This window comes from Lampetra planeri, chromosome 37 (genome assembly GCF_965212315.1).
Source record: "Lampetra planeri chromosome 37, kcLamPlan1.2.h2, whole genome shotgun sequence".
In the NCBI taxonomy this organism is placed as follows: Eukaryota; Metazoa; Chordata; class Hyperoartia; order Petromyzontiformes; family Petromyzontidae; genus Lampetra; species Lampetra planeri.
The window spans coordinates 1,933,294-2,005,382 of record NC_136143.1 but is presented as its reverse complement, the minus strand read 5'-3'; the positions used below and the strand labels follow the sequence as shown (position 1 = coordinate 2,005,382).

The following is a 72,089-nucleotide window of genomic DNA, read 5'->3' as shown; positions in this document are numbered from 1 at the left end:
AGATATACTACGCTATTATTCATTGCTGCCTGACATCTATGCCATTTTTTATCATGAAATTACATTTCTGCTATCTAAAGGATGTTTTTTGTTATCAACGTTAAATAAATTGTATTTATCTCCCATTAAAAAAATAATCAGGGGAAAGATAAATTAAATAGCTGTTGGGAGATGTTTAATCAGCGGATGCAGGATTTGCAATAAAGAGATTATTACATGGGGTCAAGCTGCAATCACGATATTTGACATTGGGCTCTCCGGTTTCTTTACGACGTTAATCAACCGCCCGGTCACACGGTGCTGCCACTGTACAAGCAGCAGTGTTAACCCCTTAACCTTTATTTAACCATTTCTCAAAGTTGTTGACACTGCGTTGTTTATGAATAGTATTGTTAACATAAGCGCTTAAAACTATTACTTTCGTAAATATCACATTCTCAAGTAAAACCACACCTGTTTCAAATATTCCATCTATGAAAGGCAAGCTGGCATCACAGTACTTTCTATTTATTTTTGTCAATGGTATATCTTTTTAGGCCTATGCCCAAATTACCCAGGATGTCGTCAGATCTTGGAAGCTAAGCAGAGTTAATCCTGGATAGCGTTTTGAAAGGGTGACGACCATGTACGCCAAGTTGTCATAGGCAGCTGCGGGGCTGTACTACACGGTGCACAGTAGAGGGCAGTGCAGAAATCGCTATTGTTGTACTGTGCTTCTCGATTCCCAAGCCTACCCTCCCTGTTTTCGCCAACCCGCACTAACGGGGTGAAGTATGGTCAAATAATCCATGTGACCTACACGGTGTGGGAAAGCCCTCATCCAGAAATGGATTAGCAAAAGGACTGCATGTGTACATGTACTGTACATATCCTTTTAGAGTGAAGTAATGGCAATACCAAAGGCATGCACTGACATTCACTCATTGTGTACTTATGGCCACTGTCAAAACATGTCAGACAAGCAGCAACGATCACTCCTCCTTAAAGATAACAGCAACCTCTTCACCATAACTGAGACAAGACAACGACGAAACTGAACGTGGCTGTTTGTTTCACAAAGCCAGACGGCATCAGTCATCAAATGGCTCGTCATAAAGAACGCTTGGTTGCATTTTGCTTTGTCGCTGCAATGCCTTCACTCCCACTCCTTATTGAAATTAAGCAGCACTCTCTGCTTTGTGATCCGGATAAGACACACGGCAAGTATTGAGTTTGGGTGGGAGTGCAGCAGCAGCAGGTGAAAGAGTAAAAGACAGTCAGCAAAAAATGCCGAGTAATTAAATTGATCCATCATCAGGACTAAGTACAAACAAGAAAAGTGTATTCCATAGCCACACAGAAAGGTCATCTGCAGCTTTTCCGATAAAGGCTTTTGTATTGACAAGCTGAAATGTTCTGCAATTTAGACTTTACAGGGCAATTTCAATGTATTCAATGTGGTACTACAAACGTATATTTTCACACTGTCAAGTCAAACAGCTTTTATATAACAGCTAAACATTTAACCTCTGAATAAGGGGGGGGGGGGGTAGTGGCTTATAAATTGCCCCTGCTGTCTGAAACATCTTCCCCTTGGCCTACTATTCTGCTGATGCTCTACCTCAATCGTTTGGAAAAGAGGAAAATCAAGTAAAACGACTCTTCCTTTTTACTAATGAAATTCTCTATATTCCAAAATCTGATTCAAACTTTACTGCATTAGACGATGGAGATACCGAGATCATTCATTCTCGCTCCCTTATTCTCAGCATGCCGACAATAGACATGAACCTGACAAGAGCATCATTAGGCCAAATTATTGTCACTTCTACACATAATCCTGAGCACTACTGACTTACTCTTGTCATCCTGACACCAACTGGACAATAAACATTATGTTAGAACCCTGTTCTACTACACTGACATTTGTAGACAAGTCAGCAGAGCCGGCCCAGCCACTAAGCGACCCTTGCAATTGCAAAGGGCCCCGTGGCCAGCAGAGGGCCCCCTAGAGTCACTGCTAGCTAGTGGGTGAAAAAATCATACATCAAAGGGGCCTCCAAACAAATTTTTCATAGGGCCCCCAAAGGTCTAGGGCCGGTTCTGCAAGTCAGCTTGTACACACCTTAGGTACCCGTTGTTGCACATACTTGGAATATTCCAACTGACAGAACATTTCCTGCACAAATTATGGCCAATCTGCAATGCACCCACAATGTTTCCTACTCGCCAGTTCGCCTGAATAATTTCTTCCAATCTCTGTGCATTTGTTAGGGTCACTGATATTCCTGCTCTGCTGCACCCAGCTTTACCAGCAATGTCTGTTTCACCATCCTTGAATTGTTTGACCCATTTGCTGACATTGCTTTCACAAATGCAGGTGTTTCTATAGATAGCATGCAATCTGCCATACATTTCTACAACTGTAATACCTTCTTTCAGGAAAATCTGATCACAAATTTCTGCTCTAATGACACATCCACTTCAGACATTTTATTTACGACTACTGCAGTGTCTTGGCAGAGCTACAACACTACTTGGCACTATGTGTTGACAAGCAACTGAATAAATTGTTGCACAAAGTTCATTGTTCTCTATGCACAAATATGCTGCCATAATTGGCTTTGTTAAACAGAAGCTATTAGTATTTTTTTCTGACAAGTTTCTCATCATTTACAGTAAGTGTGAGAATTAGTTTAACCTCCATACTTACATTTCAGTTATAATTACATTTTATCATTCCCTTTCCTCCGTTAAACAAAAACACTCATCGTTGGTGGCAGACACGTGCATTTAGATGCTTTATGAATTCAAATAGTTTTTATTAGTCCGTCCTCAAAGTACACAGTACCGAACAGCTCAAACAGCAGGGACACATGTTGGCAGTACTGGCTCCAGTGCTTCATGCTCTCCACCGTGGCGATAAGCACGCGCACCGTCCTCTCCTCCTTGATCACCAGCTTGCAGTCAGCCCTCGCGCCGACTGCTGAGGGCATCGTCTTTCCTGCTGGCTGCTGCTTTTCAGAAAAGGACCACCGTGCAGTGGATCAGGCGAGGAGTTGAAATTGCAAAAACACCACAGAAACGTCTTATAACAGGAGGTTGACATGCGTATGTGCATACCATGATAGCAACACCACATAGTGGGAATTAGCGCTATTTTTATCGGAATTCTTATTTTATTAATGACACTCCACTGGGAATGCTCAATGTTTCATTAGTTTACCCAAAGCATTGGCCAAGAATTAAATTTGCATGAGACAGTAAACTGGTGCATGATAAAACAAATTTTGTACCAAACAAGATGTTGGATGAGCCAACCCACGGGCAGCCTTACTCTTGCATTAGAGATAACAGATCCTTATCATCGGCAACAAAATGTCTCTAAAGCAGAAGATAATAACAGGGGTTTTAAAGCTTATTTATTTAGAAAACCTGAATGTGATATAATAAACAAAAGTACCTCTGAATTGCTGTTTGTGAAGTCTGAATCATCAAAAAATGAATTATCTGATATGTCGCTTTCGTTCCATCCCGAGTTCTTAGTAATTTCTTGTCCAAGTTTGTTGCTGTGGTCGCCAGCTGACCAGGCCCTCTGACGTGCAGGTAAACCAGGTGTGGTATTTTTAATCTGCACGTTGCCCTGTGATGTGGATGGGTAAGACTGGTGTATACTGGAGCCCATGCCGCCCCTTCCTCTAACACTGGAGTTCATGGTTCCTCCCTGCCCTGTAGCTTGATAGTCCATACTGCCCCTTCCTGACATTGGGCTGTTGATGTCACTCCTTCCTCCAACACTGCTACCCACGTTACTCCTTCCTCTAGCATTGAAGCCCATGCCGTTGCCTCTTCCTGTACCACTGGAGTCTGACCCCTTGTTTCTAGCAGAGGACAGAGATGGTGTGCAAGACTGTGCAGAATTGGACTGAAATGTATTTGTGGCTCCCGGGATATAACTGGTCAATGAACTACTTGGTCCTTTTCGCCCTAGAGCTGCAACAGGGCTGCCAAATGCTTGATAGTGTGGCTCCCTAGTGCCACCTTCATTGGCCATATTTCTGTTCCATTCGGTATGTGCATTACTCTCCTCCTTCCCTTGCGATGTTGGCCTTGCCTTGCAAAATCCACCACTGTAGTCAAATAAAAAAAAATAAGGCCTTTACACAATGGAATAAACACAATTTGCTCAACAAAAACACGTGCTGTAATCTTGCGAAAAGAGTACATAATAGATATTTAACTGTACTGCTTCAGGGTGGGCACATTTAAAAGAAACATTTTTACAGCAGGAATAAAATATGCAGTTAGCTGAGCAGTCTCCATTTATGGCATGACATTTTCACCGCTATTTTTATCGGCCTCCCTCGAACCTGAATTTATGGCGGACATTGAGGGAATGCCTGTGAAGGACAGTGGCTACTTTAAGAATTTGTCTTATTTTCTATGAGGTAAAAATAGCAGTTCTGTTTCAGATTATATGTTACTATGTACTGTATGGTTTTTTTTACCATTCAGGGAGAAAAATATTAAATTACAATTAAATGTGGTTGAGAAAAATTACCTGTGAAAATAATATTAAACAAATTTGAGAACGAAATGAAAATTGTGCACAATTTATCATAAAATATATTTTAGCATACATTTTATTCACAAGGCATTTATTCGGAATGTGATTTCAAATAATTTTATCACCACCGTGTCCTAGGAATATGACCAATGTCATTCACGATGAGAAATCTTTACCCTTATTGCCACAGTATCCAACAAATCTGTCACATGAAACACCGAAGCTGTAATGAGCATCCATATCGATGTCCTGAAGAAGCACGTGGGTAACCGCTACTGGCAAGAGCTTGTTTCATGGCCACACGATGCGGAGGATGGAATAAGGCACCATGCCATGCCATCATTATTTACTCCCCACTGCTGGCAGCACCCAAACCTCATTTTTGGCTGAACCAACCTTGGGGAGGCCCTCACGAATGCATAAAGCCATGAATCACTCCACAGGATGGCAGCTCTTTGCTCTAAGACTCTATGGTAATAATACAGGGCTGTATTTCAAAACAGAGTTGGGGTGCGTTGTGTGGTTACAGAGACCGGCGCAACGATGACCCCATTAAAACAGGACAAAGAAAAACATTTTAAAAGCTTGAACACAACATTACGCTTTACAAGTCTGCTGTGTCCTGCTGCTAAATTATTCCCTAAAAAAATGAAAAAACACTTTAAAAATAAATCTAAAGAGCAGTATTTACTTCCAGGTTTTACAGGGCAATATCATTTACAAAATTGACACCTAAATACATGCGTACATTTCGACTTAACATGACATGTTTTTTTTATTCAAAGGAAAGCATTTTAAAGCAATTAGATTTGTACTTAACCATAACCTATTAAAATGCTTCGTAAGCTTAAAATATGACCTTATCCATACATCTCATGAGGCACTTTAAGGGGGTAATAACTAGTCGGTGTTGTATCTTTTAAACTCCAACTTCTTATATTACTTGAATATAAGAAAATCAATAAAAATGAATTAATGGCTCTGCTAAATATGAAAACCTTTATTAATATACAACTAAGTGCATGCAGTTTATACACACGATGGTAATGAATTGTTTGAGAAAAGAATATTAAATGTACACATACACGATCATTTATTACTGAAAGTTAAATTCCTGTAACCCCAAACATCAATGTGCGTATTCCTCACCAGTGGTCCCCGTCACCCAGAAATAGTTGAGGAAATAGTGAGATTCAGAGTTCCTGACGTGGGTTATTTTGTGAAAGTTGTACATTACAATGTCAGAAAGAACAAAGCGGATGTAATTCTGATGGTCCCTTACTTGTGCTGAAGATACCTCTTTATTAAAGTGGTGGAACTGGCATTCGATAACCCTTTGGGTCTTTCCCTGAGGGAGGATCTCCACTCCCAAGGCAGATTCTTTTGTGCAGACATAAGACTAGAAGGTGGTGGCCAGGATATGGCAGAACAGCAATTTGGCTCATGAATCTGTAATAAACCTTCTTGAGACGGCTTCGGAATCAGTCCTTTTTATTTCCACTTCCACAATTACACTTTACTCACACACTCTCCGTTGCTGGCAGACAACGGAGAGAGGGCAGACTTCACACCAAGTCCCCACCGCGCACGTGGCACCCAGAGCCCCCGTACGCGCGTGACTCCTGCTCTTGTCGTTCCCAAGTCTGCTCTCGATCGTTCTCTCTCTTTTAATCCCTTCGTCACGTGGTACCCCCCAGCCAATCCTCCATAGACAGCCTTGACCGTTCTCGATGGTTCCCTGTCAATCCCGGGACCACGCCTCTGATCCGGCTCCCCATTAGCTGGGGCCCCGAATGGCCAGGCCAATCACCCCTGCTAACATGCCGAGATCACGCCGAGGCCATGCTCCCTGGCTCATCCCTTATTGGCTACAAAGCAGGACCGGCAAGCCAATCCCCACGTGAACCCTCTATGGCTGTTATTACAATTCCAACTGTTCAGTGGAATTTTAGAGAATGCTACCCCCAGATATACATGCGTGGTGAGTTTTCTCCGGGTACCTCCAGCTTCACCCAAGACTAAGAAAAAAAACAAGAGAACTAAGCCCAAATTTCGATTTAAAGCTTTCGTGACTGCAGGGATTCATCTTCTTGGTTCTTTCCGTAAAGTCACGTAGAAGGGAAGTAATAAAATAATAAAAATAAAACAATAAAATTATTCTCACGACGTTTCGGCCACAACGCAAGCAGCCGTCCTCAGGTGAAAACCAGGTCCGTCGAGGCGACAGAGTCTGAATGAAACAGCACACGAGCTTGGAGCATATATATAAGCTGGGCACCTTGACAAATGAATTTGCATATCAAGAGGAATTTAGCATATTTATGGGAAATGCAGGAATGTGATTAGTACTACATATGCATGTGCATTATGCAGGATTAACAGCATCAAAGGGAGCTGCAGTTGCTGCTGCTACTGCAGCTACTACCAATAGGGCCACCAAGTCATGAGTTTAAGATCTGCCGAGGCCACGGGTTCAAAAAGAGAATTGAAAAGGGCACCCAGCACCAGTGGGCGGCAAGGTTTCTTTAAGGAGAAACCTCCTTCAGCAACCTACAAATAACTGGTTTACATACCCCTGTAGCATTACTGCGTCTTAAGTTGTCTTATTATAGAATGCTCAAAGAGAATACAGTCCAGCGTTATTGTGCCCTAACCCCTCTATCCAGAAAAACACAGATGTTGGATGATAGCGGGCATTTCTAGGACCTTAAAGTATTACTTGGAGAGGATGATTGCATGTTGATGCTCTGTAGCCAAAGATGCCTAGGGCAGGCTGCTTCAAAGACTCATATTACCTCATAAATTCACATGTGCATACATTTCTGTGACGATATTTAGAATGGACCAGTTTTTGCCTTCTTTCGGGTACATTCTACCAGGACTGTTTCAACTTCTTGGGCCAAAATGGCCTCAGTATCGATTCCAGAAATGTTTAAGTGGCTACATGGTCTTCCTCAGACCTTCATCAGGCACTATAGTTTGGACATCAATGTCTCTTTTGAGGCTTGTTTTTGCAGAGATTCTGTTGCCCTCTGGGTGGTTAGCTGTAGTACTTTAACTTAGCATGGTGGCCATGATCGTGTAGTATAACATTGGCAGGGGTGCTTTGAAAACTAAACTAAAAACTAAACAATTTTTTTTTATTTTACCAGGTAAGGCACACTGAGCTATATACCGTAGCTCTTTTTCAGAATCAACCTGCCCACATGTGGAAATGTATAACAGCCAAATACTCTAATCTGGAGAACCCAGAGAAAAATGTACCCAACCACAGGGAGAACATGCAAACTCCGAAACCATGACCTACTGTATACCAGGCGAGGTAGTTAACATCTCGTCATCATGGTACCCCTTTGTGCCCTTGAATTCTTGTTACACTAAAATACATATTCCACAATGTTGGGTTTTGTTGCTGTAGAGTAGGCTTCTAAACATTTGTAGTCGTCAAAATTTGCAAGACTGATCCTTCACTTGCGTAGGTCATGTGGGGTGATCACGTAAAAAATGGTAAAAAATGATTTTTGGAGATAAAAAAAAAGTATTTGTCATTTTGAATGGTATTTGAAAAAAATTGTATCTAGTGCTACTGTATGAGGTGATCTGGGGTGAATCATGGTGCCAAGATGTCACTGGCAAGTCACTCATAGCAGTTCTCAATGTTTGTAACTCAATTAAATCAAATGTATTGACTTGCAATAAATATATTGACTTGTTGTGTGCGAACCGTGTCTCGCTTGGTGTTTATGGTAAATTGCCTGGATAGTTCGTTTTTATCCATGGCCCATGCAGGCGCTATTCCTTGCTGAGATCCCCTGCTGGGCATCCCAACCTACACTATATTATTGGGTGGTGATTGACTTTAATGGCTGCGTAAGATGAAACTGGGTTGCAAATCAGAGTGTTTAACAAGGAATGTTGTGCAACATAAAAAAACTCAACAAATTTGCACGCAAGAATTTTGCATCATTAAACGTCAGTTTCAGGAATAAAAGTAAGACCGACTTGTTGTAGTGGACAGTATTTGGTGTCTCATTTTTAAACTTGTCTGCCCGTCATATATACATGAGACTAAACTGGTAACAGGCTGGTCCTACTTTAGCCTCAGTCTTCCAAAAAAATACAATTAAACTGAGTTATGAAAATATGATGTCACATTTGTATTTAACACCCTTCCAAACTTTCATTGGCCTGGGCTCAAAAATAAAGAAAATGTAAAAAAAAAAGCTACTCAATGTTTAGAGGTCCAAAAACCTGATTTTTAAATAAGTTTTAAATAAGTTAAAAATGTGATGCCATATTTAAATTCAGCAGAATTAAACATCCAGATATTGTTTGTAGGGATCGGTTCTCAAATAAGAAAATCTTCTATAAACAATTGAGGGCACCAACATTTAAAATGTTGACTCTTGTAATTTTCTAGTTATAGGCACATATTCAACCATGTGCCAAATTAAAGCTTCATAGCACATCTAGAACATTAGAATTTACATCAGTCACTCACTCCTTGACAAAGTCACTCACCCACCACGAGCTGTATACATTAGATACACTGAGCTATTTAATTAGTTTTAAGTAAACAATTATTGATGTGTTTAATTAAATATTTGAAAGACTGTACCATTACATTTTAAGCTAATTATGCACAATTTGCTCTCATGTAAATATGCCAAGAGAATTAGCCTGTAATTTGAAAACAATATCTATTAAACATTACACTTAATTATTGTATTTATACAACCCGACATGTCAATTTAATAAAACATTTAAACCGATTCTAGAGAAATGTTAGATGGCAGTGTTCAGGCAAGACCTATTCACGGACGAGAAGCCCAGGTTAAGGAAAACAAACATTTGGAAAACAAGTATATTATGATCCTGCTATTGATTAAATCATTTTGATGCTAAACCTTGGGCTGCAAGAAAGGCGACCACAATCAGTCATGACACCTTTGGGTGCACAGCAATTTGCAAGCTTTAAATTTAAAAGAGGAATCCAATTTAATCGCAGGTGAAGAAAGGGCATCTTATTATCCTAGCGTCCCTCAATCCCGTGTGCTTCGTAGTATTATTCAGTACAAAAACAGCTGTCAATGGGGAGAATGTAGAGCCATGCGGGCATTACAAGCTACTGCCACTCGCTGATTAATGGCCCCTCTGCCGATCAATTCTTCCCCTGATGTCCCATCAAACCTACGCTTTAGATTAATAACGGGGAAAGCGACACAGTGGTTGTGTGATCTTTAATTCATGAGCGGCCCAGGCCATACCATTTGAAACACATGTCTCACGAGAAGGTAAGATGCTCGAGGCAGAGTTAAAAGGATTTACGTAAACCTCGTAGCAGAAAGTTACATTCAAATATAGCTTTTGTAATGCGAGGGGCAATGTGGAATAAAAAATGTTATTGCCCCTGCTCATGTATGTCTATTTCCTACATATTTCAAATGCAATTTTCACGAGAAATCAATGATAGGTCAAAAATTATTACCCATTATAATTAGACGCTAATGGGAATACCACAATCCAATTTTACATTCATCCGACGTGCAATGGCTTCATTTGTACCAGCATGGCACTGACTAATGCCCAATAGTTCATATCCATTTTAAATAATTTAGTTTTCACATTATTTAAACAACCTAGCAGTCTGTGATGAAATATTTTTAAAAGTCTGAAAAATATTAGTGTGAAAGATAATAATTTGCCATTGTCACATAACTTCCATAGACATAATTTTAAACTAATCTAACTAAATTTCGATTTAAAGCTTTCGTGACTGCAGGAATTCATCTTGATGCAAACTAGGTCTGTCGGAAAGACAGTGTCTTCAGACGCTGTCTTTCCGACAGACCTGTTCTTCACCTGAGGACGGCTGCTTGCGTTGTGGCCGAAACGTCGTGAGAATTATTTTATTTTATTATGTAATTTTTTTATTATTTTATTATTTCCCTTCTACGTGACTTTACCGAAAGAACCAAGAAGACTAATCTAACTAGTTTGCATCAAACTATGTGTTTTATTACAGTGTTATTTCAATGTCAGTGGGATTATGAAATGTGGTCAAAGATTAACATTTTAAATACATATTTTACAGAGTAAAAGTATCATGGCATATTGACACGTAATCCATACATCTGTTCTTTTTTAGTACAAAAATCTTAAGGTTAAAACTTGAACGTAGATTGCTATAGAATTGTGTACAAAATTACACCAATTATGGAAAAAGCTGGCAAGTATTTTTTGGGATAAAATTAGATTAATAGAATCCTACATAAACTACAACTGTCACAAACAAATATACTTTTAATAAAAGCCACAATAGCTAAGTATTTTCGAAAAGGTCTGTGAAAGTCTGCTGATGCCAGCTGATTCCTGAAGTGCAGTCTTTTCATCCATCAATGTCATGGACCTTTGCACACATTACTTTAACCTTAACCACAGCAACTTGGGAAATGCATTAAAATGTTACACGAACAAAATAAAATCACTAAACTGATAACAGTTTTGGTCAATATGGATGTCAGGGAAACTGCTCACCATCCCACACCATTTACAGCAGAACCACAAGAGACATGTTTGAGCGATCATGAAAATCCTTATCAAGTGCTGACCACACTTGCAACTCTGCTTTGGTTGACATGGGGCTGGAATATAATTGATCAAATAGTAATGATGCTGTGCTAGGAATTATATTATAAAAACTTGCATCCCAAAGCCGAGATTTTCTAAGACTCAAATGTTAATATCTCCAATGTGTGAATCACAACTAGATAACTTTCACAAAATAATACATTCTCTGGGCAAAATGTTCTACTTGAAAGTAGTGAAAGCACATTTCTTGGAGTGATGGACACCATGTCAAAAATTTCTTTCCAGACTAAATGATACATTTGTAGAAAATGGCAGCAGAAACATTCACTGATAAACATCCAAATGTATTCCTCCACTTGTGGAATTAATATTGCTGTGCTTGTATTCTGCATGGCTGAATGGTCACTAGTGGGCAGGGTTACGATAGAGCCGGGGCAGGGCTGGATTTGTGTTTTCACAAACAAAAACATGGCATTTAACAAACGATTAGTGTACAAACAAAATGAATGTGGGGAAGACATGCTATTTACTGTGCCAAATGTAATGCTGGCCTTTGCCTGTTGGCGTCTGGCCTGTCCCACAGGACTTGCTCCATTTTGTGGACAGGTTCCAGCTTTGAGACTTAAAAAATGTTGGCTTGGCATGCAATGAACAATCTTTGCACGACACTAACTGGTGTGCCACTATTATGGATTCAAATATGGTCTATAGAAGCAACTTCAGATGCAGTTCTGTGACATATTCCAAGGCTGATATCTGACACAGGATAATGTAGTGTGAGCTGGATAGTTAAGAATGAAAGTTTAATCTCATGACATGAAACCGATGGCATAATCGGAACATAAAAACATTCATATTAAACAAATTACAATACCTGTATTCTTTTCTTTTATAATGTCATTATTAACTGGCATATGGTAGATGGCAGAGTATTCTATTTGAGCAAAAGATTGCTTTTAAGTCATATGGAAGATAGTATCTAGTGCTTTTCTTCTAGAAGAAGGTGAGGTCTGCAACCCACTGTAGTGCCTACTCTCAGATGATGAATTCGAGAGCCCATTGAAATTCATATGCGGTCTGCTGTGAAACTTCATCGATTCATTTTCTCACAAAACAGGCAAAGGTGAGGCCAACATACATCTTGGCTTAAATGTAATACACATACTAACTAATTGATATACACATATATCCTTTGTTTCTCAAATTTAAAAGTTCCACCCACATGCAGCTGTTCACAGACTGGTGAATTGTTTCCCGAAAGAATTCAAGTACTTCTGCAACATGTAATATCTGAACTACGCCAACTTTTTACAGTTTATATAAGACGCTTCTTTACACCTCAATACTTCTTGAAGGCCAATCTGACATAAGAGAACCTCCTTGCCTCTCAGTGACAGTAAAAAAACATGTTTTTTTTATTTATAAGTTCAATGAAGTGGCAAATATGATTTACTATATATTTTGTATTTTGGATCCACAAAATAGAGGGCCAAAATATTAGAACCTTTCAATTTTTTAACCTAGGGCTATGAACGTTTCCAATATACATTGGAAGCATGATTTATGTGCACTTTGCCAGCTGAACATACTGCTAGCTGATACACATAAACACAAATTTTCCCAAATTTTCCCATGGGTCATTCTAATCCGCATCTCGAGGCTATATTCTGTGTAAAGCAATTGATTTGCTCAAACTAATTGACACGTAATAAAATCTTATTGAATGCAAAAAAACACGTGTTCTCAGAAAATAACACACGCAATTAAAAATTTAATGTGATAATATGCTAGTCTTTAAGAAAAATGCAGCATTAATAAATTGTCCCTGTCAGAAAATAAAAGAAAATTCGCATGATGTTCTAAAATATTCCAAATAGAATAGAAACCAATTTATTACATTGTTGATCAACTATACATCAATACAATCAATACATTTACATAAATTAATATATTTAATACTGTCCCTAAATTAACTATCAACCCGTAACTGTACAAAAATTATGATCCCACAAATCACAGGACCCTGAGCAGGCAATATTTGCAGCATGGGAGAAGATATTTGGATACCACCTGCAATTACGTGTCTGAATAACAGTTCATATAGTTTCTGCGCAAACTTACCTTGGGATACATAAAGTACTTTACAAGTATCAACCATGTGATATGACGTAAATAAGAAAGCCAGAAATTTTTCCAAAAACAGTTTCATAAACCCCAAAAGCCCTTTACGAGAACACAACATGTGCTCTCATTCTGTTTACTACATGGGAAATAAATACCAAACGCTGCTATACATCACAACTCTGTTAAAGGTCAACACAGTATTATGTTTAGAGTAACAGAGTTGTTTGGAAGTAACAGCGTTGACTTTTGCACAAAATGTTAAAAGGCATTTTAATGGAAAAAAACACCTTTACATGCACACACATATATATTGTATATACATACAGTATATCCCCCTATAGCTTTAACAGACTGCTGGAGCCAGTGCTGCTCGCAAGCATCGATGAAGACCAACACAAGTGGTGTGGCGAGCACCATACCTGGCCACCTATGTTTCCCCAGTGGCCATAGTATCTTCCCAGTGATTCGACCTCAGTAGCAGAAGCCCAGGTCCGATTCAAATATTCGTCACTGATGTTGGCCATAAGCGGAAATCAAATTTGGGTCACCCGGTTCGAAGCGTGGCACATTAAACACTACACAAGTGCATGGTACACATTAACAAAAATGTGCACATGTGCATATAATAATGCAATTTATAACACGCACAATATTCACAGACATAAATAACCGTGACTCTGAGGCATGGAGCCAAGCTCAATGTCGCTTAAAATACAGGCTAAAGAGGTGGACCTTTTCATGTCTCTTCAAAGCAGACGTAAATTGAATGCTGTGAATTTGCAGCGGGATGGCATTCCAGATGGCGGGGGCTGCCATGTAGAAACGATGCCTGGCAGTGAAAGTCCTGGGGTCCAAATACTGAATAGCTTATGAAATTCTGAAATTAATTTTGGTTGTTTAAGTGGTTTATGGTTGTGGTTATTTGAGCGCTTCCTGTGATGTATGGTTGTGGTTATTTGGGGGGGTTGTTGTTAACTTTAATAGTATTTCTCATGATATAATAAACTATTATAACATTAATATTGCATTCTACTTAATCATCAACTCTGATAACCTAACATGGTTAATACTATTTATAATATAATAAACGATTCAAATTATAAACATCACGGTGCTCCCCTCTGCCACACATGCTCTTTTATTGCGTGCCTCCCGCTGCTGCTTCTACTAAATTGCAGGTTAATTTCATGGAGGTGGACACCACCCACATCATAAACGAGGCTGTCCATCTCATCAGACGCTCGCTCTTCTCCCTGAGAGATGGAGCTGCTACTGCAGCAGAAGTAGGGTCTGTAAAAATTGGTGCCAAATCCCTTTTGCAGCCGATGGGCTGGTGGAGCAGGGAATGATGACACCGCCGTCTATGTCTACAAAATGGCTGTTCTGCACCCAGGGACTGGGGCGCCACTATAAAAAAATGTTAACGACGTCGCCTGGTGTACAGGAGGCCATGGGTTCAATCCCAAACCTGGCACCTGTATATTCGGAATTTGCATATTCTCCCTATGGTCGTGTGGATTTTTCTCTGGGTCCTCCGGTTTTTCCCTCCACATTTAGAAACATTCCTTACAGTATTTGGCTGCTATACATTTCCACATGATAAGCCACTTCGTTGAGCTATTATTTGTGGCCAGGTCGCTTCTCAAACAGAGCTATATCGCTCAGTGGGCCATACCTGGTAAAATATTTATTGTTTACATCGTAACTTCTCTTTTCTCACTTCGCATTTTAGTAGCATACGCAATCACTTCCTGCTTACATTTACGCCATTCTTCTGTACTCAGGCCCCTAGTATTTGATGTCGAGAGGAGGTTGTGAGTTTTGCTGCATCCACCGTATCTCTCCACACTGCGGAGTGTTCTTCCATATGCTGTAGTGCAGGGTGACAGGAGCAAACAGAGATACTGTGGACGACCGAAAATAGAGGAGCGATGGCACTGGCAGTTGGCGACCTTGTAGCTGACCCTGCTGGCGATGTGCAGTCAGTGGAGGGTAGCAGGGGGAAGTGAGGGAATCTAGCCAAGGATGACAGGCGCCGAGGATGACACGGGCGAGATTGCACTGCAGCCGGTGTAGTTTCTTGAGGATACGCAATGAAGTTCGAACTAGGACAGAGTTGCAATGTTCAAGGCGAGATCCGACTATGCTGCAGGCAAGGGTATCGGCGATTTCGGTGGTGGTGAGTGGACGGCAATTACGTGAGTGCCCTGAGGTGGTAGTTACAATATATGATATGGTTGGTGTAGCCGTCGAAGGATGAGATGTGATGGGAGAATTGGAGAGTGAAGCCAGCGATTAATATGCGCGAAGGATGCGCGGAGGTGGCGAGGGGCTGTCTGGTGCCAATCAGGATGGCTTCCGATTTGGAACCATTCAATGAGAGATTGTTGACCCAGAACCACTGCTTGCAAGGCGGCGGTGCACTTTGAGAGCCTCTATAACCCAGAGGCATCAGTGTAATCAACAGATGTAAACAGTAGAGTGTCATATGCACAGGAATGGCATTTAACACCTGAGCTCTCAATGAGGCAGCCAACAGAATATACCAATAAAGACAACAAATCCACGCATAGCCTTAACAGACTGTTGGGGCGAGTACTATTAGCAAGCACCTATGAAGACTGGCATAGCACACGAGCAGGTGGGTGGGCTGCACCATGCCCAGCCGCCTTTGTCTCTGTAGTGGCGAAGTTTACACACCGCATCAGGTACTTATTTAAGGTTGAGTCGACCTAGGGGAGGCCCAAGACCAGTTCAAATAATCGTTACTGATGTTACCCCATAGCTGTCAACCGCTTATCAGTGGCTACCTTATTATAGACCAATTCAGACCTTATTGGTCACCCTGTGTCCTTATAAATCTCAACGTTCATCCTACAAAGTTCCATCACAAGAGAGAAACACCAAAAAATTTACACATTTTTTTAAAACTCAATTTCCCTGTACAAGAATACAGGTAAACCGTATGGGTTGACAAGTATGTTACCCGTGAGTGGGAATCGAATTCAGGACATATATAAACATTAAAAATCCCCCATATAGCCTTAACAGATCATTGGGGAAAGTGATGTTAGCGAGCACCTATGAAGGTCGGTACGGCACACGAGGGGAGGGGGGTGGCCAGCATCACGCCCGGTCGCCTTTGTCTCCCTGGTGTTCATGTTTACACACTGCACCAGGTACACACACATATATATTTAGACAGTAGAATCCCGATTATCCATCATAATTGATGCAGGACATCCACAGATGAGTGAGAACCCAGTTAAAGAGAATCCAGTTATTTATGGTGCTATAAACCACTATAATGGGATGGAGTGGTGGTTTAGTGGTTAGCGCACTGCACTCTGAACCCTGTGACCAGCGCTTGATTCTCAGCCACAGCTTATATCAGTGGCAAGCGATATCTGAACTGGTCCTGGGCCCCTGTTCACAACTCCCACTGACCAACATAGTGAAGTATGGTCAAAACCCCCATGACTAACACAGCACAGAGGCCTTCATCCAGTAGTGAATGGACAAATGACTGTAAATTGTTATAATTAATCACTATATAGCAACCACAAATGTTTAAAAATATAGATTTTCAATTATAAGTATATTTTTTTTTTCTTCCCAGCTCCAATAACTAGTATCAGGCTTTGCTTGCTTTTTTAAGGGCTTTAACATCACATTGTGAGAGGCGAAATGCCTGATTAACTAATAATGTGCATCATATATTTTTAAGTGTTCGTCATGACCAGGGGTCAGCAACCTGCGGCTCCAGAGCCACATGCAGCTCTTTAATGACTGCTTCGTGACGTTATTTATTGAGGACCACCATCTCGTATTCACATGCATTGAGGCTCTTGAAATACAGTATTGAGGGGTTTTTTCCCCGAATAAAAAAGTATCTTCTTGTTATTTTGGTTGCCGACCCCTGAGCATGATAATTGAAACAATTTCTAAATATACTCAAGCTCCAGGACATAGTTTTAGGAGGAACGAATATAAAAAATTTAGTTCTATGATTCTTTTAGTTATAAACCTGAGCTCAACTATATTTGTGCCAATATTTTTCCATTCTATTCCACCTAGAACATATTAAATGACAGGAAAACAGCTTTACTCCCTTGTTGAGGCTCTCGAAACTCCCATCTCAAGTACCCGGTCACACTTGATTGAATAATTCCACATGTAAACATGTGTTTTTACGTGTCAAATGGATTGGGGCAAGAGTGGTTGGCTCTTTCCGTTAGAAGGGATTACGCTATGGCATATGATATTTCCCGATGACCAAATTATCCATAATGCACCTGATCTCGTCAGATCTTGGAAGCTAAGCAGGTTTGAGGCAGGATTGTGCGTGGATGGGTTAATTTAATCTCCCGGTTAAATAAGGATACAAACACTTTGGACATAGGCATACAGCTGTATTGTGCCGTAACAGGATTTAGAGGAAGTCTGGTGTCCCAGATGTTGACTCAGATGCTCCCCCTGCTACAAATTTAGCATGAGTAATCACGTATTATACTTCTGAAAGACACAGGAGACAGTCAACCCCCAGTGACATCGCTGGAATGTGTTATGGCAATGCGCTTTGTCACATTTTGACATGTGGGGAAAAAATTCATCAATGAAGCTTCAAACTCATGCGGGACTGTCTGAAATAAACAGACTAGGTAAATAACTACAAAACTATAACTATTCGTTGTTTAGGACTGCATCTGCCTTTTAACGTTTACAGTGAATGCATGATTTGACTATGACTACACCCACTGTAATAATTGTTTTATAGTCTGAGCCTTTTTTTAAGTTGTGCAACATCATAAATGCAAATACATGCTGCATTTACAATAGGTACTAGAGCAACGATGTGTAAAACATTAATTAACTGACATTTCATAATAATAATAAACATATACTTCATAAAATTAAAAAATAAAGTTTAATTGTCCCACTGCTCAAACAATCACGGCGTTGGTGCGTATGTTTAATGGTGGCCATGAGTTTGTGGTAATTCTACATCACCATAGCGAGGGCTGGCCTCTCATTGTACGACTGTTGACATCCCACACATTGGTAAATAGTGGCAACCATAATAAATAATCTAACAGTAGAATTCATTACTATTAAGTAGATGTCGATAACAATTTTATAAACAGCCAAAATGTATATACTATAGGTATGATCATATATTGTATTATTACAATGGAGCAGCTTCAAATAATGAGATCTATGGGTTGCTGCAGCTTTATGTAATCTGGCTGCTATTTTATACACAATATTCACTCAAAACTAGATTTGTTTTTTTTTAAATAAATTCCAGTAAATTCAATAAAAAAAGAACTCATGACTAATAAATGTATATCTAAAGCTCTAATATGCATTGTACATGTGTATGGGAGGTAACTCTGTGGCCATACTGCCCAGAAAATAATCAGTATGAAGACTAAGCGTGTGATTCATGTTGGCAGGGGACTTATTAAGTCTGGCAGGGTACTCAGTTTGGCACAACCAAGCCAAAAACAATTCATATATTGGACACGTCCGCCAGCAGAGGCTGATTGAACATTTTTGTGTGATCTGACGGCCATAGGACCATGACAAAGGGCATATTCTTCATAAGTCAAATGCACATCTACCCATTGAGGCTGGAGGATCTATTACATATTTTAAAGGGATTCTCCACAGAAAAAGGGGCATTTCCTGTGCAGAACGATGAAACCTAATCCACAATTCACATCCTGAAAAAAGCACCAGCCGTGCTGAAAGATCACTCATGTAGCCGATCCAGGGGACCATGTGTAAATTCAGGTTTAAATAGGGAGGCAGAACTTGCTATTCAGAAATAGTGATTGTGTTAGTCTATTGTAATAGAGAAAAGCAAGCGGAGAGAATAGAATATAGAGGCACATTGCACACACAGCGAATCTAGCGAGAACAGAGAGAGATCGAGGGTAGAGAGAGAATAGTTATAAAACAGAAGACATATAAACAATGACAATTAAAGCAACATCAATACAAACATCACTGATCATTATTGTCCCTCATTCTCATGTTTCCCAGAACCATACTATGGCAGCATTCGGAAACTTGGGTTATTATATAAACGTCTTAGTCTCATTTGAAAATGTGGTGGTGGGATGTTAAAATTATGTATTGGGCACATACACTGCCCCACGGGCATGCCATGCACAACCTATGATGAGCTCTTTGCGCTGGGATATGCTGATGTCGTGACACCAACACTATCCAGCCCACAGCCTGATTAGTTGGTGCCACTGGAGGATGTCTGGCAGATCTGCTAACTCATCTCAAAATATGAGATTGATTTGAATGGAGAAGCCTTGGTGGAAATCAGATGATTTATGCCAAACATTTTATAGATCCTCTACGACAGTGCGAAATGCCTTATATAATTTAAAAATAAAAATGTATTGTATACAAGCACAGCATAAAAGTTGTCAATTCTCTCAGAAAACTGTACACATGGGGGGATGCTACCATGGTGCAATGGTTAGCAGACTGGACATGCAACCCAGAGGTTACCGGTTCAATCCACCCACCTCTGTCCACCCAGAAGTATAAATGGTTACACCACGGTTAGTTGAGTGGCAGGTTGCATGTGGTAAAGTATAGTATGGGTATTCCCACCTCTTCAAAGATATCTGGCCAGCATGGAAGAGTAGGCCAAATGCCTTCTAGAGGAGCTCTCCAGAGCTCCCCCTAAGGGAGGCATGTTATGTTTCCAGTGGTATGAGCAAGTAAATGCTGGGCTGCACCCTTACCGTTATCTTTTTTACTGATTATTTTTATGAATAGTTACTTGTACATGGGGACATCGTGTTTATTGAAGTGTAATGACTGTATTTGTGTTTATTGGCAAAGTGAATTCACCATACCCTTCAGATCTGTGGGTCGCATAACGGCTGGCAGGCACAGGAACCTGCATAAGTCCTGGCCTCCGCCCTCCCGCTTTGGCCTGCTGTCTCTCGAAACCACCACCGTCCTGAGGGGAACCACCACTTGAGAAACTCTGCGCAACTTCAGCTGGCCACGTGCCAGGGCTTAGGGCTGAGCCTGTAAATTTCAAGAGACATAATTTTAAAACATTATAGATAAAAATTGGTGCGGATGCCCTGGGGTTTAGATATGCAAAGGCAGGCTTCTTAATCTACATTCAAAGCATGTGTCAAATTCTAAACACATTTGGGGCCAAATACAGTTTTTCTATTTTAAACAATTTAACTATGTGCACTTATTCATTTACCTAAATAAAATTTTGATGCTTCAGGACAGTTTATGCACTGTTAAAATTATTATTTCAATGAAGAAACATTCATCTAATCGTGCAGGTAAAATTTATATTGTTTATGATTTATGGAAATTTGAGGTAAACAAAATACTGTTACATTTAGGATAATAGGGCAAACAAAACTGTACAAAACAGAACAAGATGGTAAAAACTAGACAAATTTAATTAATTATTGAATCAAATTACAGCCCTGAATCTTGACAATTCATTGAATCGCCAGAGACAAATAATTCCATGCATATTATACAGGACAATAAGTAAGAAGCATGGTAAAACTTGAACGATGAAAAGTATTTTAAAGTCAAAACATGTTGAAGGAATATTTTTTTTACATGCTGGCTGTTAATATGCCACCTGCTCTATGAAAGAAAAATATTTCACCAAATCATGTAGTACTTTAACAATTAAGCAACACTACATAACAGCAACCATTTCAAACTGAGGCACATTTGGTTACATTCCACCCGATCTGGTTTATGGACATTTCTAACAAAAAAAATCCACACAATACTGTGCACTGCATAATTTAAATCTTTCCAAGGCAACAGGAGCATGTGACCTTCTTTTGACTATATGCCCTGTTATTTAAAATTGGCAACCCTACATCAAGGTCTTTGGTGACAATAAATATAATTGCACATTTTCCTTCACTTCGGTGGCAACAAATGTAAGAATTACATTTCAGCAGAAGCACAGGCATGCAATTAACCGACGGCTGACATGCAATCTTTTTTCCTGTGTAACATCACCAGGGATTCAATCAAGGAAATCTAATGTAATTGGTGAAGGCACTATTTTGCCCAGTTTTACCTCACAAATATTCATCTATTCATTAGTAAAATTTGTAACGCACATAAATTATGCAGAGGGAGAGGTGGGAGTGAATTCCAGACGAGAGCTATGGCAGAGAAAGAACCTCGTCTGGTTCGCGCTACAGGGCTTCACAAGCAGACTCACTTGAGGCAGATTAATCATTAGAAATGAATAGGGGTTAATAATGGCTTTACTCGGTTAAACTATACACGAGTCTCAAGAGCATTTCAATGGTCAGTTAATAGGTCTGCAACCAACAGTAGTAAAATGTTTGCTGTTTTTTTACAAGCTTTTTCATAGAGATACCGGAGGGTGTCTACAGCACCATCTGCTGTCAAAGTGAAATAGTTCAGTTTGCTAAATCTCGGCTGCATACTTTCCCATGAATTTAAGGTCTGAAATGGCAGTGAACATTACACTGAAAAAAATGTGAAAATGTGGAGTCACTCCCAAATTATAGTCCAGTCTCTGTTCACACCTGGAAATTCCCAAAAATGTATAATCCCTAACAAAATGTTGAAACTTACAAAAATTACTTAGATATACAAATTTGCATTTGGATGTCTTAAAAAGTACTGAAACCAAATATGGAATACTTTTTGAAAAGTTAATTTGGACACCCAACATTGAAGATGTATTTTAATCTTTTGTGATTTTTAATATAGGTCTACAAGTTTGTATCTGTGAGAGTTAAATCCAAATATAAGATCACATGTTGATAATTTAACTTTTTGGGTACTTTTTGGAATGGTGAAATGCAAAGTAAATATAAAGTAGGCAATGGCTAATATTATTTACACATGTACATGTATCCACACATACAAACATTAATATTTATGTGCTCATTCATGTTTCATTGTTTCCCAGAGCTCTGGAGCCAGAAGTGTTAGGCTCAGTGGACAAGGATAATAGTTACAAAACTGAGCAGTGCCAAACCTCAATAGGAACAACCACACCTCATAACGAGGCATACCTGTTGAACCAGTCTGAGACAGTAGTAGAATGAGCTCCAAAATAACAGCAGGTATCATTATCTTTGCACAGTTATTCAAGCACTAAAATCGCGAATTTTTTGTAACTTGCTCAATATAATGAAAATGTCTTAAGTAGAGTATAGTTAAATCATGAAAAAAACATTCAAACAACGATCTAAACTGACGATTCCAAAATGATACCTTACTTATGTAGTGACATAGAATTGGTTACTATGGCGCGTAGCGCTTGTTACTGGTAGAGAGGGGAATTGTGGACGGAACAGCCGACCTGCCAGCAGAGCAGGGTGTACCAACCGTTCTGCCAGCAGAGCATGCAATGTCACGGAATTGGTCACTAGGGTGCGTAGCGCTGGTTGCTGGCGGAAAGGGGCATATGAGGATGGAGCAGCCCGGCCGGCTAACAGGGCACGTGATAGGCCGGGGTAAAGGATGTGGGCCAAAGGTGACCTAGAGGACACGTGGGGTATAGCTCAGAACCTTCTGGTAGGTTCCAGAAGGGGGCGTGGCCGAGGGCGGAGCTAGGCCACGTTGGGGGGCATAAAAGGGAAGTCCCGAGGCTGGATCAGGGCTGTCTGTCGCTGGAATGGAACCCGTTGTACGACGTCTTCGTCTCCGGCATCATGGGTCAGGCAGCGTGCCAGCTGCCCTGACCCGGTTGTAGTTATCCCGTATGTGAACACGTGTCTAAAGTGTAGAATAAACGTGTGTTGCCTCCTACGACTAGTGTGTCTCTAAGTAACCCACTACACTTATTACATCTAACTTTAGAGTTAATGCTACAAATGCCTCAGACCCATTCTATATATGTGAGTCTCACCAGGTTATAAACATTAGAGCTGAGAAGATTAGTCGATAACTAGTGGACTTTTGTGGCCGATTACTTAGTTCCCTTTAAAAAAGTGTCAATCTCTCCTTCAGGCCATGGCTTAATGTGAAGTAAGCCATGATATGGATAACGTCACCAAGCCCTGCCCATCACCTCCCGTCCAGCGTCACACCTGCCATTTTTTCTCCGGGTCCTCTTGGTTTTTCCCTTCACATTTAGAATCATGCATTTCTTATTATTTAGCTGCTATAATTTTCCACGTGATAAGCCACCTCGTTGACCTATCATTTGTGGCCAGGTTGCTTCTAAAAAATAAGTTAATTGCTCAGTGGGCTTTACCTGGTAAGGTATAAATAGTTTAGTTTTATTTGTATATTTTGAAGTAATTTGTTTACCTTTCCTATACTTTACACTCCTATCATGTTTTTGTAGTGTTTTTTTATTCTAACGTACTGACCTGCCCCTACTGGACATGTGAAAGAGCTTAATGTCTCATCGGATTGCTCTATTATAAATATTTTGATACTTTTTTCCAAACTATTTTCATGTTATCCCATTATCTGAGTAATTGTACCGATAATCAAGAGTAAGCGGCTTAATTAACCATCTACTAACCCAACTATGAATTGACTTCTCTACGCACAATACTGCAGCTGCCAAAAGTAAATTTCAGCAGTACATGAACTCACCAGCAGGCCCCCACTGGGAAGAATGACTGGCGGGGTTAGCCAAGGTCTCCATTAGTTCACCATCAGAGGGCTCAGAGGTCATGGGTTGTCGGACACGCTTCCTCTTGTTAAACAACGGTATCAATGGGAGCCCTGCATATCGTAAAAATATATAAAAAGTACCGTTACAATTAAAAAAAAGTAAATGTGCAGCCCTGCAATTTCTGGCTCACGCCACTCCTTGTAGAAGGGCCCTCCATTAGAGGGAGCTCGTGTCCCTCGAGAGAAATGATTCACGGAACTGTTGCAGATACCTACACTTTTACTTCCCACAAAACACTATATTACGACTGTCTGTTGCGCAACTTTTTAGATGTTATGTGAGCCAATAAAAAGCAAGTTAATCGTTTTCTTGGCTTTTTAATTAACATTTTATGACACTTTTAGAGCAGTTTTATTATTTTCATTGGTGCATGATGGCCCGCAAAAATGTTGGTGGTTAAAAGTCCCCTGCGGGACCAAAAAGGCTAGGAACTACTGATCTAGAGGGTATATTTGGTCTACTCTTCCATGCTGGCCAAACATCTCGTAAGAGGTGGGAGTACCTCCATTTTACCCCACCACGTGACCTTCCGATTGGGGTGCATCCATTATACTGTTGTGTGGATACAGTGGGATTTAATAAACGTGAGACCACTTCATTGCAAGTCCAATGTGCTTATCATTACACGTTTCAACATATGGTGAATTAAATGTCCAAATGGGTTTGTGCATGTCACGTGTTGTACCATTTTACAGTGCTTTCGTACCTGAACCTGCTCCACGGCTCTCTGAAAAATCTGGGTTCATTTTATATCTGGTTCTCCCTTACTCTGTTTACAAAACAAGGGGAGAAATTACTTTTTGTATTACATGGTACATCATTATTTTACAGTCGTCTTTTACAGTACAATGTGGATTTATACAGCGTAGAAATACATCTCAAGATGCTGTGTAAATGCAGATCATTTTTGTTTTGGAGGACAAAGAACAAACAGTAGACTACTTCAAAGCAAAGAATTAAAGGAAATTACTTTATTGTGAAAGAGCTCAAGGAGACATTATATAGGCAGTCAACAAAGGCAGAAAATAAATTGAAGGTCTGCAGACTGTACTTGTAAAGGGAGTTAATTTAGGAGTGTGGACAGCCAGGAAGAGGGAATTCCAGATAACACGGGCAGCAGCAGAGAAAAATAATCCTCCCATTGAACAGATGTTGACAGATGGGAAGTGAGATTTACTCCCTTTCTGTAGGAAACCGAGAACGAGGTGCAATTTGGAAATTAGTTAATATTAAGGGCGAACTGGGCGAGTGCTTGTGGAAAATTCATTATCATGTTATTGAGGCAGCCTGAACAGGTATGGCACAGGTGTGTGTGTGAGGATGCATTTTAATTATTCTTGAGACGGGAAAGTAGTTGAGGGTGGTATAGGTGAGTGAATATCGTGGTGTATGTTGAGTTGATTTTGCTGGGAAATATAAGATTAATTTACAGGGTTAGTATATGGATAAATATTTATCTCCATAATACGGGGTTTTTTGGGTTATATCGCGTAAATATGTCGTTAAACCCACCACCACCCGACACAGCCAATTAGTAAGGTGTGTCACGTAAACAGAACATGCCAATTTGTTACTAGTACAGCACACCGGTGTGTTGGAGAGCAAATCCATTATGTTTACAATCTGAGTACTTAACGGCACATTTATATATTTATGCAATCTAACCCAAAAAAACCTGTGTTATGGATATTGGTCGTGAAAGCCTACGTGTTAAACCAAATATTTTTGATTACAAATAAGTAACAAGATGACATTTCACTGGCATTAAAGAATTAAGTCAAGTGAAATACAGCATTTGACTAAATACAATAATAGAACTGTATACATGAGACGTTACTGTAAAAATATAAAGATGTGACTATCATTCTGGATTAATTCCACATGTTTTTCAATGGTTACATGCACACTAACTGCTCTTGCACAAATAACTTTAGATCTTTCTAAAGATAAAGATTTTCTGCACACAACAAAATCTAGACTATTGCCACTTTTCATTAAATTGCCATTAGATAAAAAAAAAAGTGTCTTGACGGTGTATTTTGAGTCTAACCAATAACAGATTACACTCGTAATTGCCTCTGTAGATGCACCCATAATACAACCATGCTATGGAAAATCCAAAATGCCTTTCCTTTCACCGTCAGAGAAAAAGGCACGGCCAATTGTATGGATTCTATGCAACAAAATTGCCCTCGTCAGGCCTCAATCAATACACACACACACACGTATTTTATAACACACAAGAGAGAGCTGGCTCTCTGTGCTGTCAGTGCCGGCCACATGCCACGAGGAGATTGCGTGAGTGTAGGGCCATTGTTATGGAAAACCCTCCTTGTCTGCCCATTGACATCCCGCGTCTGAGTGCCACCTCAACCCACCCAAGGGTGGCCCCATTTGAACCAAAGCCACGTGCTCGCCCTTCTTCACCATGGCTCACTTAAAATTTACTCGCAAAGGGCCAACCACTCTGGGTACATTAACATTGAAAGGCTAAATAAAAACGGAAGCATACAATTGGTTTTCTAATTTTCATATTTGCTCCAATAAGTGGTGTCTATTCACACGTGGGCATTTGGTAAATACGCCATAAAAAAACTACATTATATTCAATAAAAGCCCTAACCAGAATATATTTACAGTTAATATATTTTGAAAATGTTTTAGTGAATAATATGCACGATTTAGTTAAATAGTTTTCACGTCATTAACATGAGCAATACTTTTGAGTGAAACCCCGCTTAATAGCCATGAACACAAATACATTGAAAACTCAATTGGAAACAGTTGGGATAAAATGCTCAATATTTCACATGTATTTTACAAATAAAACCCGCACGATAATACTAATTAGCAAATGATTAATTACATTATAAAGTGTTGGTATTATTCTTGAAAAATAAACATTCAGCACAAATGTAAAACATCACCTCAGATGAAACAAGGGGTTAGCAGTGGTGCAGCGACATGCATTGTTGTTGGACTGTACTATGATCAACCTGCTATGCTCCTCGCCGTGACCAGAGTGGTTAAGTATTCATACTCTTAGGTTTTTTCGGTAAAGTCACGTAAGTAAAAATAAAAAATAAATAGAAATAAAATAATAAATCACGACGTTTCGGAGGCAATACAAGCTTCCTTCATAAGGCACAGCAAAATAACCGTAGTTACTTTCGTTATTGTAGTTATTTTGCTGTGACTTCTTACAACTGATGAAGGAAGCTTTTGTTGCCTCCGAAACGTCGTGATTTATTATTTTATTTCTATTATTTCTATTTTTTTTTTACCTATGTGACTTTACCGAAAAAACCTAAAAGTATGAATCCTTGCAGTCACGAAAGCTTCACATCTAGAATGGTTAAGTATTGTCTAATAGTTATCACGACCAGCAATAGCGTGGAGGAGACCCTCAATTAGCAGTGGATTATGCCCGTGTCAAGTTATACAAATCTGGTTTCACACAAATACCGGTTATAACACGCACCCCCAAAATTATTATCTTAAACACAAAGGGAAAATGCGTCTTATTATACGGGGAATGCGGTACAATAATTGGATTTGAATAAGTATCGAAAATTCAGCAGCGATTAAATCGCCTCAGGATTCGATATATTTTTTTTAATCTGCCATTTGGTCCACAGTACTTTTACTATCTCGTTATTTCTATTTACCTTACGGTAAAACCTATATATCGCAGACGACACAACACCTTTAATAAACTCGTACAATATTTAAACAGTCTTAGACGGATCAAATTCAATGGAACCTCAAGCTCACGAGACTCCAACGGAATTGAATCGGAGAAAAAGCGCGGGAAACGGCGGGATTGTATTTCATAGACCGCATTAGCCCGTTTGGTTCGGTGCGGGCGCACGCGACACGGCCGCCGGGCCGCGCCTATGCGGTCTATGAAATGGCAGGGTGACGTCACGCGCCTCGAGGTGACCTTGATTTTTGTAAACACCGGCACGGTGACCTTGACCCTTGTAGACACCTGTACTTTGACCTCGACCCTTTAAACACCTGGACAGTGCCCTTGACCCTTGTAGACACCTGTACTGTGACCTTGACCCTTGTAAACACCTGTACGTTGACCCTGACCCTTGTAGACACCTGTACGGTGGCCTTGACCCTTTAAACACCTGGACAGTGACCTTAACCCTTGTGGACACCTGTACGGTGACCTTGACCCTTGTAGACACCTGTACGCCGACCTTGACTCTTTAAACAACCGCACGGTGACCTTGACCCTTTAAACACCTGCACAATGACCTGCTGCCTGCCTTCAGTCGCACTCAACTGGCACTGGCGTGGGCACCACAAGAAGGACATGCAACAACATCCAATGCACTGAAAGAATGAGGCTGTAAGTCTATGCCCATCCGCCCTAACACCCCACAATGGCCAGCGTGATGAAGTGACCGTACGACAAATTTCCCCGCCCCACCCACCCATATATGGAAGGGGGCGTGGTGTTAGCGGAAGGGGCGTGTCTCTGCCTATATATGGTCATTGTTGATCGTTAATCGCAAATAATTGTATAGATTGCCGCTCAGTCGATCCGGCACTACCCAGCTCAAAGTCGATCGGGCTTGAAAATGTACGATTTAATCTTACGTTAAATTACACGGCTCACAGATATAAAACAACGGTTTTCGTGTCCGATTTGTACGTGACTTTTTATAGTAGTTTGTTCATGCTGTGCTAAATCCCTGTTCAACAATGTCTTTTTTTACGCTTAGAATCAATGTTATGCTAATGTACGATTTTATTATAGCCCGTATTCAGTGTATTCTGATTTTAATATGCGGTCCACAGATCATAGAAAACAACAATATTGATGTCCGATTTTGTACGTAAATGTTGACAATAGTTTGTTCATATGGTCGATCAAAGTGCTGTGTTAAATTTCTCCGTAAAAATATAAATTTGTCAACTTAAAAATCAATGTTATGCTAATGTGCGATTTTTATAATAGCTGCGATTAAGTGTATTCTGGCCTCCAACTTGACTGTCAGATTTTGTATTCAACTTCAACTCGGTGAGTGCATGCAGAAAGGCGTCCGCATGATGAACCATGTGGACATTCGAGGTTACCTAATTTCTGGAAGCAAATGAGGAAACGATAAAGGTCTTAAAACTTGTTTTCATTTGGTTAACAGATCACGACATGCCGCTGTAAATGCAAACACTGACAAACACAAAAAGGGAGATGTGAGCAGCACCTCACAAGGTTGCCACACACCCCAGAGAAATAGAACTGTAGTGGGCCCAACTGGGTCGCAGACGTACTTCTTAGAGGCAACACATTTATTACACCAACACGAATACACAAAGAGGTTTAACACGTAGGCTTTCGCGACCAATATTATTCATAATCAACGTTTTTGGGTTTAGATCGCGTTATTTATAAATGTGTCGTAACCCTCCAGCACCCGACACGGCCAATCAGTAAAAAAGTGTCACGTTGACAAAAGACAAATAGTTCACTGCTTTAGCCCACCGGTGTGTTGAAGCGTGAAACCACAACATTTACAATTTGAGTACGACGTTTCGCTGGTAATTGCATCCAGCATCATCGGGCAATTCGCCAGAATGGTGAGACTCTGCTCTGTCTCCCGTTCTTATATAGAGCATCAGCAGGGTGACGTCATCATTAACTAATTAACTCATCAGGTGCAACGATTTGAGGGGGGGGGGGGTTATTGTAATTATATACTAGATTAGTAATCAGGCAGTTGTTACGATGCGAGTTGTAGATTAGTAATCAGTTGGAATGTGTTTTATTGTGATTATGCTACATTAGTAATCAGTTAGTGTTTGTCACCCAGCTCAGAAATCCTTTCTTATCAAGACGCTCATACATTGGGCTAAAACAGTGTCAGATGGTCAAAGTCTAGTGAGAGAGATTAAACATGTTAAAGAAGCACTAAGACAGAATGGCTACAATAATGCTCAAATTAACAGAGCACTAAATGCCAAATCACGATCGCAAAGTAACACTGCTGAAAGCGATCAGATTATTAAAACAATAAAAATACAATTTATCTCAGGAGTAACTGACAAATTAGCCCGTGTTTTGTAAAAGCAAAACATTACAGTAAGATTTGGTACAGTACACAAAATTCAACAACTAGTAACTTGCACTAAAGACGAATTACCTAAATTATCAACAAAAGGTGTATATCGGATTAATTGTTTATGTGGCAGGTGCTATATTGGACATAAAGGGCGTAACATTAGTGTAAGACTAAAAGAACACCAGAAAAATAATAAACTATCGCAAACACAACTGTCGGCAGTGGCAGAACATGCTTGCCAACAGGGACACTCAATTGATTTTGACAACGTTGAAGTGTTGTATATGTAGTATAGTAAACTACGGCGGGAGACCACTTGACGGGTAGCACACTTTATGCACACTTGGTTACCACAATAACACGTGTGGTCACTACAGCTCACGCTACACGTTCCACCCGACACGTGTGGTTACTACAGCTCACGCTACACGTTCCACCCGACACGTGTGGTTACTACAGCTCACGCTACACGTTCCACCCGGCTACACACACACGGGCATTCCAGCCCCGTAGCATCCGGGGGAACCTCTAGACCCACCCCAGCTCGGGTATGGATCACGACAACTGGGTCCCGCGGCCCGGTCCTCACACGGACGTCCGGCCCCGGGTCCCAAGGTCCCGCCTCTGAACCACACAGGGCCCCGGTTCTCACAAGGACAGCGGGACTAGGTGTCTCAGGGCCCTATCTCTTCCTCCTCCGTCTTCTGTCTTCACTGGTCACCAACTCCCCGCGCGCCTGCGCGCACCGCCTTATATAGCCTCCGCTCCCAGGAGACGGAGCCTATGCGGACCGCGACGTGAGCACCCACCTTAGTTGACCAATCACCACGCGCTGCCACACGATCCCTTCGCTGTCAGCGCGCGTCACCCACACACAGCCAATCACCACCTCATAACCCATGACCCCGCGCTGACCTATGATCCCTCACTGTCAGCGCGCGTCACCAACACACACAGCCAATCACCACGCGCTGCCACACGATCCTTACCGCCAGCGCGTATCACCACTACATCACCCCCTCCCACATAGCTCGCAGCCGGCCCGGCTGCTAAACAACAACAACTACAAAAAAATAAATTCCTGCTCTTGCCCACCAGCAGTCCTCCCTTGAGGACCAGCACAGACATCGCACGTACACAGCACGTACCCACGGTCACTCTCAACAAAACCCCCAGTCGCACACCCTCGCGTGGAGAGAGCCACGCTCCCCAGCGGTAACGTTTAACTCGCCCTAACGCAGAGCGGAACAAGTCCGCGGCCCTTGCCGCTGGAGGACCCGCATAGAGAATCCCTGCTCCATGCTAGCCAGGTCACCCCGTTCGCTGGCACGTAACAAACCCTCTACTGCAAATCCCGTGAGCCCCCGGCACACCAGGTTCGGTCTGCCACCGCACAACTGAACCATGACTCCCCGAGCCATATGAGCACACGGCCCATTAGTTTGAGACATACCACGGAGGTTTCGCCTCCGGGCTGTCAGGTCAGACATCAGCCATAGGCCGATGTGACCACAACTCGTGCATCACCCAATCAACAATGGCAGGCATAAACAGATGGAATATTTGCCCCACCGAGGTTTTTCCCGCGCGCTCAAAATGGCGGCCCCCTTCGCCAAGCGCGTTCTCACAATATCACGCTCGCACTCAAAATGGCGTCCCCTTGCGCAAAGCGCCTCGTCGCCATACCCCGCGTGCGCGCAAAATGGCGGCCCACGTGCGAACACGTCGCCAGTTTTCCCCGTGCATGCACCCCAGCTGCCCTTTGCTGGGGGTCACAAGACGCATCCGCCGTCACGTTGTAACAACCCCACCAACGATAGACGCGCAGCCCCAGCTTGCCGCGCACAGCAGTCATATGGGGGAAATTTTAACCGATATTTTAGAAAAACACATTGCTTACACACACCAACCCGCAAAGCAACCCCTGGCTGCCTGCAATGAACCGAATGAGCGACGCCACTTGGCGCCAATTTACAGCCCCATCACCCTTAACATCTGAGCCACCCACTACGGCGTCATCGCGCACCCTCATCGCGCGCTCTCTCTCTCAAAAAGCGCAATTATCTATAATTATACACGCAATCTCGTGTGCATAACCACCCATACAACCAAATTTTTGGGTCCCCCTCGAATTTTTACCAATTTCCAAACAGGTACGCACAATTAATAACATTCCCAAACCCAATAGTCAACCAATGCATTGCACCCCGTAACCGTACAGCACATGCAGTCAGCATATCGCGATCGCACGCGTACATTTAAGCACAATAACAAGCAGATCTGCAGGCAACCAAGCCCCAGTATTTACATATTAACAACAATATTATTTACGCGTGACAACAACAAAAAACCCCACTCCCCAAGTGTGCCCCGTAACACAACAACAACGCAACACAACGACACAACACAACACAACAACAACCTATGTACAAACCAACGCGCAACACAATAAAAGTTATTCCGAAAAAAAAACAGACGTGTCCAGTGTCTCCTTGACTACCGATCCCCCTTCCGCTCGCTCCTTGACCGGGGTGATAGAGCGGTCGAACGGACGGGGAACGTAGTGACGAGACGATCCGGCCGCATCGTCCCGCACCCCCACCTCATTTATTTGGTCAAGAAAAGTTGCGCGACCTAGCGCGAGTCCGCCTGGCCGGTCCATCGTACGGGACGGGACGCTGACGACCGTATGGTGGCTCCGGCAGCCCCGGAAGGCACGGTTCGGGCCTGGAATGACCGGCCGTGTCGCGGGGATCCGGTCGCCGGCGGTCGGCAGCCGTCAGTTCCGAGACACCTGGGAGCGGATCAGGCGAAACCATGTGAGGATCAGGCGAAGACATTTCCCTCCCCGGGTCGTCGGTCACATCACATGCTCGGTCCGCACGACACAAAGGAAGGCCATATGGAGGCGAGAACGGTTTCAGCCGGGAGGGGTGAACGTACCAACGGCGCTTTCCCCATTTTATCTGAACACACTGGGGGCGTGCAACCCGCACGACCTCCACGGGTCCCCGCCATGGCCTCAACAATTTAGGCGACGTAGCCAAAGGTGCATGAGGGCAGTGCAGCCAGGCCCTATCGCCCGGTTTCCAATCGTGCACGGACACCTTCCGTGCACGCAAGCGCTCGTTGGCGATTTGCCGGGACCTCGAATCAAACCGTGCGGCCTCCCGTGCCTCGGCGAGTTTTGCAACGTTCAATTTAATATGGTCGGCCAATTTGGAATTATGCCGTGGCACGGAAAGTCCCAGCTGAGTCTCCATGGCCGGATCAGCCTCCCGACCGTACATCAGATAAAATGGGGAAAACCCCGTAGCTGCATGGGGGGCCAATCTATACGCGGCGAGGACCCCCGGGACCTGCAAGTCCCAGTCAACCTGTGCCTCGCACACCTGCTGGCACAACATGGAAGTTAAAGTCCTGTGGAGTCGCTCCACCATCCCGTCAGTCTGTGGGTGGTACGGGGAGGTACGCACCTTTTTAGTACCCAAAATGTCACACACCTCCTGCAGCAAGTTACTCGAAAAATTATTTCCCTGGTCGGTCAGCAAGCGTTCGGGAGCCCCCTTGTCCAGGACGTAGCCCTGGACAAAGGCGTCCGCCACGGCCGCCGCCGACTGGTTGGCGAGTGGCCACGCCATAGGCCAACGGGTAAAGCATTCCACACCAACCAACAGGTACTTGTTACCCCTCGGCGTGACAGGAAAAGGCCCCAAAATATCGAGCGCAACGAGCTCGTTAGTGCGCGAGACCTGAATAGACTGCAGCGGTGGATTTGACGCCACGGGCGGTGGTTTCCGTTCGGCGCAATCCACACACCCCTTCAGTATATTGACCACATCGCTCCCCATCCCCGGCCAATAATAGTCACGCTGGAGCAGAGCAAGCGTTTTGTTTACCCCCAGATGCAAGAGGCGTTCGTGTGCGGCCAGGACAACTTTGCCCCGCATAGCGGAAGGCACGACGAGTGCGTGCCGCCGGGACATATTGTCCCATCTCATTAACAGGCCCTGCTTGAGCAGCCAGGAGCCATCTCGCTTTCGACCCTCCTCGGGACCCCCCACCCTGCGACGCAACGCGAGCAGGGAGCTGTCAGTCATCTGGAGTCGGCCCCACTCAACGAGAGACAGTGAGAGTAGCGAGTCCCCTCTCGCAGGGGTAGCGGGAACGTCAACCATCGGCGCATTCGCGGCCGCGACCAACTCACTCTCGGGTACAGCACCTAGCGGTTTACCGCGCGCCGACCCCATCAAGCACCCACACTCGGGACGAGGCGACAACCCGACAGCTCTATTTGATGGACCCAAAAGCACGCCTTGTCCCGCAGTCTCCCCACCCAATGGCTTCCGCAACCGGAGGGGCATCGACATCTGCGAACCCGGGGGCACGTGCACCGTCTGTGTCGCTAGCGCTTGGATCGTAGCGCACGCCGTCCGTATTTCAGTAAGGTTAGATAAAAATGAAATACGGCGACCCGATGGCAGCTCAATACAACGTTGATCCACGAGAATTTGAATGGGCATCTTAGCCAAAAAATCTGTGCCCAACAGACAAGGAACCGCTAGGGAAGAGGAGACGAAAACAGGTCCCGCCAATTTAATATCCCCTATGCAAATGGTCGCCCGAATCTGACCGATTATACCCAACGAGCCCCCATTTGCCGCGTAAAATGGCACGTCCACCGGAAGCAGAGGTCGACATTGGACAGGGAGAATGTTATAAATGAGGTCGGAAATTATAGTCGCCGACACTCCTGTGTCCACCAACACCCTGACCTCGACCCGTCTATGAATCCCGTAACGACCGACGAACCGGCCGACGCAGCCACTATTCTGTGGCCCAACTCGGACCATTCAATGTCCCCCCAGCCCCGTACGAACCCCCCTCTCCCAACCGAATCCCCGACCCCCAATCGCACATCCTCCGCCGCAAAGCGACGGCCCATGTGTGTCGTGTATATAGGCCGAGCATGTGAAGTGCCGCGACTTGCCGGGTCTAGTTGGGACGACTTGGGGCCTTGGTCGTCGTCCAGCCGAGGTCCCGTAGCGCGCTGATGTGGAGCGCGGCACCCGGACGCCACGTGGCCCCGGAGGCCGCAGTTGTAGCACGTGATGAGGACGTCGGAGGTCTCGGTTGCTCCAGCTTGCGGGTTGATCGCAGAGGCGAACGACCCCCCGACCTCCAATCCCCCGGTCGTGCTGCGGCGAACGCCTCCTCCCGTGGGCGGACGACTTGGGGCTCGGTGACCACCGGGCCCGGAGCTGAGACCGTGGCAGCAGTGCAGACGACCCCCTGTTTACGCTTCAGGACCTCGTGCGCCTGGATACTTGTTGCAACAAGCAAAGAACATATGTCGACTTCGTCGGCCGTGTTGATGGGGACCCCCAAGTCCTGCGCCAACTTCAGCAGTTGCTCCAAGACCATAGCATCCTGCCCCTCCTCGTCCATACGAGGGAACGCGGCGTCGGCGAGAGCCAACAACGCCGTGCGGTAGGCGAGCGCGGTCTCCGTGTCCGCCTTCCGTCGCTCGTAAAACAGATGGCGACAGGCCGAAGGAGGTCCATAGACTTTGGCCATGAGGCCCAGTGCAGCCTTGAGCGTGGAGCGGTCCGATCTCGGTGCGGACCTGAAGGCCGCGAGCGCATCGTCGTCCAACAAGGCAGGCAGTGCCCGCAGCGCCGTAGCGTCGGACCAGGCCGACATCTCTTGATGCGCCAGAAATCTACGTTGGAATGCGCCCCATCCCCCGCCTTCCGCCTTGAAGGCTGTCAACGTGGCTCTCCCCCGCCGCACCTTAGTTGACCAATCACCACGCGCTGCCACACGATCCCTTCGCTGTCAGCGCGCGTCACCCACACACAGCCAATCACCACCTCATAACCCATGACCCCGCGCTGACCTATGATCCCTCACTGTCAGCGCGCATCACCAACACACACAGCCAATCACCACGCGCTGCCACACGATCCTTACCGCCAGCGCGTATCACCACTTGCACCACAGGCGGGGCACGCTGCAAGGAGGCGAGGCCGGAGAGACGGTTATCGCTCCCGTACACACGGCGGAGGGCGCACAGGGTGAGGTCCAGCTGACCGACCATGACCTGGGGCTGACCTTGGACGATTGGAGACGGCTACAGCTGGAGGAAGCCCCACTGCAAACGCTACGCACCTCAGCAGAGGCAGGGGGGGAGGAGTACATCGTATGGGAGGACCTCCTCATGCGATGGGACCCGACAGGGCGCCGGCGATGCCTGGTGGTTCCGGAGTCGCTGCGTCAACAATTGGTTATGGACGTACACGGCCGCCAGCTGCTGCACCTGGCGGGGCGGAAGACACTGTACACATTACAGGGTCGGTACTTTTGGCCAGGTATAACCGCTGACGTGCATCGATGGGTCGCTACCTGCGTCGAATGTGCGCGGCGAAAGCCGCCACCCCGGGTAAGCCGGGCGCCCCTACAGCCCATCACGGTGACCAGGGTCAACGAATTGGTTGCGTTGGACATCCTGGGACCACTGCCGGTCACGCCACTGGGAAATAAATACCTGTTGGTCGGAGTCGAGTACTGCACGAGGTGGCCGATGGCGTGGGCCCTCCCGGACCAAACGGCACACACCATCACCGATGCCTTCGTGGGAGGCTATGTCCTGGATAAGGGGGCACCGGAGCGGTTGTTCACGGATCAGGGCAGGAATTTCTCCTCACAGCTATTGAAGGACGTCTGCTCTATCCTGGGCACTAAAAAGGTCCGAACATCTCCGTATCATCCCCAGACCGATGGGATGGTGGAGCGGCTTAACCGCACCATAGCGGCCATGCTGTCCCAAGTGGTGGATGAAAACCATTCCGACTGGGACCTCCACATTCCATCGGTCTTAGCGGCGTACAGGGTGGCCCCGCATGCGGCGACGGGGTTTTCACCGTTTTTCCTGATGTACGGACGGGATCCCGTTCCGCCTATTGAGGTGCAGCTGACGGACATTCCCGCAAGAGCTGACGCATGGCCGAAGGCACTAAAGACCTCCCTCATTTATTTGAGAGAGGCCCGCCCAGCAGCCGAGGCCGCATCGGCCACGAGCCAAGAGAGTAATTTACGGATACGGGAGAGTACAGTGACAGCCAAGCCCTTTAAAGTCGGGGACCAGGCATGGCTACACTGTCCTCAGGTGCCGGTTGGCCTCTCACCAAAGCTGCACCGACCCTGGAAAGGGCCGGTCGAGGTCATTAAAGCACTCCGACCGCAGTGCGTCCAGGTCCGACTGGGTAAGCGACGATGGTTTGTACACCCCACCCGCCTTAAGCCATACATCTCTCCACCGTCATCTTCACCAACATCACCACCAACATCACTGCCAACATCATCATCATCCCTACCCAGGCCAAGTTCGCCGACCACCACGCGCCGACCGGCAGGGGGTTCGGTGCCCTGTGTTCCCTTGTCACCTACAGCACCCCATGTGAGGCCTGACGGAGCGGCGGCACGAGCGGGGGCTGGAGAGACAGCGGCGCCAGGCAAGGCGACACCGGCACCACCGAACCAGGGACCGCGACGAGAGGGCCTTCGAAGGAGGGGGCCGTCACGGTCATCTGCTGCCTGTGGATGTCCGGGCTGTTACGGGACGCTGGCTGGAGACCCGGGCAGGCCGCGCAATTGATTTTGTTGTGTTATATTGCATTGTATGGTTGTGGGGGGGTTAAGGGCTGTCGTCACTGTCAGTGGTGGGAGGCATGGGGAGACTTAAATGGTTCATGGGGGAGGCAGAACCGAGGACGGTTATTTTTTCTCCGGGGGGGGGGGGTGATGTAGGGGTGTCAGGGGAAGGATTCCCAACAATAGGTGGGTTAGTGGGAGGGGTGATCGAGGAGATATAAGGAGAGAACAGGCGGGAAGCGGGGGCCTTTGGCGGGAACGATATTGGGACGGCTGGGGACAGGTGTGGATGGAAGAAAAGGATTAAAGGACGAAACCCCTGCAATCTTGTGTCGGCTCTCCTTTATACAGTGATAGTACAGTACAATAATATGGGACGCCCGACGACTTCGCCAATCAGAGATCTGCCCATATATAGGACAACAAACATAGACGTGCTGTGGCTCAGCCGTGTCTCGGGGGGCCTACGGCGTGGTGGAGCAACGTTGAGCAGCGTCACTGGACTCGCAAGCCACGGCCCAACGGCTCCACTCCACCTCCCGGCGCAGCAGTTGAGAGACTCCGCTGTCCACGCAGCAGCCGCAGCAGAATCCATGGAGAGGTCACCACAGCAGGGCGCGTGTGGTGGGGTCACGTGTGGGTGCTTCTGCCTCTTCTAAGATGCCTGGCCAGCATGGAAGAGTAGGCCAAATACCCCCCAGAGCGGACTCGAGAGCGCCTACTCGGTGAGGCACTTCCACAAGCAGTGACGCAAGCGAGCAATTGCAGGTATGCGCCTTCACCTAGTTACAAAGCAATGCTTTGATGTTATACACTGTACAGGATTTACACGTGTATTTTTTGGGGGACTTTTGTGCCATGTATTTTACATTAAACCGTGTTCGCAGTTTGTAGTCGTAGTTTACACCGATTGAGAATTGTAATTGGTGCACAGAGTGTAATCGTGGTGGGTGTGGCGAGCGGTTAGAGCTACGCTGCGCTACGAACCCGGCGACCCAAGTTCGATTCCCGCTCACAGCTAACACCAGTGACGAACATCATGTGAACTGGGCCTCCCCTAGGTTGACTCAGCCTTAAGTGAGTATCTGGTGTAGTGTGTAAACATCGCCACTGGGGAGACTAAGGCGGTCAGGCGTGAGGCCGGCCACCCACCCCCTTGTGTACTGTGCTGGCCTTCAGAGGCGCTGCTCGCTATTAGCACTTGCCCCAAAAGTCTGTAAAGGATATACGGGGGATCTTTGTGTTTACACAAAGCGTGCGTCTTCAGGTAGGGGGGAGGGCGTGAATGGAAGCCTGGCTTCATGAACAAAACCGATGCTGTTATAACAATGAAGGTGCTGTGATTTGACGAACATTAAACCTGGGATCTTTGGAGATGTCACTGCCACTGTTAAATTGATGGTTAATCGAGAGCTTTATATCAGTCCACAGCTGCATGAAGGCCTCCACTCACCGTGTCGTTCCTAGAGTTTGTATGACCATACTTCACCACCCTGGTGAGTATGGGTTGGTAACGAGGGAGGGACCGGCCCGGACCGGTTCGGAGATCTCACCTCGCCACTTGGTTGGCCGAGGGTGGGAATTGAACTCGGGTGACCCAGGTTCATGGTGTTTTGCGCTAACCACTGCGCCACGACTCCAACTTACAAATGCGTAAAATAACAAAGACATCTCAAGTTGGTGTACGGATTGAGCGGTGGTGCAGACCACCAAAGACAAAGCCCCCCCCACCCCCCGTATAACCTTAACAGACTGTTGGGGAAAGTGCTGTTAGCGAGTACCTATGAAGGCCGGAACGGCGCACAGGGAGTGGGTGGCCAACATTATCCCCCCGGCCGCCTTTGTTTCCCTCGTGGCGATGTTTACACGCCGCACCTGATACTCATTTGAGGCTGAGTCTACCTCGGGAAGGCCCAGGACCGGTTCAGAATCGAACTCGGGCGCTTCACTACCGCTCCCCACGCTGACTGTCATCACTTTTGTCAATGACGACAAAAGCCAATCACAACAGGCCGATAAAGCCGTACGTTACAAACGACAGACACTGAGGTGTGTAAAAAGCACACGGGCGCTTTGTATCAGAAGTTCCTAAAGAAGTGCATTGCGGGCACGAATTGTTCACGTGTCTGCGTGTCGCTTCAAGCTGACGATAAAAATGATTGAACCGTGAAATGGTAGAAACGCATCTACATTCATAGTGTGGGGCGGGGATGGGACACACACAAGAGCAGCAAACAGATTGGGTTTGGGACTTAATTCCCACCAAAGCCACGTTTTACATGTTTTGTAAAACTCTAAATCCCAAAGGATGAAAGCTACGTTAACACATCGGGACAGCCCCAAGAGTCGCGGGTGGAACGTGCCAAGACGCCGTGTGTGGCTGGCTGCCTTTGCTGTTTTGATTTCCGTTCACAAGCCCAGCAATAGCGCTGCATGAATCCATAACTCGAGCGTCGCATATTGTGGTGGGCGTAATTATCAATGGATATTGACTCGCTGCAATAATCATACACGCGGTAGATTGCATGTGTACGTTGTGCCATAATCAGATGTAAATAATGCAAATTAAATCGCAATGCATTTAGAGTCATCGTCATCACCCGTGTATTTCGTGGTCGCATATTTCTTTTAATAGAACGTCACAGTCAGAGACGATTGTGTTTATCTAATTGACCACTGTCATTTGCAGTGTCATTTTTCAAATTCGGAAATTTGTACCGATGAGGCTGACACACAATGGCCTACTGCTGGTCGAATAACATCACGGGAGATCGTCAACGTCCACCGTTGAAGCTGACGGCACACAGCACAGTAGATATGTTTTTCATTAATGCACCCGAGATATATTAACCAGGGCGGCCGTTAGAGTCGTACCGCGAACTTCTGCAGCAAGCGGCGAAACGTGCCCGTGCTGAGTCACGTGCCGTGGTGGGCCACTCGGCCCACCACGTGGTACAACGGTTCCTGCGTGCAGAGACATCGCTCAGCAACAAGCAGCAGATTATTCACCGCACACTTAAGGCTCAATGGAATGTTGCGTGTACTTTACGTCTATTATATACCTGCCTAGTGTTTATTTTAGCATGAATGTATGAACTGACCATCAGCCGTTATCTTTAGGACTTCATTTTGTGTGGTTTTATGGCTATTCATTAGTGGCGGTGTTTGCCAGGTTCGCGGCTTTGTCGCAGTTGGGCTCCAGCGGCCGCCCTGGTTAATACTACGGCGATGTGTAATAACCATAACAACACCACGCGCTGCCTGCTTCGGAGTGGACGTTAAAGATCCCGTGACGTCGACGTCATTCGCAAGGATAGGCCATTGTGTGCCGGTGTCTGAGTCCAGAGAATTTCACCAATTTCACAAATTTATACCGCAAATTACTCAGCGACTCCCCCCCCCCCACTCCTACTGGCAGACTGATGCCTGCAGATCACTCGTGCAAATGAGACTCCCAGCATGGGCTCTTGAGTTCTCATCCTAGTTACAACAATCGCACAATTTGAACTTGGGGTTCATGCCGCAGTGGCGAGATGTTAACTCCCTCGCCCCTGACGCCTGTATGATTTGGAGTTTGGATGTCTCACTCTCTCCCCGTGTCCGCGTGGATTTTTCTCCGGGTCCTCTGGGTTTTCCCTCCACTTTTACAAACATTCGTTTCGTATTTGGCTGCTGCTATGGCTTTCCACGTGATAAGCCACTTGGTTAAGCTAACATTTGTGGCCAGGTCGCTTCTGAAAGAGAGCCATATAGCACAGTGCGCCTTAGGGGCTGTCCATAAATGACGTCACGCACCTAGGGGGGGTGGTCAGACATTTGTGACGATGTGTGACGAGGGGCGGGGGGTGAGAAATGTGACGTCACATAAAAATGGGCAACTTTAAATGAATATAGACAACACGTTCTACTTAATTAAATAGACTTTTTAATCAATACTTTCTCCTGCAACATCAGAGTGCAGCGCCACATTGAATACGCACTACAATGACAATAGTTTAAAGCGATTTGAAGCATGTCTTATTTTTAAAATGGAAATATGGTTTGGGGGGGGAAGAGCTTTGTGACGTCATATTTGAGGGGGGGGGGTCTGATTTTTTGTGACGCCGTGTGACGAGGAGGGGTCACAAATCGTCCAAAATCGCGTGACGTCATTTATGGACGGCCCCTAAAAATACCGTAATCAATCATTAATTGAATGGAATGCCATCAGTCCGCATTATCAGTAGGCTGTGGGAATGGCATTGAGAGAGACACGGAGACCACACGCAGGCGAGAGAGACTTTCATTCACAAGCTGTGATGATGCAATGTCAGTGTGGGGCTAGGGCCGGACTCGTCACGCCTCGGGGTCAAATAATGACAACGGAGTGGCGGCGGCGGCCTGCAACGATGACATGGAACGCGTGCGAGAGAGGGAAGCCAACGTGGGAGACGGAGCCATTCCTTGAGCCGGTGAAGCGCGAACATCAGGCGCGTGGCGAGCGACATTAACATAATATATGCGAGCGAGCGACGTATGGACAACCTTAACAGAAGCACACTAGCTTCATTAACATAATATATGCTCTCATTAACATAATATATGCTCTCATTAACATAACATATGCTCTCATTAACATAATATATGCTCTCATTAACATAATACATTGCGTCATTGGCAGCACATGGTGCCGTTGCCCGCGGTGACAGCCAATGGCAGCGCGGAGCGGGCGACGCCGTCACTTCCAGGCAGAGAGTTTGTAGGAAGCGCTGTGCGAGTGCGTGCGGTCCAAACGCCGCACGGGCCCTTTGGGTTATCTTCAGTCGGTTAACACATCACACACATACACTTCGTGTGTGGATATGTATAGTTATATAGTGTGTCCGGCTATCGACCGCTGCTTGGCACTCGCGCTAACGGTCTGGTGAAGAAGGCTCCACGCCGAGTCGACGGGGACCGCTTGTTGTGACAGTCGGAGGGAGCGAGGGGGTTACCGCCACTCAGCGGTCAGCAGCGTCGGTCATCAGGGTCATCAGAGTGTCCCTCTCAGTGGGGAGGTCACTCCACCGGGGGAGGTCGGTGACCTGCGGGTGACCGGTGGATGCGCCGAAGGTCGGACGGACACACGTGAGTGTACAGGTGATACACGTGTGTGTGTGTATAGGTGAGACACGTGTGTGTGTGTACAGGTGAGTGAGACACGTGTGTGTGTACAGGTGAGTGAGACTGTGTGTATACATGTGATACACGTGTGTGTACAGGTGAAACACGCGTGTGTGTGTATGTACAGGTGAGACACGTGTGTGTGTACAGGTGAGTGAGCACGTTACAGTATTTCGAGCGGACGTGCATCATACTTATTCTCGTAATCATCATCCAGCCTTGGTCAATCCACTGCTGGATGATGGCCTCCTCCCCAATCCGTGGCTACCTCTCCCGACCCCGCGAAGATGTAACTCCGTCTCGTCGGTGGGTGACAGCAAGCAGTGGCATCCATCACCCCGTGCTGCGGATCGGCAATTTAAAGATGACGTCATAATACAATTACTATTATGACGTCATTTGCCGTGGTGATGAAATCGAGGACAGACCAGGTATCGAGCGGCTCATCAATGAAACGGCGACGTGAGTCCGTGGAGCCGAGGCTGACGTTCACAATTAGTGTGTGGGTCAGATGGTGTGAGCAAGTAAACTGTGTCGTACACCCTCCTCCACCCCGACACAGCCAGTGAACAGAGTTGTCACGTGACGAACGAACGCGAAGTTTTTATCACCGCTTCACCACCGGTATAAACTTCTTGGTTCTTTCGGTAAAGTCACGTAGAAGGGAAATAATAAAATAATAAAAATAAAAATAATAAAATTGAATTCTCACGACGTTTTGGCCACAACGCAAGCAGCCGACCTCAGGTAAAGAACAGGTCCTTTGTCAAGGCGCCCTTCCTCCCCTAACCCAGCTTAAATATACGCTGCCAAGCTTGGTGGTGTTCATTCAGATGCTGTCTTTCCGACAGACCTGTTCTTCACCTGAGGACGGCTGCTTGCGTTGTGGCCGAAACGTCGTGAGAATTGTATTTTATTATGTTGTATTTTTATTATTTTATTATTACCCTTCTATGTGACTTTACCGAAAGAACCAAGAAGATGAATCCCTGCAGTCACGAAGGCTTTAAATCGAAATTTCACCGGTGTCAAGTTTGGTCACGTGACAACTTCATGAATTGGCCGTGTCGGGTGGAGGAGGGTTTCACGACCCAACGACTGACGATGAATCGTAACGTCGGTGGCGAAGGCCTCCGCGTTGAATTCAGCTCGACCCCGTCGAGACGGCCGCCCACCACGTCGCGAGGTTTACTCGTTGAGCACAGGTGATTTGCCACGGCCGATGTCTGGGTGATCGTGCCGGCCAGGTATGAGAGTCAACGCCATGTCGTGAGGCCTGTTTAGCCAGGAAAGCCTCACTGAGCCTCGTGACTGAAGGGCCGACCAGGTTTGGGCTTCATTCAAGAAGTATCCCTCTGGGGCCTACAGCATAACGACCAGTCTGTAGAAACACAGCAGAATCCTGTGCATCCCATAATGCTGTGCATTCATTAAATATAGGCACCAAATCCCATATACAGCGACTGTCAAGCAAATGAAAACCTTACTACAAAATAAATGGCACCTAAACAAAAAGTACAAAATACAAAATAGTGTTTACATCATTAGACCTCCTTTGCCAGTACCAAAATATAATAATAGGGGGTTTCCCCTTTTGTCTGGCAACGAAACTGAAACCTTTTTACAAGGAATTATATGTGCATTAACCACAATACTTGTGGTCAAAATGCAAACAAAAAACACACTCTCATAATATCTGCATTGTCCTTGAAACTGATTGGTCCACACCAGAGACGGCTTTCTTTTGAGCCTCGTCTCCATTGGTGCTAGACCAGAGGACGCCAAAATGCGTACAGCTCAAAGACAATTGTGGTTAATGCACACATGATTCCTTGTAAAAAGGTTTCAGTTTTGTTGCCAGAAAAAAGGGGAAAAACCCTATTATTACACAAAATAGTGATCACAATAAAGATGACGATAACTGTCACGCTTTTGGAAAAAAGTTTTGGACCTTGGGCTTTTTCTGTCCTTGGCTCTGAGATTTGGGATGCTCTCTGCCTGCCAAACTGCACCTTGCCACTGAGATTCTTCTAGTTAGAAAGAAACTAAAACTTCCTAATTTTCAAGGATATGTTAGACAAAATCATTGTGTGTGTGTTTTTGTATACATTTTACTGTAAGGCGCACCTGAAGCCCTTTACCGTGTCTTTGTGCCTTACAAAACGTCAATACATAAATAAATGAACTGAAGGTCGAATGCGACTTTGAAACTCCCTCTCCGTGGCCAACCGCATGCAGACACCCTGCCGGAGCGTTGTCCAAGCGTAACGTGAGCAGGAAGCGGTGTGTAGACTGGGCAGAGAGTGGCGCGTGCAGAGACGAGAGCGGCCGAGCGCGCTGTGGCCAGGTCGCAAACACCATCCTCCGGGACCCGATTAGTGCGCCTAAGATGCTCGCGGTGACGGATAAGTATCGTTAGCGGGCCGCTGTCAAGTGGTCGGCCATGTTTGGTCGCGGCCCGTTTGATTTGTGTGAAATGAAGTTGCGGGCCGTAGATTCTGCGAGCCCGGCGGGTAACCCGAGTGTCCACGGCGGGTAACCCGGGTGTCCATGGCAGGTAACCCGAGTGTCCACGGCGGGTAACCCGAGTGTTCACGGCGGGTAACCCGAGTGTCCACGGCGGGTAACCCGAGTGTCCACGGCGGGTAACCCGAGTGTCCACGACGGGTAACCCGGGTGAGATCGGCAGCTCGCAAGGCTCGTCGTGTCGACGTGGGCAGGATCAACTCGCTGTCCCCTTTGTGTCTTCCTCAGCATGGCTGCCGGCATAGAGGAGGGGACATTGACAACGCCCGTGAGTGGACACCAAATGCACCCCCCACCTCTCCTCTCCGTTTCTTATTCATTTTCAATCCACTGCTGGATAGGGCCCTCCCCACGCCGTGCGGGTATGCGTGGGAGTTATTTGACCGCGCTGCTGAGTGGGTGCGGGTCGGTGCAAGAGCCGTGTTTACATGCACCAATGTGACATTCAAACAGAGCGCCCCGTATACATTCAGCGGGCCTATGACCGACTTATCCGGAGTGCGCCCGATCTCATGAGGCCTCGGCAGCTAAGCGGGGTGGGGCCTGGATAGTGCTTGGGCGGGCGACCGCTGCCGTGCGCAGGTCGTCATGTCGTGGTGGAGGGCCCTCATCCGGCAGTGGATCCACGGAAAGCGCCGTACACGTTTAATATTCACCACGCCGCTGTTTGCAGGTGTCGCCCGAGCACGACCCAGACAACGAACATTTCTCCTTCCAGAACGACTACCCTCCAAACCCGCAGCAACGCGGCACCATGCTGGGTGAGCAATGCAAGGACAAATGATCCCCCCTCTAGCCTGAACAGACTGTTGGGGCAAGTGCTGTTAGTGAGCGGCGCCTATGAAGGCTGGCACGGCACACAGCATCACGCCCGGCCGCCTTTTTTTTGCTCCCTCGTGGCGATGTTTACACACCGCAACAGGTACTAATTTGAGTCGACCGATAGTTCGATTCCCGCTCACGGCCAACGCCGCGAGCCTCAACTTCACGCGAAGCCGCTGTGTCATCACAAAGGTCGCCTGCTTCACAGGCCAATCAGGAGCTACCATTTAAGTATTTATTCACCTGGGAAGCCCACTGAGCTATATAGCTTTTTTTCAGAAGCGACCTGTCCAAAAATAATAGCTTACCAAAGTGGCGCATCGCGTGGACAGTTATAGTAGCCAAATACTCTAAATGCAAGTTGATTCTAAACTTGAAAGGAAAAACCAGAGGACCCGGAGAAAAATCCATGCAACTTTAGGGAGGCCATGTAAACTTCAATTATACAGGCGTCAGGTTTCAGAAATGAACCCACGACCTCCTGCATACCAGGCGAAGGAGTTAACATCTCGCCACCACTGGCTATTGCAAGCCGAGTGACGTCGTGGGTGAATGTGTTCAGGGAACAGACCCAATGTTCTCCTCATGCGGGTTGTGAAATTACAGCACGCAAAGGTGCGCTTCTGCTGCTACCGCTCACAAGCAGCAAGAAGGCAAGACTCCCATCATGCCTTGCGCGCAATGTCATGCTGACACCGCTTTGCCTGCTCATTGATGGGGCTGGGAGAATTTTAGTACATGCCGTGTAGTGGTCACATGACATACATGCAAGGGATGATGGGAGTCATGCCTTCCTGCCGTTTGTGAGCAGCGGTAGCAGCACACGTTTCTTACGTGCTGTTACTTGTTATTGTTTACAGCCCGCACATAGATTATTCTGTTGTGTTGATGGGTTTTGTTGTCGCTTATGGAACGGGTTTCCGATCGAGCATGCGGTTTACTGACCCTCAATGTCCACGCTGGCTGCAGCATTCCTGTCGGGTGAAGAGCGCGACTTGTACAGTGAGCACAACGTCAGATTCTGGATGAACTCGGGAACCGCTCCCCACGACAGCCGGGTAACTCGCACAAGGCATCCGCAATCCGTCCGCCGCCCGCCTGCCCGCTCACTCACTCTCACCCACAAATCACTAACTTGCGTAAAGACCACGCGCGGCAATGTCGCCCCCACTGGCAGACTATACCCATCCGTTAGGCATCGCACCTTCGGGATGCCATTGGGTGATGAGGATGGTGCAAATACCAAATACGGCGCGATTGGGTGTTTAAAAGTTTGTAACCTCAACTCGCCACGGTGGCGAGATGTTAACTACCTCGCCTGGTATACAGGAGGTCGTGGGTTCCAACCTGGCCCTGATGCCTGTTGTATATATTTGGAGTTTGCATGTTCTCCCTGTGATCGTCCTCCAGCTTTTCCCTCCACATTTATAAACAAGCGTTTAGAGTATTTGGCTGCTATAAATATCCACATGATGAGCCACTTCGTTGTGCTGTCATTTGTGGCCAGGTCGCTTCTAAAAAAGAGCTACATAGCTCAGTGGGCCTTACCTGGTAAAATAAAAATCGTTACAAATAATAAAATAATCTCTGTGTTTTTGTTCGTGTTTCTTGTGCCAGCCTTTCGGGAATATTATGAAACACCTGAAGGAATTGTTTCCTGGCGCCAGCCATAGCACGTCCATCATGAAGTTCCTCGCACACGTGGTCCGCATCGAATGTGAGTGACTCGACGTTCATCTTTTTCCGGGATTATTCGACGCAGTCAAAGCCTGGCAGGGCCTCTAGGCGAGCGGGGGGGGGGGGGGGTCAGTAGGCAGCGTCGCAGGTTTAAGTATCAGAATCTTTATCAGAATCGGAATGTTTATTTCTACTGGAGAAATCCGATGAGCTATGAAGCTCTTTTTCATGAATGTCTGGTGGGGGCGGGTCAGAAAGTTACAACAACAAACAATAAAAAAAAATTATAGGACTGCAAAGTATAGGAAAGGTAAGCAAATTACTAAGATAAATACGTTAAATAGATAATGTAGTAATAACAGTCCCAGATCCCACTAAGACAACACCACACAGCGTCTCTATAGTGATGCACTCAGAGACACGAGGAGAAGGAGGCACTCTATTTATCACAGCCTTCACAGGGTACAAGAGGGAACTACACTTTCAGTCAGGACAGCCGACAGACTTGGCTGACTGTCAACGCCGAGAAGGTGAAGACGGTGACGAAGACTCCAGCAGCCCGACGGGATTCCACTCCACGCAACAGCCCCAAACGTTCGCTCGGGGTCCCCTTTTATCCTCCCGGTGCGGCCTCGTTACTCCCCCGGCCACGCCCCCCTTCCAGAACCTGCTCGTGGGTTCCCCGCTTACCTCACATGCCCCCTCTATCACCTTTGCCCTACATCTCTCTCTGCTTATCACGCGATTTGCTGACAGGCAGGGCTGCTGCAACCGCAGATCCCCTTTTCTGCCAGCAACCAGCGCTATGTTCCATAGTGACCCATTCCATGTCACTACACCTCAATACAATTGCACTTACAAATGTAACTGTCAATACACGGGTAAGGATAAAAGTTACCCAGAAGGGTAAGCAAAGGCATCCTGTTATCTGCACTCCTCAGCGCTTGTTTGTCGATAAAAGAGAATTATTTTTTCTTCCCCTCTGTTTGGTTTTTCGCCGGTCCGCTGTGGGATCCGGTTTGGCCCGAATGTTTGAACCAGCTCACCAGACCCCTGCTCCGGGTTTAACACAAACCACTCAGTAGGGAAGTGCCGAACGTCACTGAATGTTTGAGAATAAACCAAAACAAAAAATTTGTCATCGTAGCCAAAGCCGTCGATGCCTCCAAACCTTGCCCAGGAGAAAGCCTCGGGGAAGCTTCCTTCCGTTAATACGATATCTCTCTTGGCCTTTCCCAAGCGATAGGCTGCGTTTGCACGGGGGAACGGAATGGAGTGTGGCGTGTGGACCCTAGAGGCCGCTAAGTACGGGCCACGTTTTACGTGGGCTGTGTTATCCACGGTCAACACTCGATTATGAGAGGCGATTGTGGGGATAGGTGGCCCGGATAGAACAAACAACACGGATAATGCCAAACGCGGGAGATAATCTACGAGCGCGTACCTACGGTAGAGAGTTTCGAGTTCAACACTCTTCGGATAACGGGGGCAAGGGGGTGAAGATAAGACGGAGAAGGCGTCGTCCGTTTCCCTCGCTTGTCACAGCAGTCGACGAGTGGGGAGCAGATAATAATGACTCAAACCAGCATGCTCCGTCGAGGTTTCTTTTTTTCCGTAAGCACAGTTAACTTGCAACCTGGATACAAAGGTAGAGGTGCAGCCCCGCTATACAGAGCGCCTCTACGGGTTATTGAGGCCTGCTCTTCGACGCTACTGGCCAGACATCTTCAAACTGGTTGTCGTACTCGCGGACCGCTAACTGCCACACCGCTGCATAATTCCGGCACGCGCTCCGCGTAACGCGTTTGTCATCACGCCCTCCGCCGTGCCTCGCTGTCGGTGGTCCGCAGATCACACGGAGAGCATCGTTCGTCTGTCGAGCTTCTGCGACCTGGTGCGCTGGTTCGGGCCCTTCAGGGAAATCGTCTACAATCAGAAGAAGACCTGCGTGTGCCTGTGCAACGTGAGTTCCGCTCGTGCAGCCACGTGGGGATGGGACGCCGGGCGTGCGACCGAACAGACGGCCCGGTGGGAATTACGAAATTAGCGACAGAAACATTCGTCAACCAAGCGTGTTTATCTTGGTCAACGATGACCGTGAGTGGATGATAGTTGTCGAGCGTGACGATGACTCCCGCTGCCCACTAATACCACCACCACGACCATCATCATCACTATCACTATCACCATAATAATCACTGCCATCATCACCACCATCATCTACTCACCAGAGACCAGAGTGCGACTGGGACGAGGTGAAACTAACGAGTCTGAATGAAGACGGAGACTGAGGTAACTTAGTAACGTCATCGGAGACCTCGGTGCCCTGAGGAAGACCGACGATGGTAACTGGCTGTGGATGCATTGACAAAGATTTACCTGGTTCACTGGCTGGGAAGGAAATTGTGCGCCCCTCTCACCAACATTTAATCTCTCAACGCCGAGGCGAGGCTCAACCTCACCACACTGAGACAAGACTAAACCTCCCCACACAGAGACTGAGATTGAGACTAACACAATCCTCGCCGATGAACAAAGTGATTCTGTGTTGTCCTCTTGATGTTGTCTTCCCGCACTAGCTGGAGTTGCTCATGACGGAGTCACAGGTGCTCGTGTCGAAGCAGAAAATGAGGTATGGGCAGAGGAAGGAGCACACAGATCGGAGGTCAGAGGTTAGCGATGCAGAAGCACTGGAGTTGGGCGGCTGAGGGCAAGTGACATGGCCAAGCGGCACCACGTTTTTCACCGTAGTTCATGCCCAGCGGCCGCCCTGGTTAATACCGTTCACCATAAATACTACGCGCCATGCACTTCACAGTACACGTTAAAGATTCCGCGACATTTTACGAAAACACAGGAGGCCGTGTGTGCCAGCATCGTGGTCCACATTTGCCAAATTAGTAAAATGACCTCGACGATTAAGTGGGAAAAGCCACGCGGCAACATCGCCCTCTACCGTGAAACGAATGCAGACAAATACCGAAGCACGGCCCTCCGTGTTGGCCTCGCGCTGTGCGAGCGGCGCAATTACGATGTGCTCATGGTCTGATTTAATTTTTAGTGCCATTAGCCGGCACTTATTTCTTTCATCAATTTGACGGTCGCACGATGGATTGTTTATGAAGCACAGGTCACATGTCTGACCACCACGTATCCGCCCTGACCAATGAACCACCCCCACCCAGTGCAGTACTTGTACACGCTGGAACTGGCATCGTCCATAGATGTTCACATATTTGACTTCTTCACAAATCCGACTGTACCTGAGTCCCCAGCGATTAGGATATCGAATACGCGACGTCGTATTGTACCCTGTGCCATGGGATGTTGCCAACGTGCCATCGTGATCACACTGGACTTGCAGTGTAGGGATCGCCGGTTAGATTTGATCTCCCGGCGTGCCAGTTAAAACAATGGACACGTTTATTAGGTCCCACCACCTCTGTCCACCCAGCAGTACAAATTACTTCACTGCAGTCAGTTGATTGTAAGGCGGCATGTGGTGGGGTAAAGTGTAGGTGCTCCCATACCTTTCAGGATTTCTGCTCAGCGTGGAAAAGTATTCAAAAATTCCCCGGTGGCGAGATGTTATCCCCCCCGCCTGGTATACAGGAGGTTGTGGGTTCAATCCCGACCCTGACAACTCTATATTTGGAGGTTGCATGGATTTTTCTCTGGATCCAGTTTTTCCCTCCACATTTAGAAACATGCGTTTAGAGTATTTGGCTCCTATAAATTTGCACGTGATAAGCCACTTCGTTGAGCTATCAATTGTGCCCAGGCCGCTTCTGAAAAATAACTTTCTAGCTCAGTGGGCCTTAACTGGTAATACAAATAAAAATATAGTTTAGTTTATTCCAAAATTCCCCCTCGAGGGGCTCTCTAGTGCTTCCTCTGGAGTGGACGGTGGATGTCCCTCTGCCACACCGTCCGCCAGCGGTGGCACGAGTGAGCAATTGCAGGGGCTGCGCCTTCACCTTTGCGCCTTTGCCACGCCCCCTTTCCCCTTAGCTGGTTCGCGGGTCACATGAGCAGCGCGGCGGCGGAGGAGAAGCTGCGGGGGCAACCGAGCGGCACCTACCTGGTGCGCTTCTCCGAGTCGGAGCGCGAAACGGGCAGCTTCGCGCTGTCCATCAATGTCGCTGACGGTGGTGGCACGGAGCACGTGACCATCCAGGTGAGCCCACTCCACCGCCCCACCTCCACCTCCTCTTCTGCCACGGCGACCGGGGTCCATCCTGCCGCGGACCGTTTTCCCCCACTGGTTCGTTGCAGAGGTTCGCGGTTCGATCCCCGCGGCCGCCCTGGTTAATACTGCCCCGGGCTATTAACCGTTAATGCTGCACGTTGTCTGCTTCGCGGCGGATGTTAAAGATACCACGATGTTACGTATGTATGTTGAACTGCTTCCGCGCCGTACGCAGCCAACTGCCAATCGGAGGTGCAATCACGAGTGAGAGGAAGCCAAGTGTACTGATGTGCGGTGGTCCACATTTGCCAAATTATAATACTTGTCTGCAAAATAATGATGATAATAGAGCCCCCCGATTTGTAGGCCGGTGCTGCCTGCAATTTGTGGCACACGGCGACAGCTGCCATGAGGGGTCCCCTTGGCGAGACCGCAGCAAGGCACTGGAAGTCTTGCGATGAGAGGTGACGTGAGGTGCTCGTGAATTGCCGAGGCATCTTAGCCTCCTCACAAATGCAGTTCCTTATTTTTAACGTAAACATCGGCGTGGGAGTGGTGGTGCAGTGGTTAGCGCAACTTTACGATGAGCCCAACTGGCTGGGTTCGATTCCCGGCAGCGACTAACATCGGTGGCCAGAGGTGACATCCGTGCCGGTCCTAGACCCCAACCCCTGCTTCACCAACCTACACCGACCATTGTGGTGAAGTATGGTTAATAAAAGCGTGGGGAAGCAGTGCAGTGGCACGAGTAAATTAAGGCATCGGTAGCATGCCTACGTGTTAAACGGTATCGTGTCTACGTGTTAAACGGTACCGTGCCTGCGTGTTAAACGGTATTGTGTACATCTCTGCCATTGTTTCTGCCATCATCAACATTAACTCTGATGTGGGCCTCACCATCGCAGACAACTCAACTTCCGTGGGTTCGTGTACCGTGGTTTCGTGTACCATGGGCTCGTGTACTCTGGGCTCGTGTACCGTGGGTTCGTGTACCGTGGGTTCGTGTACCGTGGGCTCGTGTACCGTGGGCTCGTGCGCTCTGTAATCATTTCCACCGTTGTCTTCCCCGCGAGCCATTCCGCTGATCACTTCCTCTCAAGCTCTCTCCATCCTGTTTCATTCTTGAACGTTCTTCTTCGGTTCACTGAACGCCCCCCTTGCGTCCTTGAAGTCGTCAAGCAGCATTCTCCTGTCTCTGCCTCTTGGTGATTTTGCCAACATTCTTATCTTTCATAACTCGACGACTGCCAGGCTTCACGCCTGTTAGGAATGTGCCCAATCCACACGTTTAGCTTGCCTCGTCTGGGTGATCGGCAGGAACTGATTTACTTTTGCCACGTGTATTCATATACTTGATCTATTTTTACATTTCCTATACTTTGCACTCCAGTCATTGTTTGTAAAGTTTGTTATAACTGTCTGACCCGTTAAAAAGTGCTTCATAGATCATCGGATTTATCCAGCATCAATAAAGATTTTGAATCTGATCATCAACTTGTAGTAGATGCTCACCGCCAATATTGTGATTCATCACTCATTATTGGGTTATAGATTTCATTCGGACTTCATGGATCTTCACCTATCCTCAAGCCGTCCTCCGCCGTGTCTAAATGCTACATTCGTTTGCGTGAGAATTATTCTCACTGCCATTAACAATAATAACTGCCGCGTCGGTGACTGTTTGTACACCGCTTGGCCATCTGATTTGTTTGGCTGTGCAGGGGGGTGGAAGGTTTCACGACAGATATTTTTCCTCATCATTACGTGGTGTGTATGAATCATACACATCATCATCAGCCTCATCAAACACAGCATCATCATTAACATCAACAGCCGCCGTTCGCTACTAACTTGCGGTGATGTCAACACTGCGCTTGTGCCAGGCTATGTGCACTTTGAGATCACTTGAAGTGTTGAAGGCTCGCTGACAGGTGATCACGGGACAGACGCAGCTGCCATGGGTTGACTGGCTGAGATGACTGGCAGATCCATCAGCTGTGTCCCCCACCATGTCAACTTGCTGTGTTTTAGCCACCCAGTATTCTGTACGTTATTGTGAGCATTGCTCCTCTGCTCTCCGTCGTTGTTGGAGAGCAACTGCCTCCATCTGCCCAGTAGCATCCTTCACAAGCCTCCTCCATAGAGGTTGATCTTGACACCTCTGGTACCCGTCATTGCCAAGTCCACTCATCCTTCTGTACCAGATCAGTCCATCTTTTCTTGAGCCCCCTCTATCTGGCTATACAGAAGCTGCTTGGGCATGCACTGGCTGGGCATGTAGGCCGCGTGACCCAGCCAACGCCTTACCTGCCGGAGGAGCTCACCGATGATGGTACTGTGTCCAGACCTGTCAAAGATCTGTGAGCTCCTCACAAATTCCAGTCTGCAGGTTAAACCCAGGATGCATCGTAGGCAGGCCAGCCTGAATGTTTCAAACCGACGCAGCGTCATCACCGGCATCGCGCGTCATCACCGGCATCCTTCCATCCTTCCTTCCACAATGTCAATCCGTCAAGCGGTCACCTGTTGAGAATGCGTCCGATCGTTTGCCCTTCCCTGGATTGTTTTGTCGAGACTTCTCTCCTCGGGAAACGCCTCTCTAGAACCTCCCCGCGTTACTCGTTGGTCTCCCCTCCCTCCCCTCCCCGCGCACGCCGTCTCGCTCGCTCGCAGGGCGACCCCAAGATGGTGAACTCTGAGGTGGCGGCGAAGAGAGACGATCCCAACCTGTGGCTGCAGTACTGTGCGGACAGCGACGGGCGCACGTACCCCAGCCTGCCCGTGCTGATGAACAAGCGGCTCATGGAAGACTCCTTCCACGATGACCACGAGGACACCGCCTGCGAGACAGCGTGCCCCGACCTGCCGCTCAACGCCATATTCAAGGCCTACAAGAACAAGACCTGAGTCTCACGGCGATCGGCGGTGGGGGTGAGGCCTGCATCACGTGGGGCCGTCTGCGTGCTTCGGGAGCATTTTTGCCCCGCGTACCGGTTGTAAAACGATCACTTTTTTGTACCCGTCATCTCCGTCGTAGTCAGCCGTCGTCCGTACACTGCATGAAGGTCTCCCTAAGCCGTCGCCGTCTCTCACCGTCTCAGTCTGCACGGAGCCGGCAGCGTCGCTCCATCTCTGCGGCGGTGTCCTCCTTGCCGGTCTCCCTCCTTGCCGGGCTGTGAGCGCCCGACTCGCAGTCAGACGTTTCGTCCGGCTCTGCAAGCGTCCGTAACTGCACTGATCGAGTACCGGAGGGGAGTATTTTCGACCTCACAGCCACTGCGTTTGTAGTTTTAGCGCCACGCTCCCGTCACTTCTCCCACTGCCAGGGGCATATTACCGAGGCAGAAGTGGCAGAGGTGTGAATGTTAACGTTTATTTGACCACCAAAGTTATTTTTTTTATTTCCTCTTTGGCTCTCGGTAAGGAATAGGTTCCCCACTCCTTGCTTACACCTCTCACGCCTCTTGCCAACACTGAACTGGACCCATTCAACAGGGGCGCAGCTATGGGGCATGGCAGCGAATGCGACGCATCGGGGCACAGTTGGCCACAAGGGGGCCCCGAAGCAACAGATAAACAAGTAACAAAATGTGAAGAAAACGTATTTAGAAAAATATGAATACAAAATTACCTGCGATCTACCGTGGACCAAGCCCGTATCAATAGAGCAGCATCGAGTTGTTTGATCCACCTCTTTGAGGAAATCCTCGAGTGATGGGCTGGCATGAAAGACGCAACGATTACTTAATTGTGAGTATTGAAACATTTACATCTTTTTGTTATTAAGACCGTCACCGTGAGACTGGTGTTGTGAGATACCTCACAACAACATATAGTCCTAGCCTACATGCTATTGTATACTGGGTTAACAACGATCCGTAGCCATTTCAGTAAAAGTGAGTCGGGAGAGAGGAGGGGGGGTCACAGTTGGACCTTGCATAGCCCCCCCCCACCACATTGAAATAGGGAGTTGTGCCCGTGCCATTCCACTTCACTCACTCTCAACCGACGTCACCCTCACTGAACCTCACTCACTCTTACTTCCCGCTCACCTGCCCTTTCCACATATGCATGCACGTTGAACTTCTTTCGCACCGTACGTACCCAGGCCACGCTTGCAAGCGAGACTTCTCCTCGCCTCTTGAGCTCTCGCCTGGTCAAACGAAACAAACCCGACTTGATTCTGCCACGCTCACCCCTACCGGAGGTGGTCCTCACCGGCAACGTATCTGCCTCGCCGCACGCTACCCCTGCCATCACTTGCACTCGTTGATCTCTGGCTGTGCCCTCACCAGCTTCATTTGATCCTCACCCAGTCTCACCTTTTCCAGCGTTGCCTGCATTACTTTGCTTTCATCCCTCAGAACCTGTAAGCAGAATTAAAATCAGAATATGTATTTAGACTGCCATTCGATGAGCTATAATATAAAGCTCTTTTTCACAGATCTCCAGTAGGGGCGGGTTATAATGTTACTACAACAAACAATGCTGAAGCACGATATCAGTGAAAAGTACAAGAAAGGTAAACAAATCAACCAAACACAAACAAATACAACACATCCTACCAGGCAAAGCCCACTGAGGGATTCACTCATTCTTTTAGAAGCCACCTTATGCATTCGGGCCTAACTTCCTTGCTAATGTCAACAAACAACTTTGCTAATCTTATCCAAGGCATGCTTTTTCAACGGTTCTATTCAACTTCACCTGTGTTTGTCGTGGTCAAATCTTGTAATCAAAAGTTAGTCTACTTCCTGTTGTCCAATCAATTCCACATGTTGCACACGAACTCAGATCCGGTGACAATTCATCAATTAATTGCCTCCTTTCAAGCAATTACAATTTTTGTATGGACGGCTTATTAATGATATATTTTTGTGTAGGTCAAAAACACCGTTGTCCCTAAACTGTGGAATCGGCTCGCACAAAAAGCATAGACGTACTTTTCGATCGTGAGTCAAACGAAGTTGTTTATAAAACCGTTTTTTTTTACTTTTTTTAAGGAGTTTATTTTATAACAGAAATTCAAGTCGGCTTTTTTGAGTTCAGTATTTTGTGATACTGGTGCTGATACTGGACATATTCGAGGAAGAGCTTTATAGCTCATCGGATTCCTCCAGTAACACATTCGTTAGGAACAAGACATTTAACCGGTGACGTTTTGGGCAATGACCCTTCTTCAGAGCACAGAGAGGTTGAGTGACATTGCCCAACATATACTTTTTAAGGTCGCGGTGTTATTGACGAACGTCTGGAGTTTTAAAAATACATTTTGAGTTCACTTTCTACGAAGTATTGAATGACGTCACGGTCCAGATAGCCGGTTCTTGATTTTGCTTATTGGTGAGTGTAATGTTTCCAGGTTTATCCCGTTAATATGATGTACAGTGAGGGAAAAACGTATTTGATCCCCTGCTGACTTTGTACGTTTGCCCACTGACAAAGAAATGATCAGTCTATAATTTTAATGGTATATTTATTTGAACAGTGAGAGACAGAATAACAACAACAAAAAATCCAGAAAAACGCATGTAAAAAATGTTATTAATTGATTTGCATTTTAATGAGGGAAATAAGTATTTGACCCCTCTGCAAAACATGACTTAGTACTTGGTGGCAAAATCCTTGTTGGCAATCACAGAGGTCAGACGTTTTTTGTAGTTGGTCACCAGGTTCGCACACATCTCAGGAGGGATTTTGTCCCACTCCTCTTTGCAGATCTTCTCCAAGTCATTCAGGTTTCGAGGCTGACGTTTGGCAACTCGAACCTTCAGCTCCCTCCACAGATTGTCTATGGGATTAAGGTCTGGAGACTGGCTAGGCCACTCCAGGACCTTAATGTGCTTCTTCTTGAGCCACTCCTTTGTTGCCTTGGCCGTGTGTTTTAGGTCATTGTCATGCTGGAATACCTATCCACGACCCATTCTCAATGCCCTGGCTGAGGGAAGGAGGTTATCACCCAAGATTTGACGGTACATGGCCCCGTCCATCTTCCCTTTGATGCGGTGAAGTTGTCCTGTCCCCTTAGCAGAAAAACACCCCCAAAGCATAATGTTTCCACCTCCATGTTTGACGGTGGGGATGGTGTTCTTGGGGTCATAGGCAGCATTCCTCCACCTCCAAACACGGCGAGTTGAGTTGATGCCAAAGAGCTCCATTTTGGTCTCATCTGACCACAACACTTTCACCCAGTTGTCCTTTTAATCATTCAGATGTTCATTGGCAAACTTCAGTCGGGCATGTATATGTGCTTTCTTGAGCAGGGGGACCTTGCGGGCGCTGCAGGATTTCAGTCCTTCCTGGCGTAGTGTGTTACCAACTGTTTTCTTGGTGACTAAGGTCCCAGCTGCCTTGATATCATTGACAAGATCCTCCCGTGTAGTTCTGGGCTGATTCCTCACCGTTCTCATGATCATTGCAACTCCACGAGGTGAGATCTTGCATGGAGCCCCAGCCCGAGGGAGATTGACAGTTCTTTTGTGTTTCTTCCATTTGCGAATAATCGCACCAACTGTTGTCACCTTCTCACCAAGCTGCTTGGCGATGGTCTTGTAGCCCATTCCAGCCTTGTGTAGGTCTACAATCTTGTCCCTGACATCCTTGGAGAGCTCTTTGGTCTTGGCCATGGTGGAGAGTTTGGAATCTGATTGATTGAACGCTTCTGTGAACAGGTGTCTTTTATACAGGTAACAAGCTGAGATTAGGAGCACTCCCTTTCAGAGTGTGCTCCTAATCTCAGCTCGTTACCTGTGTAGTACCGTCGAATACAGGTCGACACCCGGGGTTGAGGCACACTGAGTTTTATTACAACAACCGTCGTGACATACACACTTGAGGGGGTATCGGCCCCCTCACCCGTCTTTCTGGGGACACCTCTCCTAGCTAACCCTAGCCTGCCTCAGAGTCCTCCTCTCGTGGACTAGGGGAGGCTATCTTGGCCCGACACTGGTCAGTCGGGCCCGGTACTCAGAGTCCAGACCAACCCTGGCTCTGGCTCTGGCACCACGCCACTGGCTCGAGCCTGCGCGGTCCTGACAAGGACGGCGTAGCAGGGGGAGACCAGGGCTCTATCTGGGACGTCTTCCGTCTTCTCTTCTTAGCTAACCCAACTCTCTCTAGCCCCCCGATACATTCCCCTTTTATACATCCCCCTCCCTGAGGGGTGGGGCCCCGGGGGATCGTAACGTCCGAAGCGCGGACGTCGTAGAGGGCACCTGCCCGTGCACTGACGTAGCCCCGCCCACTGTGCTAGTTTCCCGTTGGATCCCATACATATCAGCTCGACACATATTCCCTCCGTAAGACCCCTACATCACCCCCCCCTGTACAGCTCGCAGCCGTCCCGGCTGCAACATCGACAATAAAAGTTTATTCAGCCCTCGATACCCCAGCGTGTGCCTCATTTTTTTTCAACAATAACGCAACGAGCAGAACAACAGGAAGAAAGAAAAAAAATAATCCGACGAACCCCCCCCGCGAATAAATACGAAAACCGTAGGACGAGCGTATATACACGTGTATCTTTACCTGGAGTCCCCCTCCAGCCCCCCACAGACGACGCACAACACACACAACACACACAACACACACAACACACACAACACAATAATCGTACAACGCAGCGCGGCACGTGCCGGGAACACAGCACGGACGCCCCACACCGTGAGCACAACATGCGAATGTACACCGGAAGGAGAAACCACAAAAGACTCAAAAAAAATTTTTTTTCTTCTCTCTTTTTTTTTCACAAGAGTCTGCGCATTTTTGCGCGCGTCCTCGCCGCCGGCCCGTCACACGGGACAGGCGCGGCCGGCAGGTCGTCGGCCTGCAGGTCGTTGGCCGGCAGGTGTTCATCACAGAGCGAGTCTGTTGCCGACGTCGCAAGACCCTCAGCATCACCTGCAGGGGTCGTCGGGCGTGAGCCCGTCACTCCCGGTGCGCCTGGGGGTGGGACAGCCGGCAGCACGTTAGGCGGGAGCAACGGAGAAGACCCCTCTGAGTCGGACGCCCCCCCACATGCTTGGCCACGCGCGTGTGTAGTGGGATCTCGCACCGCAACGAAGGGTTTTAGCCTGGCAGGGTGTACAAACCACCGGCGCCTCCCCCATTGAATGCGCACGCACTGAGGTCTCAGGACCTCAACCACCTCGACGGGACCCCGCCACGGTCGCAGCAGTTTAGAGGAGGACGCGAGCGGTACCTGGGGACAGTGCAACCACGCCCTGTCCCCCGGCTTCCACTGTATTACATGCGCGCGACCCATTCTGAGGCGCTCATTAGCCCTCTGCCGCCTGGCAGAATTTTGCATGGCAGCATCCCGAGCCTCCGTTAATTTTTCCAGGTTGAATTTAACGTGTTCGGCCAATTGAGTTTTTCCTTGCGGCGCCGGGATCTGCAGTTGGGCCTGAACAGGTGGCTCCGGTTCGCGGCCATACATAAGGAAAAAGGGGGAAAATCCCGTCGCAGTATGGGGGGCCAACCGGTATGCTGACAGGACCCCCTGAATTTTCAAATCCCAATCCGTCTGTGAGTCAGAAACGTGCTGCGACAGCATCGACGTGATGGTACGATGCAACCGCTCGACCATCCCGTCGGTTTGTGGGTGATATGGAGAGGTGCGAATCTTTTTAGTGCCAAGGATGTCACAGACCTGTTTGAGCAATTTGCTTGAAAAATGTTTACCCTGGTCGGTCAGCAGCCTCTCGGGAGCACCTTTGTCAAGGACGTATCCCTGGACAAAGGCCTCCACGATGGCTGCCGCCGACTGGTTGGCCAGGGGCCAGGCCATAGGCCAGCGCGTGAAATATTCAACCCCGGTTAGCAAATACCTATTTCCCCTAGGGGTGGCGGGGAACGGTCCTAGAATGTCCAGCGCGACGAGTTCGTTCACCCGGGAAACCCTGATAGATTGCAGGGGCGGGTTCGACTCCTTCGCTGGTGGTTTGCGCTGCGCACATCTAGGGCACGATGCTAACAGATCCCCGACATCCCTTGTCATGCCCGGCCAAAAGAAATCAAGTTGGAGCAAGGCCAGGGTCTTTTGGGTACCCAGGTGGAGGAGGCGCTCGTGAGCGGCCCACACCACCCTACCCCGTAACCCCGAAGGGACCACTAGCCGGTGGCGATGGGATTTCCCGTCCCAATGCATTAACAACCCACCGAGCATTTCCCATGCGTCGGCATCACCCCTCCCCCGCCCCCGGTCCCTGACGCGGCGGCGCAACGCAAGGAGGGAAGTATCTTCCATTTGCAACCGGCCCCATTCCGTAGCAGGCAACCCCAACAGGGAATCAGAACCCTGTTGTGCGATAGAATTAGTCATTGATGCTGCGTCATCAGCAGCCGCCAAGACCGGGACAGGCAATTCAGCAGGATGCCTGCACCGACCCGACCCCAGGAGGCATGCGCATTCGGGGGTGGTCGGCATGCGTGACAGGGCGTCCGCGTTGGTGTGGCGAACGCCCTTACGGTACGTGGTCTGAAAATCAAAATCCTGGAGAACCTCCAGCCATCGAGACAATTGTCCCGATGGTTGTTGGACTCGCAGGGCGTACTGTAGCGCTGCATGGTCTGTACGGACGGTGAAACACTGTCCGTACAGATACGGCCGGTACTGCTGGATGAAGTAGACAATTGCCAGCAGTTCCCGACGCGTGACACAATATCGTTGCTCCGCCGGAGACAACACTCGGCTACCGTACGCGACCACCCGTTCGACGCCCTCGACCACCTGGGACAGCACGCCCCCAATACCTGTGTTGCTCGCGTCAGTATCGAGCACAAAGGGTTTTGAGAAATCTGGATAAACCAGGGGAGGGGCATTAACCAGAGCGTCCCGAAGTGAGCGAAACGCAGCCTCCTCCTCCTGTCCCCAATAGAAACGGACCCCCTTTGACGTCAAAGCGTGCAGGGGTTTAGCAATGGTGGCAAAGTCCGCGACAAAACGTCGGTAGTATGACGCGAAACCCACAAAGCTCCTGACCTCTCCCACCGAGGTGGGAGTCGGCCAGGAGCTGACGCACTGCGTTTTGGCGGGATCGGTAGCAATACCCGAGCGCCCTACGATGTGCCCCAAATAACGTACCGATTCGCGCAACAAATGACACTTTTGGGGTTTAAATTTCAAATTAGCAGCCCGCATTTTGAGGAAAACGGCCCGCAACCTCTGGAGATGCTCGTCGAATGTTCTGCTAAAGACGATAACGTCGTCCAAATAGATTAAACACGAATCCCACTGCAATCCAGCCAAAACCAATTCCATCAATCGCTGGAAAGTCGCCGGCGCCGAGTGTAATCCCATCGGCAACCGGTTAAATTGGAAGAGACCATGTGGCGTACGGAAAGCGGTTTTAGGCTTAGATTCATCATCCAGAGGAAGCTGCCAGAATCCCGAAAGCAAATCCAATGTGGAGAAGAATCGCGCCCCCGCCAAGGCGTCGAGTGATTCATCAATACGGGGAAGCGGGTATGCGTCAGCAACGGAAATTTTGTTGAGGCGGCGAAAATCGACGCAAAACCGCAACGATCCATCCTGTTTCTTTACCAGAACGATCGGTGCTCCCCACGGGCTGGTAGAGGGAGAAATGATATCGGCGGCTAACATGTCATCAACAGCCGATTTGACATGGTCCTTCTCGGCGGGACTCAGCCGGAAGGGATTTTGGCGTATGGGCGCGCTGTCACCAGTATCAATATGGTGACGCAGCAATTGGGTGCAGCCCAGATCGAATTTGTTTTGACTAAACACATCGGCGAATTCGCGCAATAGTGTCCTAAGTTTTTGACGCTCTACATCCGACAGGTCCGTCGATCCCGCACAAAGCGCCTCAAGCCACCCTTCATCGGTGTCCGAATGTGGAGTCGGCAGAGTGGCAGCATGCACGTGATTTGCGACAGACTCCTCACAGGGCACCGGCGTTGCGTGAGCAAGCACGGTCCCCTGGGGAATTACCACGGCCTGCGACCCCACATTGAGGACCGCGATGAAGGGGTCCCCGTCCCCCCTTACAATGGTCTGAGCGGGAATCAAATGCGGCCCGCTAACCCCAGCCCTAGATGGGCCGAGCAGGACACCCTGGTCCCCAACACCCTTAGCGAAGGGCCTACGAAGCTTCAGGGGTACCAACATTTGTGCCCCTGGCGGCACGCGAACCGTCTGAACTACAAACGCGGGTACCGTCGCGAGCGCCGAACGATCCGTAGTAGGGGAAGGCAAAAACGCCATCCGCCGTCCCGACGGGAGTTCAATGCAACCCTGATTAATCATGATCCGAATCGGCATCTTGCCCAAGAAATCCGTCCCCAGCAGGCACGGAACCGCCAGCGAGGAGGACACAAAAATAGGGCCGGACAATTTAATATCACCGATCGAAATTTGCGCGCGAATCTGCCCCATGATACCCAGTGAGCCCCCATTAGCAGCGTAGAATGGCACATTAACCGGTAGCAAGGGACGACTTTGGACAGGGAGAATGTTGTATATTAGTTCCGAAATGATGGTTGTCGACGCACCTGTATCGACGAGGATACGCACTTCGACCCCGTCAATATACCCTACTACGGCCGACGAGCCCGACGGCGCAGCTAGAACGCGATGGGCCAACACGGACCACTGGGCTGGTTCGAATTTGGTCCCCATAGTGGTTCGTGTTGGCCCCATGGTGTGCAATGTTGGCCCCCCGTTCGTTGCGGTGTGTACATGTGTAACGGGTGTGTGCTTTGGCCAAACATGTGGGGTGCCGCGACTCGCCGGGTCATGTCGGTGGAGCTTGGGAGGAGGAGGAGGAGGGCCGGCGTCCCGGCGAGGCGTCGTCCCCCGCTGTCGAGGGGAACGGCACCCCAAGGCGACGTGGCCCCGGACGCCGCAGTTATAGCAGTGCGGGAGCGCAGGTGGTGAAGACGGGCGGTCGGGGCGGGTCGGGCCATCCCGGTCCGCCCGCGCTCCCATCCGTTGCTGCTGTCGGAAGTCGGCGGCGTAGACCTCCTCCGTCGGTGAGGTGACGGCAGCCACCGTACGGCCGGCAGCTGCCCTGCTGGCCTTCCTTCGCTGCGACAGGAGGTTGGCGTGGAGGAGGCGCGCCGCTTGGAGGGAACCCATCTCCACGTCCTCCTGCGCGACGATGGCGACGTCCAGGTCGTCCGCCAGCAGAAGGATCTTCTCGGTGACCATGGCGTCGACGCCTTGGTCATCCATACGAGGGAAGGCCGTCTTTGCGAGCGCCAGAAGGCTGGTACGGTAGGCGAGGGGCGACTCCTTCGCACCCCGCTGGCGGTCGTAGAATCGCTGCCTACACTCGGCCGATGGTCCGTAAACCCCAGCCAGCAATTGCAGCGCCATCTGAAGAGTAGAGCGCTTGTCCCTCGATGCGGACGTAAGAGCGGCGAGGGCGTCGCCGTCAAGGAGCGCCGGTAGTGCGCAGAGGGCTTCGTCGTCTGACCACCCCGCCATCTCTTGATGCGCGAGGAAGCGCCGCTGAAATCCCCCCCAGTCGCCCTCCTCAGCCACGAACTCCTTCAGCGGGGGTAGTCTTTGGTGTAGTGCCGCGACCGCCGTGGAGGGCCGCACTTTGATGTCCCCGCGACTCGGCCGAGCGTCAGCACGAACGGCAGCTGTAATCGCCTGTCGCGCAGATAGTGACGCTCCGTCCGAAGGCGGTGACGCGGCAGCTCCAGCGGAGTCGATGTCGGACCCCAAGTTGAGGTTGGCCACGCCCTCGGCAGCTGCTGCGGCGATGGCGGGACTTTCAAAAGTGCCGTCGTTAGAAATGGCGGGAAGGTGCAACGGCCGTCGGCTGTCCTCGCCTCGCGGTGGTCCAGCAGCCCCCAGCCGAGTGATGGTCTCGAGTGTGGCGGCAGCAGCGTATAGCAGCTCCGCCAACCTCGCGTGCGCCAGCCGCAGCCCGTCGGACAGCGACTCCCCTTCCTCCCGATGGCCCGGTAAGGACGCATTCGGTCCCGGCTGCTCGTTGGCCCCCTCAGCCGTCTCTGGTACCGCACTTCCCGCGGTGTCCTCCGCCTCCTGCACCCCGGCCCGAGCTGTTCGGCGCGTGTCCATGTTCGTTGTTTACTTCTGACGCCAGATGTAGTACCGTCGAATACAGGTCGACACCCGGGGTTGAGGCACACTGAGTTTTATTACAACAACCGTCGTGACATACACACTTGAGGGGGTATCGGCCCCCTCACCCGTCTTTCTGGGGACACCTCTCCTAGCTAACCCTAGCCTGCCTCAGAGTCCTCCTCTCGTGGACTAGGGGAGGCTATCTTGGCCCGACACTGGTCAGTCGGGCCCGGTACTCAGAGTCCAGACCAACCCTGGCTCTGGCTCTGGCACCACGCCACTGGCTCGAGCCTGCGCGGTCCTGACAAGGACGGCGTAGCAGGGGGAGACCAGGGCTCTATCTGGGACGTCTTCCGTCTTCTCTTCTTAGCTAACCCAACTCTCTCTAGCCCCCCGATACATTCCCCTTTTATACATCCCCCTCCCTGAGGGGTGGGGCCCCGGGGGATCGTAACGTCCGAAGCGCGGACGTCGTAGAGGGCACCTGCCCGTGCACTGACGTAGCCCCGCCCACTGTGCTAGTTTCCCGTTGGATCCCATACATATCAGCTCGACACATATTCCCTCCGTAAGACCCCTACACCTGTATAAAAGACACCTGGGAGCCAGAAATCTTTCTGATTGAGAGGGGGTCAAATACTTATTTTCCTCATTAAAATGCAAATCAATTTATTACATTTTTTGACATGCGTTTTTCTGGATTTTTTTGTTCTTCTGTCTCTCACTGTTTAAATAAACCTACCATTAAAATAATAGACTGATCATTTCTTTGTCAGTGGGCAGACGTACAAAATCAGCAGGGGATCAAATACTTTTTTCCCTCACTGTACATGCTTGATGTTGCACTTAGGTGGGTCGGTTTGACCTCGTGGTAGCGTATGTGACTGGCAGTTAGCAAAGCTGTGAGAACCAAGAACAGTACTCAGGGTCCATAAAATCGTCATTATTGTTATCATCTTTTTTTTAATCAAAAAATGTCCAGTGCAAGTGTGTATTTTTGTACCTGTGCATAACATTCCGCGTACCGTCGTAATCATCGTGTGACTTGCCACTGCTGGAGCAACGCCCTGCCCCCTTTGTCTCCCTTGGCTCATCTTGTGCGGCGGCAGCAGCCACAGGAGCTGTCCTGAGTGTTTGTACTTCATATTCCTGGCGTCTCGCTTCCGACGTCTTCCTCCGCTTATCTTGCCTTGGCCGTATCCACTCCGTGGTTTTTTTGTATTAAGTTTCGCAACGTTGATTACATTGGTCAACACACTTGTTCTGGCATAAGGTATTCCAACGGTTTTAACGTAATTTTGGGGTGCTGATTCCAAATCTGGCATCAGTTTTTGTTTATCACATCAGGTTTTTGAGATATCAAATATTGCATTTTCAATAAAAACTGCATAAGAAAAATATTAAATAAATGTGGATATCTACATAAAATTATATTATAAACACACTATCCTAAAAATACAGCACCATATTTTAACGCTAAAGCAGTCACGGACTCGCAGCAACTTGCAATCATAAGTGACAGAGTTAATTTCGGGTAAAATCAATGAAAATGGGGTATGCCGATAGCATAAAAATGAGATGAGATTTGGAATCAGCACCCTGAAATTAATCTAAAACAGCTGCAAAAGTCCAGGCCAGAAAAAACATGTTTATTTTTTGTTGACCAGTGTTAGCGAAGTGAAACGGAGTGGTGCCGCCTGGTGTTGGTGCGTGCGTTGCCAAGTTGTGGGCCTGCGTTTGTCGTAGTCATTGACGTATTTTTATAATAGATATCCTTAAAAATAAACTTTTACGTACGCTTTGCCTTCAAGATCCATTGTGTCTCGCTTGACAGTGTTGCATCTGTCACGTTTTGAATTCGAGGCTCCATCGTGAATGGTAAACAAGCTAAAGGCAACTTCTTGCCCACGCCGCTGCTGGCAGAAGACGCCCTCGAGAGCTCCTCGAGCGGTTGTTTTTGGTCTCCTCTTCCACACGCTGGCCAGACGTCTCGGAGGAGGTGTGAGTAGCCACACTCTGCCCCACCACCACCACCGCGTGACACGCCCATCGACTGCGGCGTACCTCCTCGCTGGGCGGACAGAGGCGTCGGGGAGTTAAATAAACGTGCCGCTTGCATCAACTGCCGCGCCTGTGGATGGAAACGGCCCTCCGGTTTTCCCCTCCACATTTACAATGAACATCACGCGTTGAGAGTATTCGGCTGCTATAAATTTCCACACGGTCATGATAAGCCACTCCGCTGTTCGACACAGCCACCTTCGCCCGCTGTACCTGGCCGTGGCGGTGGCTCTGTGATCTCACATTAACATGCTAATCTCTCACATTAACATGCTAATTTCTCACATTAACACGCTAATCTCTCACATTAACACGCTCATCTCTCACATTAACATGCTAATCTCTCACATTAACACGCTAATCTCTCACATTAACATAGCCACCTCAGCGCGCTCGCTGTGGAGGCCGCTCACCAATCTAACATTTGGGCTAGGCCCATTTTAAACCTTTATAACTAGTTTGCCTTTAGAAGCTAACCCCCTTTTCCTGATGACGACCGCTTGTGTTGCGATCGAAACGTCGTAGTTTTTGGTTATTTTCTTTGAACCTATCTACGTGTCTTTACCGAAAGACCCAAAGAATATGAATTCCTGCAGTCACGAAAGCTTTAAGTCAAAAGAGAGGAGGTGTTTCTCATGACGCTATACCAACCAATGGGATTACTCGATCCATGGATCGATTGGCAGTGAATCAACAGTGATTAACCCGAAAAGTATGATGTTTATTATATCCTTACGTCAGATTTTGTATTAAAATGACGACCATTGTATTCTGGTGTTTGTTTTTGTCTTAAGCTTGATTTTGAGTATCCGATTTTGTGTTAAACTTTATTCAGTGGGTGTATACAAAGCAAAGGTATTCTTACGTCCGATTGAATATGACACTTGCTTCTGTAAGTGTAGACACAATTAGGGGTTCATTCCTTCGCTCTCCAGCACTTATAAATACAATTCTGCGTATGCATTTATTCTAAACACGAGCCTTTAGTCAATCTACTGCTGGATGAAGGCCTCACTTGGCCTTCGCCCCCTCCTCTAATTCACCACCATCAGCATCATCAGCCAGGGTCTATGCACTCCTGGATTAAGGCCTCCCCAAGCCTTCACTAATACATCAGCAGCAGCAGCAGCCATGATTAATCCACTGATGGCTGATTAGCTGGTCAATGCACTGGCCTCCGCTCACGACCGCCACTGACACCAGTGGCCTCTTGACAACGCACACACGCGGCTGCTGCCCTTCATGAGATCAGCAAGTTCACAGAACCACGCGGAGCGGCACCCGGCAGCTGGCACCAAGAAGCTCTGCCCCGAATCACCGTCGTCACTCAGCGTCGGGGACTCTGGCCCCCCCCCCACCCCGGACTCTCGAGAGCGAGTCGAGGAGGAGCCCGATCCGTGCTCCCTGCGTGAACACGGAGGCCGGCACGCGGCGCTGGAGGTGGGCGGCGGAGTGGGGCTGCGGGGAGCTGCACGCGGATCCGGGCACTGCCCCTCGGCGCCAGCGACAGCGCCCGCGACGTGGCACTCGTCGACGAAGAGCGACACTCCGTTCAGCTCGGCCAGGGAGCCGAGTTCCACCATCAGGGACCCCACCTCCCCGTGCGTGGAGAACACCCGTGAAGCGCACGGAGCCGAATTGCGCACCGTGCGCTGTGGTGCCACAGCGACGGGGCCGCTCTGCCGAGCCAGGGAGCCGCCCGGCTTCCACCACTGCACTGCCCCCCATCACCCCCCCCCACATAAGCACGCACCCGCACCCACGTAGGGCCTCGTGGTCGGGTCACCTACCATGAGTTTTCACCCGAGGGCCCCCTCGGGGGGTTACCCCACGGTTTCTCAGGGCCAGGGAATTGGACAGGACCCTTCCCAGGCCAAGTAACACTGCGGCGCCGTGGGCGGATTTGAGATCGCACGACCACGGCGAGCTCAGAGAGCCCCGCAGTTAGAAACGCATACAAACACAAACACGGGTCAGCAGGGCAGATAGCTGGGATCAGGACCCGGGGCGACTGATTGGTCGAAAGGTCAAAGGCCGGCGGGATCGCAAAAGAGCGGGAAATCCTAGGCTCAGGATTGGTCGAGAGACCAAGGCGGTCGGGACGGGGGCGCCTAGCCTTTGATGTGAATAGTTTAAAAGAAAACGCAGGGGCAGTAGGGAACTCTCTTCTTCTGGAGTTTTGACACGGAGTCAGCGACAAAGGAGTCATCGGGCGAGCCGCTAGATTGTCTGCAGGACGATCTGAGCGCCGCAAGGTCACCAAGGTCTACAGACGGTATCGTATTACGCGCCTTACAACACCTCAGAGCGGAGAGTAGGATCCGTAGGAGAGGGTTAGTTCGGGTTAAGGACGAGAGGAAAGCGGTTTAACAGAGAGCGCAGCATAGAATAGGGCTGCACGCCACCAGAGTGTGGGTTAGAAGCGCCTTGCTGGCCCGCACACACACACGGGTGGCTCGGTTGGTTAACAAGGGCTAATAAAATCTCGAGCGTAGTAATAAAACCGTGTTGTTGGGTATTTTTGCACGTGGTATTAGCGTGCACTGCATTCGCGGGTGTGTGGTCGTTGTATGCGTAAAGGCCGTGGTCTCTGTACGATGGTGCGGGTACGGAGGTGTGTGTGTTAACGCCCGGGGAGCGCACAGTGTATTTGTATAAACGCGCGGCCGCGCAAGAGGGGGGTTTTACGTGCTCTCGCTCGAGCGTGGGCGTGTGTGCACGCCACGCTCGGTAAAACCCGCAAGCCGCACACGGTGAACCCGCGAGCCGCGGCGCCGGAGCGCGCTGTGATCGCACGGCCGGGGGGAGCGAGAGGAGAATCGTCCTTGTACGATACTTGTGTTGACGTACACGCGCGAGTGCGGGAGGGGACGAGTCGTTGTGTCGGCGTGTGCCCCGCTCGCGTGTGCGAAACCGCTGTGCGCATTGAAGCTGTTAGCTTTGTGCGATCGTGCGTGTGCTCGTTACTTGCGTAAGTGCGGCGCGGTGGTGGGCCCCTGACCCCCAACCCCGCGGCTCGAGCACGTAATCGGCTGCGCATTGTTGTACGGTTTATCTCGCGCGCACGGCGGCGGCAACTTGAGTCGTTGTGTCGGCGTGTGCCCCGCTTGCGTGTGCTCGTTACTTGCGTAAGTGCGGCGCGGTGGTGGGCCCCTGACCCCCAACCCCGCGGCTCGAGCGCGTAATCGGCTGCGCATTGTTGTACTGTTTATCTCGCGCGCACGGCGGCGGCAACTTGAGTCGTTGTGTCGGCGTGTGCCCCGCTTGCGTGTGCTCGTTACTTGCGTAAGTGCGGCGCGGTGGTGGGCCCCTGACCCCCAACCCCGCGGCTCGAGCGCGTAATCGGCTGCGCATTGTTGTACGGTTTATCTCACGCGCACAGCGGCGGCAACTTGAGTCGTTGTGTCGGCGTGTGCCCCGCTTGCGTGTGCTCGTTACTTGCGTAAGTGCGGCACGGTGGTGAGCCCCTGACCCCCAACCCCGCGGCTCGAGCGCGTAATCGGCTGCGCATTGCTGTACTGTTTATCTCGCGCGCACGGCGGCGGCAACTTGCGCTCCGCGGCCAACCTCAGCGCAGGGGGAGCATGCACACACGATCCGCAGCACTCACGGGGGTACAGGATAGGGAGCAGATGGGGGACGAAAGTCCGGACCCCACCAGACAGCCAGGGGGTAATGATACGGAGGGGACGATGGAGACAGAGGCGAGCAGCCTCCACAAATTGGTGTCAGAAGCGGTACGGACCCCCGCGTTACCTCACGCTAAAATAAGACTAATATTTACCGGCCGGGGGGCCCCTTCGTGGAAGGCATTCGCCCGCAATCTCTTAGGGGCCAAGGAAATTAATGGATCGACGGACGCGCAGGCAGTACGTCAACTTAATATGAATCTTGATGGGCGGGCAGCCGATTTTGTAGAAGCGTTACCCGCGAGCGCACAGACACAGCTAGAGGAGCTGATGCGCCGACTCGATCAGCGTTTTGGCACGCGTGACGAGGAGGAAGCAAAATCGGCCTTAGAGGCGCGCCGTCGCCAACCTGGCGAAGATCTACGTGATTACGCCGAGGATGTGCGCGAGTTAACAAAGATCGCACGCCCGGGGTACGCAACTGATGTTATTGAGGAACTGGCCGCCGAGAAAATCCAGCGGTACCTGTCTCGCACGGCGTGGTGGCAGCCAGACATGAGCTGCCCACGTCTTCCCTTTAACACCCTTGTCGAGCGCGCACGTAAGTGTGAAAGAATTCACAGCGAACGCGCGCAGCTCCGGGGGCTGGGACGAGAGTGCGCCGTAGCGAGCCTACTCTCCGACGAGGAGGAAGAGCCCGCATTCACAGTAAGGGGACGGGCAAGGGAGCCCCAGAGACCCAGCGAGACCACCCCGGGGTGGGTAGCCGGGTTACAGACCGGCATGGGAGATATTGCTGGCCGGGTAGACCAAATGGACGGTAAGGTAACCCAAGCACGCGAGGAAGCAAATAAAAATATGAAGGCACTCCAGTCTGAGATGGGGGAACTACGCTCGACAGTAGGGGGGCTAGCCGGGAGGGTGTCCCAATTAGAGTCCGATGTGGGGCAACTGCGTACTGGGGGAGGGAGAGGGAGCGGACAGGGGACCCGCTACGGAACCGCCCCCCCTCCCCGGGCATGTTATATGTGCGATCGCCGAGGGCATCTAGTGAGGGACTGTCCTGAAATCACCCGAGCTAGGCAGACGCGGGGGTTAAACTCCAACGCCCCCTAGAGAGTGGACCATCTGGGGGTGCAATCGAAGCGGTCCCGATGCAAAAAGATAATGGCGAGCGAGTGATCCATAAACAGGTTACAACGACAACACTCAAGGGCGCGGGGACCTCGGGCGATTGGCTGCGGGAGCTGGTGGCAGGGATAACGGGAGCCATGTCGCTGGTGGAAGGCC

General features: G+C 48.2%; 1 protein-coding gene and 1 long non-coding RNA gene across 2 annotated transcripts in view; one reads left to right on the top strand and one right to left on the bottom strand.

Moving 5' to 3' along the window:
* The window catches only part of LOC144730836 (uncharacterized), a 38,609-nt gene extending 13,707 nt beyond the window's left edge, over window positions 1-24,902 (bottom strand). The window contains exons 1-5 of the long non-coding RNA XR_013587863.1: window positions 24,670-24,902; window positions 23,882-24,013; window positions 20,146-20,323; window positions 3,443-4,109; window positions 2,831-2,993 (exon numbers count right to left, since the gene is read on the bottom strand). This is a non-coding gene — a long non-coding RNA (uncharacterized LOC144730836). The remainder of the gene's footprint in view (window positions 1-2,830; window positions 2,994-3,442; window positions 4,110-20,145; window positions 20,324-23,881; window positions 24,014-24,669) is intronic.
* Window positions 24,903-42,338: 17,436 nt separating this feature from the next.
* Window positions 42,339-69,673, top strand: LOC144730875 (uncharacterized). The gene is made up of 9 exons (XM_078611674.1): window positions 42,339-42,799; window positions 45,590-45,629; window positions 46,035-46,122; window positions 47,153-47,241; window positions 47,801-47,900; window positions 49,711-49,823; window positions 50,440-50,492; window positions 51,872-52,037; window positions 54,723-69,673. The coding sequence occupies exons 1-9, from the start codon at window positions 42,774-42,776 to the stop codon at window positions 54,954-54,956; spliced, it is 909 nt and encodes a 302-aa protein (XP_078467800.1). The 5' UTR covers window positions 42,339-42,773; the 3' UTR covers window positions 54,957-69,673.
* Window positions 69,674-72,089: the final 2,416 nt, after the last annotated feature.

Excerpts from the sequence above, each read along its gene's own strand:
- LOC144730875 (XM_078611674.1), top strand. The coding sequence starts at position 42,774 with ATGCGCCGAAGGTCGGACGGACACAC. Across the intron at positions 47,901-49,710 it reads ACACGTGGTCCGCATCGAAT|ATCACACGGAGAGCATCGTT; the intron begins GTGAGTGACTCG and ends GGTGGTCCGCAG. Across the intron at positions 52,038-54,722 it reads CGGAGCACGTGACCATCCAG|GGCGACCCCAAGATGGTGAA; the intron begins GTGAGCCCACTC and ends GCTCGCTCGCAG.